The sequence below is a fragment of the Xiphophorus maculatus genome, chromosome 12, assembly GCF_002775205.1.
Source record: "Xiphophorus maculatus strain JP 163 A chromosome 12, X_maculatus-5.0-male, whole genome shotgun sequence".
NCBI classification, from domain to species: Eukaryota; Metazoa; Chordata; class Actinopteri; order Cyprinodontiformes; family Poeciliidae; genus Xiphophorus; species Xiphophorus maculatus.
In genome coordinates, this window is record NC_036454.1 from 3,726,184 (window position 1) to 3,798,272 (window position 72,089).

General features: G+C 37.4%; 1 protein-coding gene across 1 annotated transcript; it reads left to right on the plus strand.

The window, feature by feature from the left end:
- The first annotated feature begins 4,766 nt into the window (after positions 1-4,766).
- LOC102218640 (probable global transcription activator SNF2L2) lies at positions 4,767-45,354 on the plus strand. The gene is made up of 34 exons (XM_023343566.1): positions 4,767-4,888; positions 6,756-7,016; positions 7,738-7,870; positions 8,547-8,993; positions 9,975-10,076; positions 10,292-10,538; positions 11,330-11,456; positions 12,720-12,893; positions 12,992-13,165; positions 13,979-14,149; positions 14,708-14,758; positions 15,313-15,443; positions 16,252-16,309; positions 16,506-16,603; positions 16,747-16,894; positions 20,517-20,680; positions 22,314-22,380; positions 22,463-22,573; positions 24,230-24,472; positions 24,693-24,806; positions 25,906-26,010; positions 26,286-26,372; positions 26,718-26,764; positions 28,114-28,280; positions 28,729-28,892; positions 29,453-29,680; positions 30,056-30,133; positions 30,775-30,993; positions 33,805-34,028; positions 42,198-42,303; positions 42,604-42,705; positions 43,663-43,789; positions 44,232-44,365; positions 44,918-45,354. Exons 2-34 carry the CDS (start codon positions 6,783-6,785, stop codon positions 44,951-44,953), a joined length of 4,818 nt encoding a protein of 1,605 aa, XP_023199334.1. The 5' UTR covers positions 4,767-4,888; positions 6,756-6,782; the 3' UTR covers positions 44,954-45,354.
- The last annotated feature ends 26,735 nt before the right edge of the window (positions 45,355-72,089 follow it).

Sequence of the window (72,089 nt, forward strand, 5' to 3'; positions counted from 1 at the left end):
CTAATATATTTTCACTAAACCACAAATCCTGGTAAGATTTTGTGTTTTTGCCGTGTTGACATTTCAAAAGCTGACTCGAAATTCGCTTGACAACTGAATATTAACAAAGCTACTGTTAACTGAGGAAACAGAATATGAAAATATTTAGATACCAAAGTCATCAATTTAGCACTTAGTTTTGGTTTTGGATTTTAGTTCAATTTGATATATTTTATGATATTTAAAATATCATAATATTTATATTGAAAAGTTACCATTTAATTATGAAATCTTTTGATTAGGATACCAACACCGTAACCTTCTGGTTGCTGTTTGTTTGATCTTTTTCCCAGTATGACAGTTTGGCAACATGATTTCACTATTTTTATTATATTTGTGCAATTCTGGAGAATATTAGTCTAATGAATGCTGAAACAGGCCTGTCGCAACGCAAACTTCTTTTTTGAAACCTAAAATTGGAAGGGTGTATTTCTGTCACAGTAAGTATTAAATCAATTCATTTAAAGCATGATCAATTTAAACAAACTAAAAAATGTTTTTCTTTTCTCTCTTTCTGTCAAAAACCTGATGACAAAAGTCTTCAGTCTGGTGTTTTGGACTCAAGTAGTCGTTTTTTTGAAGGACAATTTTGTTTACAAAACATAATTTTGTTGTTTCTGTTGTTTTGTTTATTTATTTTGAATATTTAAAATGTCTTCCAGTTCCAGTGTTAAATGTTCATCATAATTTAAAGTTTATTGAGCTTTGACAATGTGTTCTTGCATTATTATTATGTCATTACATTTATATTACTTGAAAATGGTCTCAAAAGAACAATATTGTCATTTATCACAATAACTTCTGGGACAATTGATCACCCAGTAAAATTTGTTATTGTGACAGGCCTTTCTGAGAATACACTAAATGGAAGTTATTTAGCGAAACAAAAGACAGATATTCAGCAGCGCTGTGGAAAATATCACTTTTCAAATCCACCATTGATAAAATGTGTTTTGTTTTAACCAACATCCTTTTGGCTGCAGGATCTAAAACTAAAGATTCAAACATTCCTCAAGGCAAAATGACAAAAAAAAAACTGGAGCTAAAGTCAGCTTATAATAATTCTTGTTAATATCAGTCATAAATTATACTCTAAATGTATTTAGTTTTGTGAAACAGACTCAAACAGTGTGAACTGCCGTGTTTTGAACAAGCACATTTGCTCCTCATGACCAGCATGCTGCCTGTCTCTGCTGCTTGAACAGTCACTTCATCATCAAACTCAGGGAAAAATAATAAGTACGCCGCAATGTGAGCATTGGTTATTCAAATGGGACGCTCAGGTGACACAGGAGAAAAGCAAACAGCATGCTGCCAAATGTGGCACATGTAAAACTAATTATAGCACACCTTTAGTTTGCACACACCTGCAGATTACTGCGCGGAGCGGCATCAATCTGCGTCTGTGTTTCTGTAGCTGTCTGTCAGAGGAACAACATGTTTGAAAGGGAATAATCAAAAAAGATTAAATTATTTCATAACTTCATTAACGCCTAATCTAAAATTATTCAATTTTGTTGTTCTTTCTAATAATTTAAATCAGGAATAACAGGTTTGTTTGAAATTACCAAACAAATATGTAATTCTTTCTTTTACAAACAAATGTTTTAGTTTTGTCTGATGAGACAAACAGGTTTTTATTAGTGATTATACCATATATAGCTACCATGAATGTAGTTTACATTCATTCTTCTAGAAAAGAAGTTGCTTTTATTATTCTTTCCTGTACATAACTAGTAAAGAAAGTTTTCTAAATACAATATATGTATATTTAAGGTGATTTAAGTACACCCCTAAAATATTTCAGAATGTATAAATATGTAAATGTACTGAAGGTCAAAAATAATAAGATTGTTATGAACAAGGATCATTGTAATTTAAAAACCTTTATTCTAAAATCCGTCAGTTATTGTTGTGCAAAATCAGACATTTGTCCCTTAACTCAAATCTTCTCCTTCACAAAGTAGACAAAGTAACATATTGAAATATTTATGAAACACTGCTGAATACATTTGAATATACTTGACATATATGTAAAAATGTATTTTGATTTGACACAAATCACCAAACCACACCCAATGTGCTGCAATAAAAATAAAAAAAGTTTTGCATGCATTTTGCCAAAAATATAATTTGCACTGAATATTTTTAGTGGTGAAAAAGTGTAAACCTAAAAATGCAGTCACTTAATAAAAACCACAATTTTTAGTTGCTTTGTTCAGGTTTCACACAAATAAAACAGGAGTTTGGAAGAAGAATACATCGTCTTTGTACCGGAATATTCCATTGTTCAACCCATCCATTAAAAAAGGCCGGTTCCCTTTGAATAAAATGTCATGCCATTGACTTCCCGGAGACTTTTTACGGCACGTTTCAAGGTGAATGGAAGCCACAACCACTAGTCCTTTCACTGACAAATGACTGCGGCCAAGCCCTTTCCTGGCTCTGTGACTCTAAAGACGCCGGCGGCTGCAACCGCGAAGTTGATTTGATTTGTTTACTTTGGGAAAAATTTACATTTGGGAACCCTCTGTGCATCCTTTCAGTAGATACATAAGAACGGAGAGAATTGTTGAGGAGGGGAAGTTAAGATCAAAGTTCAAATGAGCTTTGGTCATTGACCTGTGAGTTTAATCAAATGAGGTTGGTGAAGCCTTTGCGCGTCTTCCCAGGTCATCCCAGAGTCACTGCTCATCCACAACGCACACATACCAAACTATTATTTTGAATAATACATGACGCATTGCAAATCCTTCTGACTGAATTTAAGAAAACCATTTAAACATTTACTATTGCTGCAAATGCACCTTTTTTCCCTTTAAATAAAGGTAACCTATGACAGCGCATGTTTATACAAAAGGTATTTCTCAGAGTGAATGATGAGACATATTTTGAATACACATTTATTTAAGCTAACCAACATTATTTGATTTATTTGAATGAGGTACACTCGATGTCAATACAAACAAATATTGAGCTGCAGGGAAAAAAACTGGATAATGATGATAATAACAATAATTATATGACTGTTGAGGTTTAACAAACAAATATCCAGTGAAAACAGCTTTATCTTTTCGTCATGAAATCAAAACACAGTTTCTGATGTCAAAATGATGCAAATAAAGTTTTGCTAAACTTGTGTTTCATTTGCATGCCGAGCCTCTGGAACTCCACAATGCTATAATCAGACGTACTGATATTTAAATACCAGCTACATAGTTTCAGACTCAACTTGTTTGTTTTGAGCTCAGGTGGGTGTTATTCATAAAGACTTGGTATTAAACTCCAGAGTTGTACAAAACCCATTTTTTACAGCAGCAACTGTGGATCAGTGCTGCCATCTAGTGTTCATTTAACGAACTGCATGCAGAAATTAAAACGTACCACAACATTTAACCTAAAATACATTCACTAACAAAACTTCACCTTTGACGACAATCAATATCTCACAATTGTGGCAATGAAAACACAAATTTCATCTAATTACATTACTATTGTGTCTTGTCTCTATGCTGTAACTGCGAAGTAATTTCCCTGCTGGGATGAATAAAGTACTTCTATTCTGTTCTATTCTATTCTATTTCTTAAGACCAATAAAATTTGAAATTTTTAATCCAGAAATACCTACAAAATATATGCTAGTGTTTGGAAGTCTGAACTGGTGTCAAGTTATGCTGGGAAATTAAATTAGCATCTCCATGAAGTTTGTTAGTAGAAGAAAGCATGAAGAGAGCAGCACTACAGCTCTTTTTATATGAAACCAATATCCGACTATTTCACAGCAGTATGAATGAACCAGTTCTGATCTTTTCACACCCAAAAACATCCAACCTGTGCCATCCATATGGAACTAATTCGGAAGCGGTCGGATTTAATTAGTAATGTGGACAACTATGGAAAAAAAATGGATTTCAGTAAAAGAATTTTTTTAACAAACTGCTAGAACTGAGCATCAAGACATGTTGTGAACACCTTAGGATGGTTTAATGTAATCCATATCTTCATAAACCTCTTTAGAAGTTTTGACAATGTTAATGTAACATTTTGTTGTTACATGTAACATGTAATGTTTTCTGTGTTGTTTCTGCATTTTTTCCTTCCACTCAACTTCCAACTGATGTGGATACGGCGTTTTGTGAACAGCCGGCTGGTTAAACAATGATTTTTTTGTGGCTTACACTTTCTGTGGAGACAGTGAATAACTGTTGACTGAACAACTGTAGTCAGTAGTTTTGTACGAGATTGAAAGGGCCTTAGCATAATTCTCATCAATCAATGAAACTTTAGTTGGGTCAATTTTGGATTATTTCTTACTTTAATAAATACAGCTAATTATCAAAACTAGCAATAAAATAAACATTTGAATTGCCCTATGATGTGCAGGGTTTATACCACCGCTCACATAAAGGATGTGAAAGACAACAGAAGAACTTGAATACACAATACATAGTTATTGTGTAATGAGTCTGCATAAGAGTTTCACGTGTTGAATATAAATACTGAAAAAAAATCTTAGTACCTTTCTGAGAGCAAAACGAGTGTAAACGGAAAAAGTAGATCCAGATCTCAGAAAAGACCCCTAACTCCCGATAATAAGTGGCGATAGATTAGGCACACGCCCCGTATAAACAAAAAAAGACTGACCGATATTCATCCAATCATCAGTCTCTGGAGGCGGAACTTCCGGTGACATTGACAAATCAATGTCGGCGAGGCGAGACGAAAGCAAACTGAATATGACAGCAAAACAACACCGAGGGGGGAGTGAACTTCTAGACACCCGTCATATTTCTGAAGAAACGTTACAGTAATCCCTTCTAACGGCGTGCGGTTTCACAACAACTGAAAGGTAAAATAATTCACGTCGCTCTTTTTTCCTAATCTTTACGCTTTCCTAATAACTGCGCGGTGTTCAACTGTCCAAACTTTGTGACACGGAACACATCACAGGGTAGCAGTCCGAAACGACAGCTAGCATGCTAAGCTAGCTAGCTGTTAGCTAAGTTCTCGCTCGAGCCAAACAAACACCTTTGAAATCGGCTCAATTATTTGCTCTGCGAGGCTCCGTCTTTCTGAGCGTCGCATTTAACTTGCATTAAGTCTCTAAAGGTGCTGGCATGACGCTGACAAAGGCCCGACTTTCCTCTTAAGTTTGATTTTTGTCTGCACACGATGGCCACCAGTTTTTTAGGGAAGCCATGATGATCCAATCAGAGTCGCTTCTTCTTCATGGTGATAGTTCACCAGCTAACGGTCATGTAATTGTACAGGAATGTCTCAGAGAATCCGTTGTTTGTTTAATTCTAACCTTTATATTTTGGTATTTAAACACAGTGGTTTATCAGCGGCAGTTTGCATGTCAGTGTTTAAACACTGAACTAAGCGTCTGTTATGTATGTTGCTGCTGTTAATCTGGATGATCTCCCTTCACTGAGGATGTCATTTTTACACCGTACCGAAATATTTGTTTTCAGTATTGACAGCATATTTAAAACAATAACTTTTTATCAGAAAAAGACAACAATAAACATTACACCTGAGTTCATATCGGCTTTTAATTAAATGTTTCCCACATTGAATTTTTCTTGGTAGCTTTATAGCATGGGTGGTTCTAGACGGGGCGAAAAGGGGCCAATGCCCCATAGAACTGTACTGAAAAGATGAGACTAAATTTGTTATGACTAATAATTCTCTTGGATCAAATTAAATGTTCCACCTTCACAGTTTTAGTTTAACCATGAATCACAGATTAAGGTGTTGTACTTTCAGTTCTAGCTGTACTGAAATAGGATGACAGTTTTCATCAGCTATATCTGGGATCTGCAATTTGCAGGTCTGAAGTGCCGTGTTTTTTAAATTATTTTTGCTGTTGTAATTTTTGTTTCGTTATTTTGTTCTGTGCTCCCACAAAAAAAAAACAAAGCAAAACAAAAACACTAAAAATATCAAATTCCTTTCATTTCAGCTACACAAAAACACATAACTGGCTCCACATTATGATTTGTTATAACTGAACACAAATAAAGTCAAAATGAAAACCTTTTCTGCTTTCACAGAATTTTAGAAGGAGAAATTAGAGCAGTCAGGTTCCTATGATCAAATAACTTGAATTGCTGATCATCTGTTGTCACAATAGCCAGAGTTTTGTCAGGTTTATTGTTCCCCCCAGAAAATGTACACAGTCTGGTGAAAACGACTGCCCACCATGTTTTTGAGTTAAAAGGTGTTTACAGTTGACAGGAAATTTGAAAATATCACCAGTTAATTTTGTGTAATTGGAAGACATTATATGGTCAATCTTTAAAGTCTTAAAAGAGGCAAACAAAAAAATACAAATAAAATAAAAATAATTTTTTGCACTTCTAAGAACATCAGTAATGTTGTTGTTGTCCACTATGGACGGTGATTTTCAAACTATTTTAAAGTATTTGGAAGCTTAGTAATACCTCTATTAGAAGACTATTTCCCAGTTCTATCACAATATTTGAAATTTGAATATCTAAAAAGATGTTTTTAAAGTGTTTTCTGATTTGATTGAAAACAGGGTTGGAATGAAGTTAAATTGGAATTAAGTTAAATTTTATGATTTTATTGTTGTTTTATTGTTATCTGGTTGACAAAAATTAAATAGTACATGTAAAATGTTTTCCTCTTTTTGTTTCCGTTTGTTGTTTACCTGATTTAAAATCCAATACTTGTTGTTTATTCCCCCTCAGCTGACTGGTGTCCTCTCAGTCCAGTAGATGTCCACGCCGTCAGACACGTCAGGTGGCATGTCCCATCCTGGCCCGTCACCAGGGGCAGGCCTGTCCCCGGGGCCCATCTTGGGCCCCAGCCCCGGACCCGACCCCTCACCAGGTTCTGTTCACAGCATGATGGGCCCCAGTCCTGGACCAGGGACACCCAACGCACCGCACGGCATGCAGGCCCAGGGACAAAGCGATTACTCTCAGGACAGCATGTATCCTATGCATAAGGTTGGCTGTCACTTCCACTGCCTCACAGAGAGTTTAAAAGTTCTGTGTTGTTGCACTAACAAAACATCTGAAGCAAATTCAAGCCATCTGGATGCAATTTATTTTTTTCTAAGTGGAATAAAGTAAAATTTTCTGCTAAATTAGATTTTTATCAAGTGATTGTCCTCACAAAAATACTTTATTTATCCCAAGGCAAAGTCAAATGTTGTAATTCATAACAGCCAAGTATCTTTAAAAGAGTCGTTGTAGATGGTGATGCTGTAGGCAGGAAGGTTCTCCGGTAGCAGTCAGTCTTGCAACAAATCTGGAAATGCTTCTGACTGAAGACAGTTTCTGCTTCTCTCTCTCTGCTCTGCATTCATGAAGCCTCCTTTTAAACTCCTGTGGGATTTGGCACTGCAGTTCAGATATTATGTGAACCTTTGAGAAACTAATTAGCTGCTGAAGGTAGTAAAAGTAATACTTTGCTGCTTTGGTTACAAATCATAATAAATGTTAAAAGCAATAAAAAAGTACGAGCAAAAGACCTACAAGCTGCAAAAGCACAGAGATTAATTGTAAAAAAAAAAAAAAAAAATCAACACCAATCAAAAAAGATAAAACAAAAGCTATAAAAATCTTGTTAATACATTTACTAAGAGTCAGATTTATCCAGCTGACCAGCGTTTTGAAACAGGAACAGCAGCATGACCAAGTCTCCTGTTTCTCTGTCTTGTTTCAGCCCATGGAGGCGGCCATGAATGATAAGACGATGGCCGAGGCGATGCATTTCGGTCACATGAAAGGTGTCGGCATGCGATCCCTGCACAGCGGCATGGGGCCTCCTCAGAGCCCAATGGACCAGCACAGCCAAGGTGAAACTCAGGGTGTAAAATTCAAATAAATATTCAAAGTTGAGCTTTCTTTTTGACGCCATCATCCAATTATCAGTGATAAAATCTGTTAATTATCTAGAAGAAATAACAACTAATATCCCAAAACTGAGAAAGCAAAGATTATTATTATTATTAAAAAATAAATATAAGTCTTTACACCTCTTGAAATAAAACAACCAGAGTCTGCAATGTATTTTAATGGTGTTTTATGGGAGAAACCAACAGGAGTTGTATGTTAATGGAAGCTACATGATAAATGCTTTTAAAAGAGCGGCTAGCATTTGTGTGTATCATCTTTTACTAGTGGTCATGTTAATAGTGAAATAATCTGACATTGGAACTAGGACTTTTTAAAATGAATACTGTGAAATTAGTGACTTAAAACAAGCTTCTGTTTCTTCCTGAAAAGTTAGTAGTAAGTTAGTTTTGTCTTATTCTAAGTGTAATGAGATATTTTTACTAGAAATTGGACAAAAATACTTGGTAAGATTTTGTGTTTTTGCAGTGAACAGAAATAAATAATACTTTTATATATCTAACAAAATATTTGAACATCTTGCAAATCTCTGTTGATCTGTCACACAAAAAAGAAGTAAAATACAAATTTCATACTGATTGTGAATTTGCTGAAACATGAAACTTTTTGTGGGGTTAGGATACATGTCTCCTCATCCATCCCCACTGGGAATCCATGAGCATGCCTCCAGCCCCATGTCCGGAGGTGGAGGAGGGCCGACCCCGCCCCACATGCCTCCAGCCCAGCCCAGCCCCATGATGTCCATGGACCCTCAGGGAGGCATGGCCAGCATGTCAGGGATGGGCCAGCCGGGGCGCGGCCCCTCCTCCTTCAGCCCCATCCAGCTGCAGCAGCTCAGGGCGCAGATCCTGGCCTATAAGATCCTGGCCCGCGGGCAGCCACTGCCCGAGAACCTCCAGCTGGCTGTTCAGGGCAAAAGGAGCCTACCCACGATGCAACAGCAGCAGCCGCAGGCAGCGCTGCCGCCGCAGCAGCAGCCACAACAACCACAGCAGCAGCAGCCACAGCAGCAGCAGCAACAGCAGCAGCAGCAAGCATCTGGTGCTAGCCCATACAGGCCTTCAGGTAGGAAGAGCAACCAAACGGATATAATGACGAGTTTCCCTTTTTCAATCAATCAATCAATCATGATTATTTGTAGCACATTTCATCAACAAGGCAGTTCAAATTCCTTTCCATCATAAAAACACAAAAATACAAAGTCAACCAGTAAACATTACATTTTAAGTGTAGCGATGCACCGATTTCAGTTTTGTGGCCCATCACCGATTACCAAACCTAATCTGCTGATTCTGATTTTGGCTGATACCATTTTTTCGTCTGAAAAGTTGCAAAGTCTAACAAGAAAGTTGCTGAGTTGGCAACAGTGGAGTAACTGTCGTTAAACTTCAAACATGCAGACATGACCTGGTGGGCCGGTGACTCAGTGTTTTTTGCTGTTCTGCAGGTCTTGAATGTATTTTTACTTGTTACTTTGCAAAAAGCTTTTGCAATATTTAGCACTGCAAATACAAACTGTTTTTTATTTTATTTTATTTATGCAGAAATAAACAAAAACAACAGAAACAACAAATTAAATGAATTATGAAGTCTCTTAGTTGAAACTAAAACACCAAACTGAAAACTTTTATCAGCCAATTTTTGGTAGAAAGAGAGAAACAATAAATCATGCAAATAGAAATTATTGAGTTGTTTTAATTTATCACGAGATTAGTTGAGTTATTGCAACAGGTACAGACCTTTTTATTACCTGAAGTTATAAAAACATGATTTAATTTCAACAATAATTGATTTTTCTTATAATGCAGCTCTTTTATCTGTTTCCCACTTTATAAATGACACAAATAAATGCAATAATAAAAAAATAAAGTAAGTATTTACACATATGGCTACAACTGATAGCTTTTGGGGTATTTTTACATCTCCAGCATTTCTTTTAAAAGTCAGAAAGCATCTCCTGGATGTTGCCGTTTTCTTCAGCCCACCTTGACATTTTCAGAAAACTTGCACAGTTGTATGTTGGATCTAACTGGTTATGTCTGAAAGGTATGTCGATGGCTCCCATGAGCGGCCCCCAATCAAGCCCCTGCCCAACACCAGCACTGCAAGGACACAATCAAAGCACCGGACCCAAGCCTTGGACTGACGGTGAGTCCTCAGGCTGGAACAGAAACCGACTCGTGTGCCAGTTTCTGTTCCGGCCTCAGCAGCTTGTAACTTTTATAAGCAACATGTTTTTCAAATATTTGTTATAGCTGTCACTTTGTCATCTCGGTATAATATGAAACAGAAAAGCTCCTTCATGTACACACTAAAGATTACCGAATGGTAAGATCATTAAAAGTCTTATTTTATTTTTCCAGGTCAAGCTAGTGACAATCAAGCACAGAAGCACCTCACCCCGGTCCCCAGTGGACGCCCGTCTCCCGCTCCCCCCCAGGCGCCTGTAGGGGCCCCGGGCCCCGTCCCGGGGAGCTCAGGGGCCGTTCACCCTCCAGGGCAGCAGGTGTCCCCCATGCTCCAAATGCAGCAGAAACAGAACCGGATCACACCGGTCCAGAAGCCCCAGGGGTTGGACCCGGTGGGAATCCTGCAGGAGAGAGAGTTCAGGTAGAGTTTGGACCAGAGGTTCACTTTCTTACTTTTCTTGGAAACAAAAATATGAAGTATCAAGGTTTGTTTTTGTAGTCTAAAATGTGAAAACTGAAAATGAAGATAGAAATCTGGAACAAGGCTTCTGCCTTTCCACACTGTTGGTTTTAAACTCAGAGAATGAGCAGCAAGAAAATGCATTAAAATTCATTAAAACATATTAAAGTGCATTTCTATGAGATGTAGCTGTTTATCAGAGCAATGAAATTCTCTGGAGCTTGAACTGAAATTATTGAAAATAAATCACAAAAAAATCTACCAAACTGTGTTCCCTTCAATCTGATAGAAAGTGGAGTATCTGGTGGAGGCCCTGTAAATTTGGATAAATTCCTTACAAATTTAGTTCATTTGCTATTCATTTATGATGAATTTAATGAACATGGGACAAATTAATCTAATTTTGGCATCTAAAGGTCAACAGATTAGGATTTGAACTAATCTGTAACATTGGCCTACAGCTACCTGGTTGCAGGTCAGTTTGTGACGATGGTACATAAGTTGGAGTTGTTGCAGTTTTTGTCGACTGCAGACTGAATTTAGTTTTTTAAATTCTCTTTAGTTTTGGTTACTCCCTAACAGTCTGTGATTAATGTCTCCATTCTGCCGTTGTTCCTTCTTATCATTGGACAGCGAATGCAATAATCGTAAATTGAAAATGTGTTTCTTGCAATAATTCCTAGTGATTTCTGTTTTCTAAAACCTATTAACATGTATTCTGTGGCTTTTAACGGCGTGATGGTCTCTGTTAGACTGCAGGCCCGGATCGCTCATCGGATCCAGGAACTGGAGAGTCTGCCTGGCTCTTTGCCTCCAGACCTCCGAACTAAAGCGACGGTGGAGCTCAAGGCGCTGCGGCTGCTCAACTTCCAGCGGCAGGTAGGAGAGCTGAACCTAAATGAAACGGTTTTGGCCTCCAGTTCAGAATAGGAACTGTAATCCAACAAGTCTTGGTTTTCTGGAAACAACAAAAATAATTAACAGCAACTTTTGCAAGAAAATTAATCAGATTTTCTTCAGGACTGCCTCTAAAGACTACTTGTTTTCTTTCTTTCTGGCTCTATCCAACAATTTTTTCATTCAAAAATGACACATTTCTCTTACAGGCAAGTTTTTTGTAACAGTTTTTACTGCAAACCAGGACATAAAATGAAACAGAAAAACATTTGCTACAGTGCTATCTCTAGCATGAAGATTCTTCAGCCATGAGTGCAACCGTTTCCCCACTTTACTTAAACATCTCCTCTGTTGTCACACTTTTTCTTCTTGTCATGTAAACTAGCGATTGAAAAAACGTAAAGTCATGTCATTTTGTGGCTCTTCTCCAAAAGAAGAAGATATTAAGTGACTCGTGCGCGTACTGTTGAAACCAGATCTTCACTTTCACTGAATAAAAAGTAAATTTTTTTCTCAGTCTGAAGTTAAATCAGACTAAGCTTCTCCATTGTTGGTTAGTTGGAATTTCCAAAATTATTTCTATTTGACAGATGGCAGAAAACATAGCAAAACAATTTTTTCTATATTTTTTGTAACTTTCTTCACTATGAAATACTTCTTTTCATAATTTTTTTTTACTGATAAAAAACTTAATTTTATGCTATAGCTATGTTTTCATTCAATTGTCATACAAATTTTGAGCAAACTTTTCAAATGTCGTAATAAAGAGAGACAAGAAAATGACCATTAGGCATGTTTCCATTATTTAGGCTATGCAAAGCTCAAACATTCATAGAAATGTGGTTAGTATTATAACAATTTTAAATGATGAGTGGTTGTTAAATGTTAGCACAACCTTTAGCATGCTCAGCATTATTACACATGCCTGTAATAAACAGGAAGTACAGGTTGCTAACTAGCATAAACCACAAATCTCAGAAAAATGAAGAGTCCTCCCCTCCATGATGGACGTTTGGACTTTAAGCTTTTTTCAGTTTTCTGCTTCTGGTAAGGCACAGACCCACCAGTGGATGGAAACGTTCGCTACGTCAGAACTTACTAAGAACTCAGAGCCTCAAAATTTAGCAAAGTGAAATCACTTATTTCAAATTTCAAGCCCTTTTGAATGTGATGCTTAATAATGTGCATAAAAAAAGCATTGATGGAAACGTTTTTTTTTCTTATGTAATCGGACGCAACGTCCAGCTGAGGCAGGATGTGGTGGCGTGTATGAGGCGCGACACGACCCTGGAGACGGCCCTCAACTCGAAGGCGTACAGACGCAGCAAGCGGCAGACGCTCAGGGAGGCGCGCATGACGGAGAAACTGGAGAAGCAGCAGAAGCTGGAGCAGGAGAAGAAGCGCCGACAGAAACATCAGGTGAGCCCTCTGAGCGGGGGTCAATGTGTAGCTTTTGGTGTAAAACGATAAAAATCCTGAAGATTTTTAAACCTAAAACATTGTTGCCTGGTTTGCAGGAATATCTCAACAGTATTCTCCAACATGCCAAGGACTTTAAGGAATACCATCGCTCGGTGTCCGGGAAAATCCAGAAACTCACCCGAGCCGTCGCCAACTGGCACACAAACACCGAGCGGGAGCAGAAAAAGGAGACGGAGCGGCTGGAGAAGGAGAGGATGAAGAAGCTGCTGGTAAGTCTGTGGCTACATCAGCCACAAAAGGACAAAAGCAAATTATTTGCCTCAAGGTTTCGTTAAATTATGTCTTGCTATTCAGTGCGCTGTGTTTCAGCCGGACCATTATTTCTGTTGCACAACACTCTGACTTCCACCAGTGAGCTGCTGACAAATGCTAAGTGCTGTTAGCAGCTATGGAGGAAGACGCACCGCCGAAAAGAGAGCGCTCACTCTGGAAAATATTATTTTAAACTTTTATCACTTAAAATTACTTCCAAACCTGACTTTGCTCTCTCTAGGCTTTGGAATATAATTTAGCTTTTGCTTAATATCTTCTAGCTCCATTTTGTTGCTTGGTGGGCAAGAAGAGTAATAATGTGTAAAAAAAAAAAAAAAAAAAAAAAAGAACAGATTATCTAAAAAAACTATATTTTTAGTAGATAAAAAGAGTTGTATGAAAGGCAGTGCCTCATTTTAGTCTTGCTTTTTAACTTTTAAAATTTAATGTTAAATGTTTTATTTCTCACTGAGCATGTTTTTTGTATTTTAAGCAATGAAATGGTTTCTTTAAAAAAAAGGAGCTGAATTATTTATTTGTTACTACAAAAGGGTGAAATTACCATTAGTAATAAAAGGGTTTAGAACAGCCATAAAATTGAATCCATTGACAAGGTTTAGGATTTGTCTCCTAGGTGTTGTTTTAATAGTTCTACATGTTTGCAGTCAGAGATGAGGAAATTATATCCGTTTTGAATTTGCTACCTTTTGAGATGGCGGCAGTAGGAGTCTGAAGGTGAACTAATTACCCTCCTGTCACCGTCTTTCCAGGAAGAGGATGAGGAAGGCTATCGAAAACTCATTGACCAGAAGAAGGACAAGCGTCTGGCCTACCTGCTGCAGCAGACGGATGAATACGTGGCCAACCTCACGACTCTGGTGTACGAACACAAAGCCGCTCAGGCTGCCAAGGAGAAGAAGAGAAGGAAGACGAAAAAGAAGGTGGGAAGAAGTTTTAGGTTTGTTCTTTTCTCCTGATAAAAGCGCTCAATTCCAAAACCAAAAATATATATTCTTTTTTTAGAAAATATTTCTATAATATTTCTGAAACACTATTAGCCTGTATTTGCAGACAGGAAATGGGCAAAGAAAGAAGAAGGTGGAAACATGCAGCAAAAGGCACCAAAACTATTTATTCTTGATTAATTTGTTTGTCTTAATCGTAATGTTGTCTATGTAAAACATACATTAAACGTGTATCATTAATCTTGTTTGTTTTGAGCAGTGGTGGTCACACTTCCACTAACAGCAGAGCTCCTTTATCAGTTAGCACTTTTTGCTAACTTTTAAAATATTTAGCACAGTTAGCTTCCCCTAAATGTATTCTGGATAAATTTGAAAGCGCAATTTTTTGTTTTTGGTTTATGAAGTTAGTTTGACATCTATGTTGAAGTTTTTTCTATCAACTGTTAAAACTTCTTCAAGCAGCTAAGCATTCATGCTCTAATTTTGAAGTGGGTGAAGATCATTTACATAGCAGTTTTTCTTTTTCATTTCCAGAAGGTGGAAGGAGACGGTGAAGGTACCAGCGCCATTGGACCGGATGGCGAGGTTAGTCACTGTATTTGAATGTTGGTGTTTTTCCACCTTTTATTATCGGGATTAAAGTTGTCTTTTTTCTGAAATGTTGTTCATGTACTTCTTCTCTAGAAGGGAATATGCGTCTCTGCTCTGCACTTCAGAGCAGAGAAAAACGTTTTAGTGACTGTTGACTCTTTATTTTCCTCTCATCAGTAATAAAACTTTAAAAGGTTCTTTAGTTTTTTCAATATGAGTGAACCTGGTGAGTTTAGTTGTGAACCTAAATTAAATGTACAATTTAGCTAAACAAGTCCAGTTTAGTTGTGAAATTAAACTCACCAGGTGAGTAATGAGTTTAGAGCTGAGACCAAAACAAACTCAGAAAAATTGCATTGATTGGATTAAGAGACTTTCATCCAACTCCAAGTACAGATGCAACAGTACAGATTAATTGCTTGGTCTTAATCTGTTTGCCTTTTTATCATATGCGTCTTTAGAAACAAAAACCTGTCAGTTTTTGTGAAACTGCGTAGCGTTTGTTTGCTTGTTCTGCTAAAAGCTCAAAGCGTCTCGTTGTGTTGCAGCCCATGGATGAGAGCAGCCAGATGAGCGAGCTGCCAGTCAAAGTGATCCAGACCGAGACCGGGAAGGTTCTGCAGGGGACCGATGCCCCCAAGTCCAGCCAGCTGGAGGCTTGGCTGGAGATGAACCCTGGGTGAGAAGCCGTACTGTTACGCTGAACCGGTATCAGCTGCAGAAACCTTTATCTGCTCTGAGCACATTAACAGGCAGATTTATGTGGAAATAAATGGGAATAGCAAACCAGGACGGGATTACTGTTTATCACAATGAATTATGCACAAGTCTTATCAAAACCTGCTGAAAGCAGTTTCAAAGTAACCAAATTACTGCTGCTGGGCTTCTGGTTAGTTAAAGAGTCTGTAATTGACTTGGAGAGCTGTTCATGGACAGACACAGGCGGTATCAGAACGGTTCTGCAGCCAGATGTACCGGCAGATCCCTGATGTTCTGCTGATGGCTCCCCATGCTAAAGTGAAGAAACGAGGAGACAGAGTGTTCTGTTCAGTGGCCTCCAGGATTTAGATTTCTCTTTCTTTTGATTTAAAATTGGTCGACGTTAAAAGCCAGTCCAAAAAATACATTTTAAATCTGCTTTTTATTTACTTGTGTTTTTATTAGGGGTGCACCAATGAATCACCTCTTGATTACTTTCATTTTGGCTGATACGTCAATATGAAACCGATCTTATCTCCGATTTTCTGTAGAATAATTGGCATAAAATCTACTGGAAACATTAAAAAAGTATGTTTGTAGGAAGCTGATGGTCTATCCTACTCTCAGCCTATTACTCTGACCTCGATGCAGATTGTTCTGGTTTTAAATGAAATAAACCAAACGGTTCCTCGTTTGCAGCCGTTCCTCCAGATGTTTCTGTTTCTGCCTGTTTACTGAAATCTTCCCTGATGGTGGAAACTTCCTGTGTCTGTTTTTGTTCTGACCAGGTATGAAGTCGCTCCCCGTTCAGACAGCGAGGAAAGCGGCTCAGAGTTCGAGGAAGAGGTCAGTGGAATCATCAGAATCATGTTCCATCCTCAGTTCTGCCCTGCTTGGAATCAGCTGCCTGCTGTTTGTATGTGAACCGGTTGCTCCAGCAGGGGGCGGCAGCTGCAAGCTTTATGTCCTCAGTTTTAATTCTTAGCCTTTGATATGTTTGGACTCTTTTTTTAATGATCTGCTTTCAATTTGCCCTTATCAGGATGAAGAGGAAATGGGCAAGGCGGAAACGGAGGAGAAGAAGAAAGTTGATCCCAACGGAGACAAAGTGGCTGAGAACGACACCAAGAACATCATCGAGTACTTCATTTGTTTTTCATTGTCACACATATTACATTTTAGCTCTGAGAAAACACGAGTCCAGCGCAGGCATAATGAAGTTAAAGCAGTGTCAGACGGGAGCAAAAGCACTTCAGCTGTTCTCTTCCTCTGCACACGTTCAGGTCGGCCAAACAAGACGTGGATGATGAGTACAGCGTCCCCACTGGGCAGACCAGCTCCCAGTCGTACTACGGTGTGGCGCACGCCGTCATCGAGAGGGTAGAGAAGCAGTCGTCTCTGCTGATCAACGGCATGCTCAAACAGTACCAGGTAAACACGCTCGCATCAAACCGCCTCCTACGTTTGAAATGCTGCGAACCAATCCACTTTTTTCACTTCCAAGGCCAATATCTGAGATTTACTGGGTTTCTATTCACCACAAATCTGCAATAAACTTCCAGAAAACTGCTAAACAGCCGAAACACTGCGTTCCTTTAAATCCAGACTAAAAACCCGCCTGCTTAGAGTTTAGAGCTTTTGAACCGTATTAAATTAAACATTGAAAACATTTGATGTGTATGATTCTGGTGAAGGCAAAATGTAATGCTGACTTTGTAATTTTGAGTTTTTATGAAAAGCGCCTTGAACCGCTGTGCTGCACAAATAAACTTGATTAATTGAAACATCTGAACTGGCTTAAAATGTTTCTGAAGACATAAATGTACTAAATTACAAATTGATTTGGTAACTCTGCTGCAGTACAGCTCATTTAAACACTTAAATACCAGTAAAAAAAACACCAACAAACCTTTCAGATGGTTCAGAAAGTGGAATTAGGAATTCTAAATGAAATCTAAAACAAATAATAAAGCATGACGTCACTCAGGGCACAAGCGTAGAATTAGACTGAACAGATCTGCACTCATGGATTGGGCGCATTGTTACCGATCTAGAATTTTTTCAAGTCCGTGTGTAAATTAAATAAACCATTTACTAGGCTCAACTGAATTCGTTCGCTTTTTTGCTCGAGTTTTGATTCCTCTTGAGCTTTTTCATGTTTTCTCAGAAACTCAAACCTCAAAGAGGCTTGTCGGGTTTTTTTGTGTCGCAGAACAACACAAAGCAGTGGCTAAGAGGAAAGATGAAGGAAATATTCCCTTTTTATAAATGAAACTTTCTAAATGGAGGTTTGGTGCGAATTGGAACTCGGCCTCCTGTTCTGCGAAGGCCTCAGAGGAGAACAGGAGTCATAAAGAGCAGCAGACAGCTGAGACATCAAATCTGAAAACAAATCTAAAATAATTTGTCTTCAATTTTAAAATCCCCCCAAGGTTATGCTGTTTTATTCTCTTTTTGGTTAAAAAATATGAATAGATATTTCTAGATTTCTATTAAAACAAAACATATTTGTACCTCAACCTAATCTGGTAGCTGAAGTTTTAATTTTGGTTTTAAAATTACTTTTCTCTTCAGACTCCTTTCAACTTCATCTGCAGTCATTTTTCCTCTTATCGACTGTTCAGTGTTGCATATTTTTTTGTTAAGACGCTACGCCGGCGTAGAAACGCAGTTTGAGGTCTTTTTACGGAGTCGTACGTTTTCCTGGCTCTAATCAGTCAAAAAGACAGTTTAACAGAAAACACACACTGGTGACAGTAATGGAGCAGTCATTTTCTGCTCATTAAGATGGATTTTAAAAGCCTATTGGAGTTAACAAATAATTGTCTTGTTTCCATGAGTGAAAGAGCTGGCTGTAATTTAAAATTCCTTCAACGCACACAGTGCAGCATGCGTTTATGTTAGAGCATCTGCTTTTAGTTTAATTTCAGCCATTTGGTCAAATAGAGATTTTATACTGAAAACAAAAACAACTTTTATAACCAACAGGTTGTAGTTTTTCAGCTCTGGACTACAAAAGTTAAAAGTTGCGGATTTCCCAACCAATACCTCAAATTCCCCCAAAAATGACTGCGTTTAGAAATGATTTATTTAATGTTGATTTTTTTCACTCCCTGAACAAACTGAAGGAAAATAGGGAAACATCATGATCTTAACAGAAATCTGAGCTGCATAGTTTCTTTAATAGTTAACTTTAATATCCAAGCATTTAGGGTGCAAATGTCCATTAGATGAAAATTGACGGTGAGGATTCAAACTAAACTGACAATCCAAAGTCAATACCTGCAGACACTATTAGCCTTTTATTGGGAGAACAGATACTATCAGATAATAACACTTCCTCTCTGCCCTCTGGCGCTTTTCGCACTGCTGCAAACACAATTCAGTCCCCACATATTAATTAACCCCTTATGGGCCGAGAGAAGCAGCTTTATCGTCCATCACTGATGTTAGCTGATGCAGGTTGTGCGTCAAATTTATGGGTGTACCAGAAACTCTTTATTCACAAGGTTCTGTCCTGAAAATAAAAATGAAATGATTTATTGTATATTATTACAGTTTATGTAATTAATTAATCAAAATTAACGTATTAAAGCCCTGGCTATAGTACTTTGTGATGCCCGAATCTTTTTGTTGAATCTTGATGAGATGACCAGAGATAAGCAGGGCAGATACTTTCAAAATATGATCTAGTTTTTCTTCTCCATCTTAGATTCAGTTTTTAACTTAAAAATAAAAGTTAGGTGAAGTTTTAATGCTTATCGTCGCATTATCTTCTCATTCTATGTCTGAGTCAGAGGTACGAACCTGCAGCACATTTCTGTCTTTTACGGTTCATGTGTTTTCTTGCTAATGAGCTTTTCTGTGTTATAGTCTGTAGAAATTAAAATAAAGATTTTAAGAGCTCAAACAACACCTGGAAATCTGTGTTGTTCAGCAAAATGCTGCTCAGTGCAGCTCTTAACAGGAACACAAAGGAAGTAATCTGCTGGAGATTTGTACTTTTAATAGAAGTTAAGCAGCAGCCAGATCATTTGTTTAGGAATAATTCCATCTTAATAATCCTCATATTCTTAATTAACATATAAATTATGCAAAGCTAGCTGACTGTAGCCTAGGTTTGTCGTTGTTTGCATCCATTAGCATAATGTAGTGCAGTTCAGTCAGGCACCTGGATCCTTCTGGAGCCGTTTAAGCCGATGCCCATCTTGTCTGCGTGTCTGTAAATGAGTTTTTACCTGTTGGAGGCAGTCAGGTGTGACCAAGCAGATCTGCTGTGATCGAGGTTTCACTGTGCCGCAGATTGCTGAGATGGAGGACGAACGACTAAATTGGGAGCGGCTCACATTATTTTTCCTTCAGCATCCAGTTGTCTCTCTGCACATCCCCCTAATTTACTGTTTGGCTGGTTTTATTTGAGCTGTGCTGCTGCTCCTTAGGGATTCTCCAATAATTGGATCACTTGTTTCCACTTCTAGCATCGATCTGCATAACAAACCTGGGGAATTTATAGAAGCAGTAATATTTCTATTGTTCATTTGTGTTAATATAAGAGCTGCTTTCTGTTTCTGGAGACATCGCTGACGGACGCACTGATCAGAGACACGAGGTTTATAATTGGACCTTTTCTCTGCAGCCGCTGGCCTCCTTTTTGTTCCGCTTCATCATCCTGTCTTTTGTTCATTGTTATTTTGTAGCTTGTCTTTATTTTTCCACCTGCTTTATTTGCTGCAGCTCTGAAACGCAGCAAGATGGAAAAACAAATGCAGCGAGCTCACCAGAAAAATCTTTTTTGTGTGGTAGAAAAACTGACAATTTATTTAAATTCTGTTATTTTCCCTTCAAACTGTCACCATAAAAGTTCACTCTTATTACGCATTCACACCTCCACAAGCGAACCAGACTTTCTAGTCAAACAAACTAGAGTTGAATTACAGAGGACTAAACAGAACTGATATGTTGTTTCATCTGCAGTGTGTCATTTTCTGCGACAGAAACTTTGCAGCTCTGCGTGTCGGCGTCTGAAATATTTTCTTGCTTGTATCTTTTTAAGGTCCAGGGTCTGGAGTGGATGGTGTCCCTCTACAACAACGACCTGAACGGCATCCTGGCTGATGAAATGGGCCTGGGGAAGACCATCCAGACCATCGCCCTCATCACCTACCTGATGGAGCACAAGAGGCTCAACGGCCCCTATCTCATCATAGTTCCTCTCTCGTAAGCACTCCTCAGCTTTAGCACAGTGTGCTGCTACTGCAAATACACAGCAGTACAGAATGCAGAATATTTTACTGGAGTGAAGTGGTGGATAATTGTTTCACAATTTTATACAAATAAAAATCTAAACCGGAAAGGGGGAAGTGATGCTTTCAGCAGAGAAAACTTTGATTCCTTTTTATACTCTTTAGTCCAAGCGGAGGGAGGGAGCAGAGGTCGACTTTTTTGTTATCCATCATCCTGACCAACAGCATTAAAAACAATCGGTACTAAATGTACTATTTTTACCTGTCAAACTATAATAATAGGTTATTTAGCCGCATTTTTATGCGGTTTAGTTAATATTCACTGTGAATAGAGATACCATCACACATAATGCAGATGAACACACCTACATTTTTCTCCGTAGTGACACAGACCACTGACTGTGGCCCCAATACCGTATAATACATTCAATTAAACGACTCCACTTAAATTACCAGCACTTCACCTGCTGGGCTCTGAACGCACAGCCTCACAAATTCCTCCTGGACGCATCTGCAGAGAAATCTGCGCTAGTTCCTTAATCAGTTGGCTCTGTCTGATCCAAACTGATCAATTGAACTATTTTTTACCCTGTGCAGTCCGGGCCTGGGCTTTTACGAGGATTTTTTTGCGTGGTTTCGCTTTCCCAAAACGGACAGATGTTATGTCTGCCGCGCTTCTGAGCGCCGATCTCCTTCTGGGCGCGGGAGGTTAATGTCTTCCAGCTCCATTTGTTAAAACCGCTGGATGAGTTAAGTTTAATTCTTCACAGCGGCGGAGCTGCGTTCTCATTGGTTGTGCAGCGCACTGCGCATATTAGGGTCTAATTAGCTTCTGCACCGTCATTTATGTTCTCAAGATAAACTTCCGGCTCCTCTGTTTAGACTATAAATGGATTAACACAACATTGCATTCTCTTTAGTTTTCTCTGGTCTGTACCGGAGAATTAAAGGCGCCATTTCAACCAAAGGTTTGGAAAGCTCTTCCTAACCAGACGCTCCAAAGTGTCCGGTCCATAACTCTTCAACATGCTGCCAGCTCCCCGTCAGAAAGACTCATTTAGTTCAGATTCTATGAGATGATTTTCAGAAAGGATTTTTTTTATTGATTGATTTTAGATGCCTCTACGATTAACTTTTTGCATACAGTCTATAATGTCTGCGCATGTGCAACAGTCAAGGGTGTGAATTATAACCTGTCAAAATGACCGACGGTCTTCAAATTTTTCCGTCTTTTAAAAAACCAAAACTGTCAAATACGGAAAATATTCTGTTAACGTGACCTCTGGGAGGGAGAGCTTAATTTTTTAATAAAACCTTTTGTTCAAAATGTCTTAATGTCAGCTGAAATCCTCCGACCATCTCGGAGGATTTCTTCTGTCTGATGCCTACACTTTTCTCTGAACCTTGATAAAACCGCCGATCCTCTCTGCAGTAATCTTCGAGTATCTCTCCCCTCTCCTTCCTGTATCTTTGCACATGATGGATTCGAAGTGGCTCTTAAAGTAATTTAAGCTGCTGCCTTTGAAGACAGACGCTCTGAGTGCTCCAGGTTCACACCATCCAGTAGTGAAACTTAAAGCTGACACATTTCATTTGCTCTTTTTCAGGACTTTGTCCAACTGGGTTTATGAACTTGACAAATGGGCTCCTTCTGTGGTCAAAATTGCTTACAAGGTAAAATCAAATCTATTGTTTTATTTCACCTGAGCTGTTTTTGTTTTGCTAACTTTATTTTTTTCTGTCTTTTCCATTTAAGGGAACTCCTGGTCTGCGTCGGGGTCTCGTCCCTCAGCTCCGCAGCGGCAAGTTTAACGTCCTCATAACGACGTATGAATACATCATCAAGGACAAACACATCCTGGCGAAGGTAAAAGAGATCAAAGATGCATCCCGTTGGCTGAAACTGCTCTGAACTTACAAGCTTTCACCACATCTCTGTCTCAAAAAAACACACTTTTTGGTTCTGTTTAAAAAGAAATCTTTCATATTCAGTTGTTTTTCTTTGATTTTTATTTCTGTAAAATGCTGCAAAATAAGTCCTGAATGAAATAATGAGCTTTGCAGCATTAAAAAAATTTAAAAGCATCAGTCTCTTTTTGCAATATTTAACTTTTGGCTTCAATCAGAGCTCTGATGTCCCTCAGAATGAGAGCAGGGGTTTTGATGGATGGAAATGTGGAAAACATTTACATCTTAAAAAAGGTGCATCTAAAAAAGATGGGAAAATTATAAAAAAAATTATATATTCTACAAATGTATTAACTTCCAAAAGTATAAATTTCAAGCATTTATTTCTGATGATTTTTGCTTACAGCGAATGCAAACCCCATAAAAAAGTAAAAAAGTAAAAATAACTTGATACAAAAACAGTATTTTATGGTTCCATTGGTTAATGGAGGAGAATCCTGACTTCAGTTGTCCAGCAGACATTCTGTTAAAAAAGAGGTCAATACTAAAGAAACTGGTTGTATTAAAATTATTTCATCCTAGCTAAAATGTTTAGTGGAAGGAAAAAGTGTGGTGAAAAACTTGAGAGGGATTATAGCAGCCTTGAGGATTCTACAGGGCTCTTTCTCAGCCTCCATGGTTAATTGTTAGCAATTTAATTTAGCCACAGATAATAAGTGAAGAAAGGCTTGGTTGACTCAAAAGAGAGTCAACCAAGGAGGAACAATGGAAGAGATTTATTAAATGGAGAATCTGACATTCTTGAATGAAAATGGATTCCTTTGAACGGAGATGGTGGAAATGGACACTATAGAAACCAGAATGTGATGGACGGAAGTGTGTGAGAACATCTCCACTGTTTGTTTTGTCTTCCCTTTATTTTCCACCCATGTTCATTTTCTGTTGGGGAAAAAAGACAAAACAAACAAACAGCATATTAAGAAGAAAAAAGTTAGCCACATACAAAGTTGGTAGCTCAAACCTGATTATGTTGTTGAAGAAGTTTTCTTTGTTTAAACTGAAATCACATGTAATGTATTTTCTAGACGATAAGTCCCTTTAGTCAAAAAATGAGTCAGGACGGTGATGTATATCAGATGATATTGATTATTATTATTATTTTAAATATCTGAAACACTAAGTTACCAACCAACTTTGCTGTGAGAGGTTTAGCAGACAAAGTCTTTTTTCTGTCTACATTTCCCAGAAAGCCGTGTGGTTCTGGATCCCATTTAAGTGAATATTCTATTTATATAATATTAAATATTCTATCAGATATATTATCTATTGATATGGATCACATGTCTATTGTGATATGTATTGTTGTTTATTTTTTGTCCAGCTCTAACCTGAAAACTATGAAAAAATTTCAGCGTATTGTCTGGAAAATATGGTATTTTATTAGTTAAGGCAAAGAACATATAGCAGGGATAAATTTGATGCCATGGAATAATTTTGTTTTTTTCCATAAAGTACTTATATTTCCTCTGTTCAGTTCGCTTCACCGCTGCTGTTTCGGAGTTTTTTTAACAATGCTGCAGTTCTAATTCCACCGCCGGTGTTTTCTTCCACCCAGATCCGCTGGAAGTACATGATCGTGGACGAGGGCCACCGCATGAAGAACCACCACTGTAAGCTGACCCAGGTGCTGAACACCCACTACGTGGCTCCGCGCCGCCTGCTGCTCACCGGGACGCCGCTGCAGAACAAGCTGCCCGAGCTCTGGGCCCTGCTCAACTTCCTGCTGCCCACCATCTTTAAAAGCTGCAGCACCTTTGAGCAGTGGTTCAACGCGCCGTTCGCCATGACTGGAGAGAGGGTAACTGGTTAAACTGCTGCTCTTCTAACTGTTGCAGTTTTCTTAACGGCTTAGAAAAACCTTAAAATGGGTTTAAATTAACAGCTTTCCTTTTAAAATGTCTTGCACAATTTTCTTTATTTAAACTGTGGCTACAGACTCATTATTCTTCTATTAAGGAAGTATAACTGCCGGGAGCTGCCAGGCCGGTCTCTGAGGTTCTGCCTCTCGTCTGTTTCAGGTTGACCTAAACGAGGAAGAGACCATCCTGATCATCCGCCGTCTGCATAAGGTGCTGCGCCCGTTTCTGCTCCGCAGGCTGAAGAAGGAGGTGGAGTCTCAGCTGCCCGAGAAAGTGAGATGTTTACTTTGACTTTTGCTGTTATGACTCTGTTTACGACATGAAAAATGTCAGATAATATATCTACTGCTTGACTTTTAACCCCTTAACTGTCATGACTGCTGTCCTCATGGACCCATTGCCTTGCATGTTAGCGTTTATAGGGTAACAGTTAAGGGTATTAAATCTCTGACTTGTAGAGATGATGGTCCATTGACCAGAGCTCAGAATCCCCAAACTTTAATTTTATTATTTTTTATTGGTAAATATAAAATTATTGAAAAGAATGTTCAATAATTTCACTGAACTTAAATCCGGAACTGCACGGCATTCTGGGTCATGTAGGCAGAGAAAAGGCTTTAGCCACTCAATCTCTAGTTAATCTCTGCTCTTTTTTCACTATGACAGATATTTAAAACGAAAAAACTAATCAATAATTATCTATTTGTATTGATCTGGAACGCTTAAATGGTTACACGTTTTCCAGCCCTATTTGAAGTCGTTTCTCAAACCCAGCTTCAGACATCATTGACTTTACAATGGATGCGTTCCTCCTCTTTGAAGCTGGCTGACATCAGTGGTGGAAAAAAAACCTTCTGAAATCTGGAGAAAATATTTTCAACAGAGAAACTTCATCATTGTTTTCCTCCTCTTCTTTATGGTGATGAAATGTTTTGGTGTGCTGGTGCAAGTGATCCTAAAGCAGCACCTGCTTCCCTCAGAGAGTTGTTGATTTTTATTTTTTCTAAATCATATTTGAATCTCTTGAATGAACTTTCTCTTTAAATAAAATTGTCTTTACTGACCTTTTAGTGCCACCTTTCCACTTCAAGGGAAAACTAAAGCTGTCAGCCTCTAACTGCTGATATGTGCAACTTGTCAGCTGCAGCTGTTAATTATTAACAGTGATGGGGTCACCATATAAGGAATGTGCAGTTTGGGGAAAATAACACAAATCTTGGGCTTCAGAGTGAACTAACTGCCTCATGAAGTTGTCAAAATAACGGTTTTGGTTCCTTCCATTCATTCACTTTGTGTTTACTGTTTTCTCTCTGTGCCGTTGAGCCAGAAAGTCTCTGCTGTGCTGACTATCCCTCCTGTTTGTACTCGTCAGGTGGAATACGTCATAAAATGCGACATGTCTGCGATCCAGAGGGTTCTCTACCGCCACATGCAGAAAGGCATCCTGCTGACCGACGGCTCGGAGAAGGACAAGAAGGTGAGTTTTATCCTCATAATGACGCTTTCCTGCTGTTTTTACATCAAAGGAACCTCTTCTGAACACTTTTCAGCCTAATGTGTAGACGTGCATCTTGACAAAATACTAAATAAATATAAAAAGTTCATTCAAAGTTCAGGTAGTTCAGTAACTCAAATCCAAAAGTGAAACTCGTTCTATATGGAACCTGCAGAAATCCAGTTACTGCTGGTTATTGTCATTGTTAGTTTAGCTAAATTCACAACAAAGGGTAACAATATTTTTATTTTCTTCAGGGCAAAGGCGGAGCTAAGACTCTGATGAACACCATCATGCAGCTGAAGAAGATCTGCAACCATCCGTACATGTTCCAGCACATAGAGGTGAGCTCTGCTGACAGGAATACATGTTTTCTGATGTTTCACGAGTTCAACTCCTTCATAGCCATTTTAGTTTTTCTCCAAGCAGGGTCTGCTCTCTCTGGGTTACTGTAGATTATTGAGGTCTTAGAAGTTGGAGTTGTTTGTGTAGTTTTGTCGTCAGATTCTCGTTAAAACATCATTATCTTCCATTTTGAACATTTTGGTTTGTTATCTTTGTTCATTGTTTAGATCAAGGTAATCCAAAATGCTCTGGCATGTATTTTCAAAGCTCTTCTCAGATATTTTTTTTCTTTTGAGGACCTCACACCTTTTTCTAATGAAAGTCTGACATTTTCTTTTATTCAGGAGTCTTTTGCTGAGCACTTGGGCTACCCGAATGGCATCATCAATGGGTAAGTTACACATAAAAGAGCCCTTCTTTTCTACTGCGTCACATCTCATTTCATCATCTAACTTAAAAAGCACCGACTGTGAAAGAAGACGGCTCAATCAAGCACAAGAGTGAACATGTAGCCGTACTTTTAGAACTTTTCAGAGTTTTAACAAGGTTTGGCAGGATTGACCAGACATATTCTACAGTATGGCTCAGGGTTTTGTTTTAATTAGTGGTAGTATTATGTTTTTATATGATTATTATCTTTAATGAACCTTTATTTAACCAGTTTGCTAAAAACCGAAACACAGACAGTCTGTTTGTTTCATTTGTAAATGTAAGTATTTTTATTAGCACTTGGTTGCTGATTTCAAAGTGTTTTTGTCGTCCAGAATTAGTTTGCATTAGTATTTCTTTATTTTCTTGGACACCATAAACATATCAGGTGATTCTGTATATGTCTACATATCAATATATTCTTTAATCTGGTGACTGTAAAACAGCAACTCTGTTTTTAAATGACATTATTTTTTTGATCAAATAAAAAAGCATAAAATGTGTAATTATATTCACATCTAAATATTTTTCTGAACCCTTATTTGTGAGGGAGTTAAGTAGTTTGCAGAAAAAAACAAACAGTTTTGGATTTTGGAAAAGAAAATAAACCCAACTACCTAATCAGATTAGTCTGGAAAAATGATTTCTGTATTAAATGTTTATGGCTTTTGTGTTGTGATTAAAAACTTATTATTCTTTGCTTGACCTATGATTGTTAAAGTATAATTTCTTATTGTTAATGTTTTTGTCACATTCATACAAATCAACCCTGTATGGCCATCCAAGCTTTTTGTAAATGTAAATTTATTAATATTTATATGTTTTTATTTAAATGTGAATGTTTTACAAGCAAGTGCAAAAGGATTAAGGATGTTTTATGGCCCAATTCTCTCAACCTTTAAAGAGACAAAATAAATATATATGTAATATTTTCTAACACATTAGCTCCTTTCACAAAATCAGATGGAATTAATGTGCCTTTGTTATGTAACTACTACTCTTAAATCATCAAAAGTATTTATAGTCATATCAAATAATATGTAAAATTGTGTAATGTTGTTACTATTTGTTTAAGTTAACAGAGAATATATTAATTACTAGCTAGTTGAAAAGTCCCAGCCAATACATATTTATGCATAGTAGCTATAATATCATCACGTTTCTCCAAAATGTGGCAACATATGGACCAAAGGACTAATGATGCGCCTGCTCACCACATTTCTTCTTAGCAAAACTTTTTTATTTGTTTTATATTACAAAGAAACAGCAGCTGAGCAGGTAAATCTTTTTTAACGCCATCGTCTCCATCAGGCATGAACTGTACAGAGCTTCTGGAAAGTTTGAGCTCCTTGATCGGATCCTACCAAAGCTCCAGGCCACTGGACACAGAGTCCTGCTGTTCTGCCAGATGACGTCTCTGATGACGATCATGGAGGATTACTTCGGCTATCGCAACTTCCAGTATCTACGCCTCGATGGTAAGATCACACCTGTGAAATATACTGAGTTTACTGAGCCGGTATTTTACTGGTCGAGCATTAAAGGTGGTGCAAAGGACTCATTACTAGTTCACTGATTAACCAGAGTTAATTAACAAGAGTTAATTAGTGAACTAATTAATTGACCAATTAGTTAAATTGGATCACTGCCATGACAGTTAGTTACGGATATCTACCAAGATGGCTTTCATCTACAAGAAACTGTCTCAAACATCAATAAACATATTACATATTCATATTTTTGTTTTCAATTATTCCATTGTAATATTTTATACACTCAAACATTCCTGCAATGAGGGAAAGCAATAAGAATTGGCTTGTTAAATTATTGGCAAGTAATTTCTTTTTTCCTGAAATGTTCTGTAATTCTCTGCTTCAGTTTAAATAAAGTAAATCTTTAAAGCAATAACTAGATCCTTGTTTTCAGGAACCACTAAATCCGAGGACCGAGCCGCACTCCTAAAGAAATTTAACGAGGAAGGGTCCCAGTACTTCATCTTCCTCCTCAGTACCAGAGCCGGTGGCCTGGGGCTCAACCTGCAGGCCGCCGATACGGTCGTCATCTTTGACAGTGACTGGAACCCGCACCAGGTCCGTCCATCAGAACATAATCGTGTTAATAAGCAGTTTATCGTTTGTTTCTGAAGGTGTGTCTGACTTTACAGTCTTCGCAAAGTCATGTTTTTGCTTTTGACAATGTTTCCTATCATTGACTTTATAAAAAGAAACTTTTACTCTCTCAATGTTTTTGTGTCAGTAGTAAGCTAATTTAGTAAATGAATTAATATGGTTGTTAGAAATTGATTCATAAGTTCATAACCAAACATAGTTTTCTTTCATTCTTTGTAACTTTTAGCCTTATTGCATCCCTAATCATCCATTTTTAGGATTAAAACACCTGTCTTTTATTTGAAGGAAGTACATTCTCATGGTGTCTGAAGGTTTTACACTTATTGTTTTTCGAGGTGCATTCACACCAGTCCTACTTAGTCTGCATTATTTAAACTCTGGTCCTTTTGCTTTAAACTTTGGTTCATTTTTCACTTTTCCTTCTCAGCCACCTCTTGGGTTCACAGCGCAGCGCAGCAGAGACGCATGCAGTGTAAATGCCTTCAACTTCCTATTAATGACATTTTCTCCTGTAACTGTAGGACCTGCAGGCCCAGGATCGGGCTCACCGCATCGGGCAGCAAAACGAGGTCCGCGTTCTGCGCCTCTGCACCGTCAACAGCGTGGAAGAGAAGATCCTGGCTGCTGCCAAATACAAACTGAACGTGGATCAGAAAGTCATCCAGGCCGGCATGTTCGACCAGAAATCCTCCAGCCACGAGCGGCGCGCCTTCCTGCAGGCCATTTTAGAGCATGAGGAGCAGAACGAGGTAGGAAAGCTGCGTTTTGATGCTCTTCATCATTCAGACCCCACACACCATCCTCCGGCCCGAGTACGTTATTTAAGTGCTGGAATTGTAAGAAAAATAAATGGCTGATTGTTCCTCTTGAGGTAAATTATGTCTTATGCGTCAGGAAAATTTTAATTAAATCCTTGTTGGCTCAATGAGGGCGTCTCTTTGATGTGCAAATAATTTGCCCTTCAGTCATTTTTATGGCCTCCTAATCCAACCGTAGCTGTTTATTTTCTACTTGAAATCTGAACAGCACACTTGAGTTTTTCCCTGTCTGGCAGTAAATATACTTTAAATCCTAAATGGGTGTCCATGATCGTCCTGATGACGACGTCTTCTGCTTTGTTTCAGGATGAAGACGAGGTCCCTGATGATGAAACGCTTAACCAGATGATAGCTCGCAATGAAGACGAATTTGATCTGTTCATGGTAAGAAATTCATTTACATTTACTGAAATGTCATTCTGTGAAACACTGATGATCTGTCAGCTCTAGGAACATTTCATCATTTCTTTACACACTGCACAGAGACGTCAGTTTGCATTAAAACAACCTGATTGCTGCAAACTTCAGTGGAATTCACATTTGGCATTTTGGTTTCTTTCTATATCGACCAGGCCCACCAGGTCGTGTCTGCATGTTTTCAGTTAACAATAGTTACTCTGCTGTTACCAACTCAGCTGTATTTGGTGACATTTCAGAACAAAACAAACCTAACAACTGTCTAAAAAATTGCAATCTGTGTGTGTACTCCTATTTTAATATTAAAAAATGGTTTAAAGTGTAATGAAATTGTTTATTTAATGTTGGAAGTTCTTTAGACTCAAGCTTGAGCTCTTATAGCCTACTCTGTTTCCTAACTATTCCTAATTAAGTGATTTATTAACATGACTTAACCTTTTTCCCTAATAAATAAAATTAAATGTAAAACAAAGTGAAAAAACAACAACCTGCAATATCTTTTCACACCCTGGTTCTTCACCTTGATTTTTTTTTTTTGTTTCGTTTTCCAAAACATTCTCATATTCTTCTTATGAGCGCCTCTTGCTCCTTTGTCTGTGGTGCTGTAGCGCATGGACATGGACCGTCGGCGCGAGGACGCCCGGAACCCGAAGCGTAAGCCTCGTCTGATGGAAGAAGACGAGCTGCCGTCGTGGATCATCAAGGACGACGCCGAGGTGGAGAGGCTCACCTACGAGGAGGAGGAGGAGAAGATGTTTGGCCGAGGGTCGCGCTGCCGGCGGGACGTGGACTACAGCGACACGCTGACCGAGAAACAGTGGCTGCGAGTAAGAACTTTCTATCATTTACGATTTATACAACAAAACCTGCAAACATTGGGATTAATTAAACCAAATGTTAATAAAAAAAATCACAGTTAAAAACTCAAAATGCCTGACAAACTGGAACATAAATATAAGGTTAAACTCGAACAAAGTTGCTTAGATTTTCCTATTTGAAAAAGCAACATATGTTTACAATATAGAATGTAAATAATAATAATAATCATTTAAATCAGCAGCTGTTTTTCTTTTACGATTTTACTGAAGGCTTCTATATAATTACAGCCGATGATTTAACAATTTCATACATGGTGTTTATAGTAAATTGGAGCTTTTTTCCCTCTAACTTGAACCCAGCTAATATAAATTTAGGATTAGTGTTGCAAAAAACATTTCTCTGTTTTGATGCCTTTATTTGGCTGTTACTGTATTTCTTTGAATATTTTTTAATGATTCACATAGGGACAGCTCTGCAACAGAATCCTGTTTTTAAGGAACACTAAATATTTTATTTTGCTATAAATATTTTATTTTTAAGGCAGTTTAATTTTAAAGTTATTCATTGAAGAGCTGGAACAATCTTTTGTTTCCTATTAATTATGTGAATCAATTACAGTAGTCATTGTGTGGGGTGGTGGGCGCCTTCTTTAGCTTAACAACAGAAAGCGTCTTCCTCCGCTTTGATTCACTCACTTATAAATACAAACACATTATTTCTTATTTATGATCAGTAGTTATTCCCACTATTACTTTTTTCACAGTTGTTACTGTCTCTCTGTTTGCTCCCCAACATTTTTTAAATTTCATTTTAATGTTCAATATATTTTAATATAAGAGTAAAAAAGTATTAGGTAAATGGTCTTCTTGGGTACTGAGAAACTGATCAAATTATCAATCATTTAATATTTAAAAATTACCCTAACCCCCTTTCCACCATTTAGTGGAAATGTTGGTATTTTAAGGATGGAAATGACAATAATTCATAAAAAATAAAATCAGGCAGAACAAATTATTTTCTTTCAGTAGAAAACTTCTGAACTTTAACAAAAATTGCAGGTGTGTGTCTGGTAGATTTATGATGTTTGTTTTTCATTCAGTGGGTAGAGAATCCAGAAATTTTACTGTAGTACAAGTAGAAATACTTCGTAATAAAATGACTCATGTCTTATATATTATGTGCTGTAAATATATCGAAAAGTTCTGAAATTCAGGCCCTGTCCTTTTATTTAGCGACTTTTCAGACAAAACAAAGACTGATGGGCCAGAAAACTCCAGTCGGTGCTCACCCACCCTTAATATTTTGCTAAAGATAAAAACAATCGATTTGGTTTCTACCACTCTGATCTTTTTATTTGGAGCAACAGAAATGTGACACGTCTGATTTCTGTGCTGCCGGTTTTAAATGTTCTCTGATTTGCAGAAAAACAAGAGAAAGTCAAGTTGTTTCTTTTTGTCCTGCTTCAGTTTTGCTTCTGCTGAGCTTCTGACGCTTAGTTGGCAGAAACTACTTTTTAAAAACACTGCATCCCTTTAAATTCTCCACTTGTAAATGATTGCTGATGCTATTTATTGCTTTCATATTATATAATTATAACTTTTGAACATAATTAGAAGTTTAGCTTTGTGAGACGCTGGTGACAAACAACAAATAAACACTTTTCCTCCGGAGAAACACCAAAAGCTCAGCAAATCAATTTTATTGAGTTGCAGAGACGCTTCAGGGATAAACGGAATTAGAACAAAGACACTTTGAGGCCAAGGTGACAGGATGTTGAGACCAGTGTAAGCTGTGGTTCAAACAAACGCTCATTAGAGGAAGAAAAATGTGGGCCGACATGCTGGCTGTGTGCTGCAGAAGAACAAAAACCATCACGACAAGGTGACACACAAACAGGAAGATCTGGGTTTACGGAGCAAATTCAACTCCACGTCTAATGGTTTAAAAACAGGGTAAAAACGCTCCTTTCTGAAAAACTAAAGTGAATAGAACCCTGAGAGATAACGAAAAAATTTATAGTTTCATGGAGCGAAAGTAGTGCTGGATGAAACGACTGAAAAAAGCATCATGATTTAATTGTTCCATTTTAGTTAATCGATTAATTTTTTTATTTTAAATATCTGAAATACTGATAAACTGGTTGTGTGACCGAGGTTTGTCATGATAAAAAAGTTTTGCTGGCCGATAAATTGTCCCAGAAGTTATCTTGATAAACTATAATATTGTTGTTTTGAGACTATTTTTAAGTAATAAAATGGTAAAAATGGCAAAATGATGCAAGAACAGATTCTCAAAGATTAATAAACTTTAAATTCTAATGAATATTTAACACTGGAACTGGAAAACATTTTCAATATCCACATAAATAAACAAATAAATTATTATGACATCTCTGCATGATTTATTCTTTTTCTCTTTCTACCAAAAGCTTGATGACAAAACTCTTCAGTCTGGTGTTTTGGTCTCAACTAACTCCTTTTTTTTGAATGACAGTTTTGTCTAATGAGACTTTATAATGAATTTTATTTGTTGTTTCTGTTGTTTTGTTTATTTATTTTGTATTTTTAAAATGTCTTCCAGCTCCAGTGTTAAATGTTTATTAGAATTTATAGTTGATTGATTTTGAGAATGTGTTCTTGATTTGGTATTATGCCAATCTTACCATTATGTTACTTGAAGATGGTCTCAAAACAGCAACATCATCATTTATCACAGTAACTTCTGGGACTATTTATTATCCAGCAACATTTGCTATCATTATCGTACTTGCTGAGGCTAAGTAACATTAAACCCGGTCTCTGCTCTGCTCTGACTTTCAGGCCATTGAGGACGGGAACTTGGAGGAGATAGAGGAGGAAATCCGCTTGAAGAAGCGTAAACGCAAACGACGTCAGGACAAAGACTCGTCCAGCAGAGACGACGGCGGCATGAAGGCCAAGAAGAGGCGAGGGCGACCGCCGGCCGAGAAGCTCTCGCCCAACCCGCCCAAACTCACCAAGCAGATGAACACCATCATCGACACGGTCATCAACTACAGAGATGGGTACGGCTTTCTGTAGAGCTGCTTCACTTTAAAAAACAAAACACAACCCAGGGACATGAAAACGTTTAGACCACACTCTTCACCACCAACAAATTTAATCCAAACAAATGCTAACATACACATAATGCTAGACCGGTTATTGGACCATAAATTGTTTCAGTAATTAAACAATTACAACAAATACAGCTGAGAAAACCCGCTCACGATTCGGCCTGTCATGACAACAAATGTCGCTGGACAATCAATTATATGAGGGGCCGTTTAGGACAAAATTTACGTTTTGTCTCTCACACACTACCAAAAACTCTTGCATACTCCAAAAAAGTAGCCACGCACACTCCAAAAAATTACGTTTTGTCTCTCACACACTACCAAAAACTCTCGCATACTCCAAAAAAGTAGCCACGCACACTCCAAAAAATTACGTTTTGTCTCTCACACACTACCAAAAACTCACGCATACTCAAAAAAATAGCCACGCACACTCAAAAATTACTCACGCACATTCAAAAAATACTCAAATTGCGTATACACACACTACTAAAATGTCACACACACACACACAAACGTTAACTTTCTCGCTCACATACACTACTACCAGCTCGCGCACATACACACAAACGTTAACTTTCTCGCTCACATACACTACTATCAGCTCGCTCACATACACTGTACTAACAGCTCGCACATTCACAAACGTTAACTTTCTCGCTCACATACACTACTACCAGCTCGCGCACATACACACAAACGTTAACTTTCTCGCTCACATACACTACTACCAGCTCGCGCACATACACACAAACGTTAACTTTCTCGCACACATACACTGCTAACAGCTCGCACACACACAGACGTTTATCTCTCACATACACAAGACTAAAGTTGAACACACACACAGTACTAAGACTCGTTTTATGTATGTGTGAGAGCGAGACTTTTTATGAATGTGTGAGAGCGAAACTCTTTTTGAATGTGTGAGAGCGAAACTCTTTTTGAATGTGTGAGAGTTGTCACGGAAGAGGCGCGGCATAATTTTTGGATCAAACTGCGCATGCGTAGATCCTAAACTATAAGTTTCGATTGTTGACTCACTGTATGTTCTATTACTTAGTATATTTGTGCTTTTAAATATATATAGAACGTTTAACTTTCTTGTAGATTAAATGTGCTATAGAAATAAATGAATCTGATTGATTGATTAAAAATAGCAAAATTGCTGTAGTACAATCTGTCCACTGGGTGCCAGTATTACAGGAATTATTAACCGGCGCCAACTAGTGCCGAAGAAGAAAGAGTTTGCTATACCGAACATGGCTAACTCTAATTCGAAACGAGAGAGAATTGGTCAGGCAGCTGCCATTTTAAACACCATTCTATCTTCTCCGGAGGCAACCAGCACTTTGACAGGCGCATTAAACGATTCAACGACTGCCCGCAGTGCTACAATCTGGCACCCAGTGGACAGATTGTACTACAGCAATTTTGCTATTTTTAATCAATCAATCAGATTCATTTATTTCTATAGCACATTTAATCTACAAGAAAGTTAAACGTTCTATATATATTTAAAAGCACAAATATACTAAGTAATAGAACATACAGTGAGTCAACAATCGAAACTTATAGTTTAGGATCTACGCATGCGCAGTTTGATCCAAAAATTATGCCCCGCCTCTTCCGTGACAACTCTCACACATTCAAAAAGAGTGTCGCTCTCACACATTCAAAAAGAGTCTGGCTCTCACACATTCATAAAGAGTGTCGCTCTCACACATTCATAAAAAGTCTCGCTCTCACACATACATAAAACGAGTCTTAGTACTGTGTGTGTGTTCAACTTTAGTCTTGTGTATGTGAGAGATAAACGTCTGTGTGTGTGCGAGCTGTTAGCAGTGTATGTGAGCGAGAAAGTTAACGTTTGTGAATGTGCGAGCTGTTAGTACAGTATATGTGAGCGAGCTGATAGTAGTGTATGTGAGCGAGAAAGTTAACGTTTGTGTGTGTGTGTGTGACATTTTAGTAGTGTGTGTATACGCAATTTGAGTATTTTTTGAATGTGCGTGAGTAATTTTTGAGTGTGCGTGGCTATTTTTTTGAGTATGCGTGAGTTTTTGGTAGTGTGTGAGAGACAAAATGTAATTTTTTTGAGTATGCGAGAGTTTTTGGTAGTGTGTGAGAGACAAAACGTAATTTTTTTGAGTGTGCGTGGCTACTTTTTTGGCGTATGCGAGAGTTTTTGGTAGTGTGTGAGAGACAAAACGTAATTTTTTGGAGTGTGCGTGGCTACTTTTTTGGAGTATGCAAGAGTTTTTGGTAGTGTGTGAGAGACAAAACGTAATTTTTGTCCTAAACGGCCCCTCATACAATTATCCATCCATCCACTTTCTAACACCCTTGTCCCTCGTGGGGCCGGGAGAGGTTCTGGTGCCGATCTCCAGCGAACCTTTCAGGTGACAGGCGCGGTCACCCTGGACAAGTCGCCAGTCTATCGCAGGGCAACACATGCTTTCAGGACAAACAACCATGCACACACACACACACACCTAAGGAGAATTTAGAGAAACCAATTAACCTGAACGTCATGTTTTTGGACTGATGTTTGGTTCTGGTTCTGGATGCAGACCAGAACCAGAAGAAAGATCTGGAAGGTTGATACAACAACAGCAGATCTTTAAGTCGTTCAGTGATTTATAAACTAACATCTGAAAGTCTATTCTCTCAGTGGAAGGACTTTGGTACTGGGTTTATGTGGTTTTACTCAGAACTCCAGCAGCAGCGTTGTGGATCAGCTGATTGATTTTTTTTTTTTTTTAGGCAGACCTATGAAGACGCTGTTGCAGTAATCAATGCAACTGGAGATAAATGCTTATGTATTTCTCTAGATCTGGCTGAGACTTCAGTCCTCTAATCCTGGAAATGATCTGCAGGTGATAGAAGGCCGACTTTGTAGCTGTCACTATGTGGCTCTGAAGGTTCAGGTCAGAGTCCATCACTATAGCCAGATTTCAGCCTGGTTGCTAGTTTCTTGCTGTAATAACTGAAAAAAGAGAAAGCATCAGTTGTGTGAATGAAAAGACCTTCTTGTTGTCAGGTTAGAACAGGAAACCTGGTCCGAGATGATAGGAAGGTACAGAATCTGAAGCCAAAATGGTTCTGAAAGGACTCGTATAAAGGACATGTCCAACAGACATTTTTAATCATTGTCCACCATGTTGGCGCTACGCCGGGCCGCCTCTGGTTCTGCTGTGCTGGCTCCATGTCAGAAGATGTGGTCCAACCCATTTGGTTTGAGTTTGTCGCCACATCAATGAACAGATTGAAAAAAGGCGAGCCAGTTGTTCACACAAGCAGGTAAATGAGTGTGTGTGTGTGTGTGTGTGTGCGTGTGTGTGTGTGTGTGTGTGTGTGTGTACAGCGTTGTCAGTCACTGCCCATATAGAAAACACTGATTGTGCATTGAGCTTTGTGAATGGTCAAAATGACTCTGATGGAAGACGAGGAAACTCCATGAAGCTCTGAAATATGAGGCCTGTAAAAAAAATATTTCTATAAAGTAGCCAAAGTTTTTCTCACAGAACTAATATTTCAAACTCTGTTGCAGCAGATTTTGGCACTGCAGAAAAACCCTTTCATCAGAAAATAAAACTATAAATTTTAATATGACAACATTTTTATTTTAATAGAATGACCAACAAATGTTTGAAAAGTCAACAGGTGTGATGTTTGTCTGCAGCGTTGCTACATGTAGCTGGAAAGATGAAAACTGATCAGTTTGTTGATTTTAAAGGGGCAGTATTCTGTAGAATCTTTCTTTTTTCACCATGTTTTAATGTTATTCATCAAAAACTAACCTGGAGTGTTGCTTTGATTCTTTCATGCATATTTGAGAAATCCTTCAATCTCCATGGCAACCAGTCAGCTGTGCAAAACGTCTGGGTGGACGTAGCCCCGCCTTCTAGGACGAAGCTCCTCCTCAGAGCTGCAGTTTCCAACCTTCTGTCTCACAGAACAACCCTCCTCTGCTATTCCCCCTCTCCGCTCCTTCAGACTAGCCAGCAGCAATTAGCAAACACTGCTGATGTCATTATAGGAGCTACTTCTCAGAGCAACGCTGGTTGAAAACGTTAAAGGCTTAACAAGGAGCCATATTGTGACGACTTCCTGAAGGAGTAGTTTCAGAAAGAGCAGGAGTTCTTAAAGATTTAACGGCATCCATTTATGAAGTCAAATTTCTTTTAGGCCATATTTGATATATGTAACATTTTTATTACAACTGATGGTAACATAGTTACTTGATTATGCTATAAAATGCTACTATCTGCTTTGAAAATACATAGTAGTGCCCCATGTAAAAAAAGGACAGTATATATTTTTTACTTTCAAACCAAGAAAAGACAAAATTATTTTTGTACATCTGAAAGATTTTATTTTTAATAATTTAATCTCAGCTTCCTGATGTGCCAAGTGAACCACCATACATTTTGTTCTGGATTAAGTCTTCATTATTAATCCTTTCATTTTTAACCTATTTTCAGACACATGCTGGGAGAACCTGATAGGATTCAGTCGTAATAAGAAGCTCGGCCCACACTGGGATTCTTTCAAATTCATTCAATAAAGGATGAATCTTTTTCCTTGAATCAGTCTCAGTTCGACCCTTCGCTGCTTTATTGGCGGCCGAATTTTCATTCAGGCTGCAGGAGAAAAACCAGATTAACAGCATCTCTCTCCTTCGGTCCTCCTATAATCCTGATTGTAGACTTTAATTAGTGCCTCTCCATAAACAATCTCTACTTATAGGAAACAAGACAATCAGTTTTCATGCAGGCTGATCCTGTAGTAATGTTCAGGTTTTTACTTTTAGCTGAAAAGCCACTCAAATACAACTAAACTGGATATTTTTTATGAACCCAGAAGTCAAATTCCTTCCTCTGTCTGTCGTTGATCGTAATTCTCAAAGCATATGTTGGCCTGTCTCAATAACAAAGAATGGAGTGGGACAGTTGAGACCAAAGCACCAAACTGAAGACTATTGTCTTTTCTCATCCAAATAAATAAAACAACCTCCAAACTGTGTGAAACGGTAAAAAATAAAACTCTTATGACTGTAGCCTAGTAACAAAGCTTCATTTCCTCACATGAAGGTTTGTCAGCGTGGAAATCTCAGCAGATAAAGAGCCGCCACACCTACAGAGAACTGTTCTGGGATCTGTTGTTTTCCTGATCTCACATCAAGAGCCGTAAATAAACAAACCAAGCAGCTCTGAGGTTTCTAGGAATTGCAATCATTCATGGTATCGTCACACTGCGAGGCAGACATCTGAAGATATTTTTCCTGACTCCGCATCCGGGGAACTTTACAGATTATATCAGACTACGGGGTTAGGTGATATTTGAGACTCCTGAGGCGTTCATATTATATATTTTTAACCTTGTTTGTTAAGGTTAGAGATGCAATAAACATTTTGGTTTCCATCTAATTAGAAAACAAAGAGATTAAAGCAGAATATGAATAAATACTTGAACAAAAGAATTATATTTATGACTGCAGGACTTTATATCTAAAAGTTTTTATTAAAAATATGTGTTTTCCAGGCATATTGTGCCATTTCTTTGCACAGTCATACAACTGTTACCTTTAGTTGTTATAAAAATGTTACATATATCAAATATGACTAAAAAGAAGCTCGACTTCCTGAATTAACGCCCTTAAATTGGGTCCCTGTTTCTTTAAGAAGCTCCTGCTCTTTCTGAAACTCCGCCTTCAGGAAGTCTTCACAACATGGCTCCTCTTTTAACCCTTTAACAACGTTTTTACCAGCGTTGCTCTGAGATGTAGCTCCTATAATGAGCTCAGCAATTCCACCAGGTGTTTGCCAATTGCTCCTGGCTAGTCTGAAGGAGCTGCGCCTCGAAGGCGAAGCTAAGTCTACCCAGTCGTTCTCCCCAGCTGAATGCCAAAAGACTTTTTAAAGAAGCATGAAACAGTCAAAGCAGCACTCCAGGTATATTTTGAGGAGGGAATAACATTAGAGCATGATGCAACGCTCAAAGAAGTTGACTTTACATAACGGCTTGGGAGCATTCCAGGCACATTACTTGATTTATAGCAGAATCAAGTGACTATTTTACCTTCAGATGTTAAAAATGCTTTACATATATACTGTATATATATATATATATATATATATATATATATATATATATATATATATATATATATATATATACACACGATGACAGTGAAGGAAAAATCTGCATCCTATCTGTCATTTTGGCAGATTGCAATTCACACATCTTGCCACTTTATGCAGACATTTTCAACTTTACACACATAGTACATCGCAGAGGTAACTAAATCAGAACACATTTTTAAATCCCATCACTGATTTGAATGTTGTGGCATCTGCAAACTATTCTGCAACAAAGAGTTGGCCAAAACTCCTCCATAGAGATGTAGCAGACTCCTGTCACCAGTGATGGAAGTTCTTGCTTTCTCTGACTTTAAAAATAAAATCTTCAGGGGAAAAAACTTTTTTGGCTGCATTGTGATACTTTCTGATGGGAGACTTGGACTGTGGGTGTCGCTTTAATCGCAAAACACTCCAGAACTCCTGCAGGAGTTTCAGCAAACATCCAAACGCAGCAGCAGAGAGTTCACTCGACTAACAGATTGTCATTAAGAAGATTAATAGCAAACCCTCCTACGCCATCGTTTTATGACTCTTCATTAGCCGCATTATCCAACCAGGACAGACATGAGAAGACATCTGCCTGAGTGGATGAAAGAGTTGCTGGTTTGTTTTCTTTCTTTTATTTTGATTCCATCTGGGCTGTTGAAGTTGTGATTAAAGTCAGAAACTCCGGTCCATTTTTTAAAATCGTATCAAATTTTGGAAAAGTAATAATTCAGCTGGTTGTAAACATGACAACAGGAAGTCTCCTGGCACAAACCGCCAGAGAAGCGGTCATGTCAACGCTTCGAGGCAGATGGTTCAGATTTGGAACTGCTTGTGTTGTTGGCATTGAAAACTTGTGGGAGAAAACATTTCTGACAGAAGCAATCAAGTGTGTCTGTTTACAAGATGAATGTGGAAGAGGAAACTCTGACGCCTACTTCTAAAATCTGTTCCCCCTTCTTCCTTTTCCTGGGGAAATTAGCTTTGGGGAAACTTCAGGTAGTAAACAACCTTTGTAATCTTTGCTTGTACATGAGCTGGCAAATAAATATTCATGGGTTGCCAACATGTTGGACTTGGTTTTACAGTCTTTTAACTTCAACTTTAATAAATGTAGATGTCTGCAAGATGAACAGGACTGAGCTTATTAAATATTAAAGGTATAAAATGCAAATATGTTCTTCCCTTTTTCTTTAAACTTCATAAAACAGGGACTTTTATTATTAGTTGCTAATTATAAAACTGTATATGAACTGAATCGCTTCAGTTAAATGGTCTGTCAACCTGAAAATCTGATAATTCATACATACTTATATATTTCTGCCCTCCATAAATTGGTTGTTGCTCTAGTTGGTTTTTCTTTTTTACATTTGTGTGTCATAATTATCTTTCTGGTCTTTATGACGGCTCTGCTGTTTATGTGCTGATCCACTTTTCTTCATTTCAGCAATACAAAGCTGAATTTTTCCGAGTTAGTCAAACAATCAATCAAGTTCATTTATGTAACATATTTCAGCAACAAGGCAGTTCAAAGTGCTCTACATCAGAAAAGCACAAAAATAAAAAGTCATAAAACCATCAGACAGTCAACAATTGAGAAACCAGTAACAAACGTTACATTTTGATGAGCTCCATCATCGAAATCATCAGCACACATCAAAATGTTGGTCAATGCTTCACTTATTGTGTTTCAAAAGGAACTGTAAACACGTAGGCTTTTAGTCTAGATGTGAAGGAACTCAGTATTTCGGCTGTTTTGCAGTTTTCTGGACGTTTGTTTGTAAGCTGAATGCTGTTTCTCCATGTTTGGTTCTGGTTCTGGATGCAGAGCAGAACCAGAAGACCTGAGAGGTCTGGAAGGTTGACAGAACAACAACAGATCTTTAATGTATTGTGGTGCTAAACCGTTTATAAACTAACAACAGTATTTTAAAGTCTGTTCTCTGACCTGTGAATCCCAGTTTTAAGGTTTATTTTCTGTTTCCAGGTCAGGCAGGCAGCTGAGTGAGGTGTTTGTGCAGCTGCCGTCCAGGAAGGAACTGCCAGAATATTACGAGCTGATCAGAAAACCTGTCGACTTCAAGAAGATCAAGGTTTGCTGAGTGACATCAGCCCAAACTTAAAAATAAGATCCTGATGAAGGTTTAAAAAAGGCTTTTGTTTAATCTCCACCTGCCTTGTGAAATGTTGGGTCCACATAAATATCTCTATGGTTTTTGGGGGATTGGTTGTTTCTGAATAATTCTCCTGTGATTAGGAAGTTTTATAGCAGCTTTGATCATAATTATTTGTAGGTTTAAGATTCATTAATATGAGAAAATTTAGACCTCCAGTGTGATTGTAGATAACTCAGAGTCTTAAAAAAACACAACACTTTTCCTTGCCAATAACAGGAACGTGTGAGAAACCATAAATACCGAAGTTTGGGCGACCTTGAGAAGGACGTGATGCTTCTCTGTCAGAACGCACAGACCTTCAACCTGGAGGGATCCCAGGTACAAAACGCCTTTTCTCTGTTTAATCCTTCACCTCCCCACGTTTTCAGATGAACTCTGCAGTTTTCCATCTCAGAGTTTTGCAGAAAACTTTTCTTTGAACGAGTCTCACTCTGGGGACATTCATAGTGTTTTCTTTTGTCTTTCTGTTGGTCGGTCTGTCTGTGGCAGAATCTTTATCCTTTTTTGACACGTTAGTACTTTCTGGTGTGCTTTGTGTTGAAATTGACGACCATATTGTCTTCTGGACCAAACAATGCCTCATATTAACCCATTTTGTCTTATTTTTTACTTTTGGACAGTTGGACATGGCAACAAAGTATTTTTACATTTATTTGTTTTGTTTGTTGTACTGAGAGGAGCTGATTAGCATTTCAAATTCATGTAAACTAATTTTTTGAATAAGAAAATAAACATTTTATTGTCTAAAATGAGACAAAGTAGCATTTTTTTTACAGAATTTGGTGAACCTAAAACTGCCTGCTGATTTCTTCTTTGTAAAAATTATTTACAAATATTTTTTTATATCTTAAATGAAATGTATGTATTTTTGAACAGTTGTGGCTTAATTGCTGCTCTGAATATGTTGTTCTTTCAGTAAATGGCCTATTTATGAGTTTGTATACTCCAGTTTATATTGGTTGACAATAATCGATTAATCTGATTAACTGCCTTAATATTTCATCACTTTGCACTGACTTAATTTGGACCGTCTTTAAATCCTTTGTTGGGGATTTTTATATTTTCACACATGCAGTTTGTTATTTAATGAGATGGAGGGAAAAAATGTTTTTCTTCCCAAAATGCATTTTAACAACTTAAAATTCACCATTTATAGTTGAGCCTTCTGCTCCCAAAGGGATCCGTCTGTTTGCCTCTGCAGAGAAACGGCCGCTGCCGCCACTTTAAATAATTTTCCTAACCTTCAGTTCAAAGACATTTTTATTTTTTTAACAGATATACGAGGACTCCATTGTTCTCCAGTCTGTTTTCAAGAGTGCCAGACAGAAGATCGCCAAGGACGAAGACAGCGAGGATGACAGCGATGAGGATGATGATGACGACTATGACTCAGAGGCCGAAGGTAACACACAGACTTTAAAACACACACACACACACACTTGTGTCATCTCATTAGAAATCACCGCTGGAGGTCGACTCGGTGCCTTCCCACTGAAAACACCAAACCGCTGCAGCTGTCAAACTACCAGGGAAAAAACACATAAAATATAAAATAAAAATACACTTTGAACTGAAAAAGAAACCTGTTATAACAACTCTACATGTTAATGTATTAAAAACCTTTTTAAGCCTTAATTTGTTCACAGATGTAAGGACATATTCAGAGCTGTCTCGTTGAAAAATTACTTGTAAGTTAGTTTTATCTTATTTCGAGTGCACTAAGATATTTGCCCTAGACACTAGCTGTAAATACTTTGTAGGATTTTGTGTTTTTGCAGTGCACAAAGTCGTTGCAGTTTGGAAGCGATACTTAACCCTGGTTCTGTTCTCCAACTTTTGTCCAGCCAAGTCTGTGCGGGTGAAGATCAAGCTGGGTCGGGACGGACGCAGCCACGACAAAGGCAAGAAGAGGCAAAGCCGCGGAAAGGCCAAGCCGGTGGTGAGCGACGACGACAGCGACGACGACCAGGACGATAACGTAGGTTTATGTTCACATCCAACAGGGATTACAGCAGAACTGTCCACTTTCGGAACGCTTTTGTCTCTAGCTCTGGTACATTTCTTATTATTGGAGGTTTAAATCTCTTTGCCACCTGAGATCATCCGCTGCTCTCACAGCGGGTCGCACAAAAATCTACACTTCAGGTAAAAAGAAAGTCAAAGGTATCATTCAGTGTCATTTGTGTCAAAAAACAAACCAGGAAATGGAAAAAGGATGTTTGAGGCCAACACCGTGTGAACCAGTTTTAATGTTAAACCAAATGTTTCCGTTGCTACGCCTCGCTGTTTTCATCCAGGAACAGCAGGACGGAGGCGCTTTAATCCAAGGAAAACTTAGCTTAAAACGGTAGCGGTTAGCTTCTGGAAGCTAGCCACTAGCATGGGAGACAGCACTGATACCGAATGAAAACCTGGAAGGATTTCTAGTCTGACGTCTTTCCAGAGTTCCTCCTCTGATGTTCAGCTGAAAGTTGAAAACACAAACGCCTCTCTCCTCTGCTTTCTGACTGCCGACTCTCTCTTCCTGCAGGATCTGTCGGATAAAAGCAAAAGCGACGACGACTGAGGAGGCCCAGCAGCAGCTGCAGCAGCGTGAGGATGCTGCGCTTAAAAAAAGAACAATACCTTCATTTTCTATCGAGCTTCATGCATTTTTCTTTGATTTTGTTTGTAGTGTGTTTTATCTTCACTGCCATCAACATTAAAATATATTACTAATCAATCAGTAACTTACAGCAATACCAATCAGCTTCTTAACTTGTTTTTTAGAGTTTTCTAGTATATTTTTATGTCTGGCACAGAAGAAATTCTATATGAAAAACAAAGACGCACATTTGGTCATTTTATGAATTCATCTTAAAGTATATGAATATTCCCCACATTTAATATAGGACAAATAAAATTTGATATATTAGTGAAAGTTTGTTTTTTTACGTTCATGGGGAGAAAACAAACAGTTTCAGGTTTTCTTGTTTTTTTTTCTCCATATTTTGGTCCTTGAAATGGTAAAAATGTAAAATGAAAAAAATCCTGTTTTTCCCACTTAAACCGAGCTTTTTTTTTTTTTTTTTTTTTTTTTCCAGGTAAATATCAAATATCTGCTAATTGTTTAGGATTACGCAGTTCTCTTAGTTTAATGTTTTAATTGTCTTGGAAAGTCAATAATATTATTGAAACATCCACCTTCAATGCTGATGTTAACTTTTATTTAGCTGAAAGTGGATAAAATAAAAGATAAAAAAAAAACCTTTTCTCTTTTGACGTTAACCAACAGCCACAACCATAAAACCATTTTTAAAGTTGATCAAATATCTCAAGTTGAAACATGAAATTCAGACGGTTAGAAATGCAGTCTGCTTTTTTTTTTTACTTTCTGAATGGAAACATTATTACATGTTGTTTCATAAGCTCCTCCCTTTATTATATTCTGATAGTTTTAAAAATGTTAAACACTTTTTCCAATTCCTTGTTTATTATGAGAAATGTTTGTTTTTTGAATCACTGCATTGTAACGGACAGCAGCTTTGTGGGGAGACGGTTTGTTTATTACTATTAATTTTTTTGCTCCAGCATCTTTAAGGAAATGTTTCTCCTCAACACATGTTGCATGAAAACTAAACGGCGTCTCTCTGGTTTCTGAAAGGAATAAAAGCCCCTTTTGTTACATTTAAAGCAGAATTTAAATGAACAGAATATTTTTAAGTGTATTGATTTATTCATCTAGTGTGTGTGCCTCGTTCTCCCGCCTCCGTTCTGTGTGTTTGTAGCATGAACTCCTGATGCAGATTTCTCACTGCGGTCCGTGAAGCGCTCCGTCAGCGCGGCTTGGTGTTTGCTTTCTTTGCACAGTGTCCTTGTGGTTGTAATCTCATAACCCGAGCAAATAAATATTCATGACTTTCTGCACAAAAAGGTGTGATTTTTATTATTTTATTTGTGTGTGGAGGGTGAATACATTACTGTTGTTGAAAAGTGATTCAATTCAAAAGGTGAAGCTCTAAGAATTTTGTTGTTTTACGCTGCAAATAGTCAAAATTTTACCAAGTATTTTCTAACTATAAAATTGGTTTATCTTGCAAAACTGCAATGGAAACACAGTTTTCGCGTCATGCGAGTCACATGATCAACAACCAGATGTTGCTACTGGTGGAAACCACAAAGAAGAAGACAGGAAGTGGTAGGAGGATCATGTTGTGGCATGTTTTTAGTGACTTATTTTAATTGCGTTTTCTATTTAATGGAACACCATAATTGTGAAATTGTTGGTTTTTTCGACATTAGCAGAACATTGACAAACGCCTGCAGCCATTCATAATGGAAACGCAGAAACTTTTCCCACTGCTCCCGGCTGAAACTGAAACATCGCAGGGCAGCAGAAGAAGAAGAGCCTCGCTCTCCACGGCACATCAAAAACCAGCCTCCTTTTTTTATCCCTGCCATTTTAAACAGAGCTTCTCTAAGCCAGTGACCATCCATGGCCTCCTTTTCATCCGGTGCTTTGAAGCGCCGAGGTGTTGGTTCAGGCCTGAGCCGGGAAACGACGGGCAAAGTGGATGCTAATCCTCGTCTGAGTAGCCGGGACGTCAGGTGCCAGGGCCCATTCCTGCTCTCCCTCTGTAGCCTTTGTCTTCGCCTCCACCGCCGGGGATCTGTCCAACTCCAAATAAAATCAGGAATCTTTTTTTTCGCCTCCTGATGACTCATGGATTGTGATCTGAAAGGGCCAGGTGTCCCGTGTTGTTAAAGAGTCCGGTTTGTTTGGTGCATTCAAAGGTGGGAAGCGGGCGCTATATCGGTGCTAACGCTTGCACAGCTTAAAAGGAAAGCTGGGAGAGGGCTTTGTGTCCCTCCGGATTCCAGGGTTCACTATCAGTTTAACGCATGATCGGGGAAAATCCTCATGGTTTTGCTTTTTCTTTCAGATCGGAGGGCAGCTGAGGACGCATCGTACCTGATTTATCAGAGTTCACACCTGAACTGGATCGAAAGCAGTTGGCATCAGATTTTAATGTGTAATAAAAGAAGCTATTTACATCTGGAGGACTTTCCAAATCCATTTTAGTCTTAAAAAAACCCCAAATTGAATTCAGAATTTGTTTTAATTAATTGATCTCAAGCTCAATTTAAAGAAATTTTCTCACCTGATAGTCCAGTAGATTCGGTTTAATTTGGAACCAAAGTTGCAACATTTGTTACCTGTTCTCCTCCTCGCCTGTGGGGGCGCTGCACCAGGAACCACTGAAGGAAACGACATAAAAACTTCTGAAAAAAAGACAATGAGTGCGACTTCCTTCTTCATGAAATGTAAACAAAAATGGAGCGGCGTCAGATTTGACCATCTGTAGGATTACTCTTTTTCCACTAGGCTAGCATGTTTGTTTTGCTTGTATTTACCCAGAATGCCTTGTGCTGTTGTCCACTTCCTGCTTTTGGAGCGGTCTGCGGTCCACTTGGTGTTCGCATATGCATTCAAAGCACACTAACGTTCACTTCACACGAACCCAGACTGAGGTTTTCAGGCGGACCAGAGTTCGATTACGAGTTCACACCTCAACAAACAAACTGGATCTTTTAGACAAATGGACTGGAATTTGATTAAAGCTGCAGAACCTTTACAAAAATGTTTTTTTTTAAATGTATTTATTAAAACTGTCTCTGTCAGAGCCAGAAGGCAACCTTAGCACTGTCAATCAAGCTCATGTATGCGCTGTTAAATGGGTAAGTGGCGTAGAAGCAGGTTATTATTACAGGAAAATTGCTGCCATTGGTGGCTATGCTAACTAGCTTTAGCATTCATGATGAACCAGTGAACTAGTGTAGCAAAGAGCCACTGGCGCATAAGGGTGATTGACAGCGCTAAGACCCTCCTCCTGGCTCTGATTGGTTATTTCTGACTGAGTGATTTATTTCTGTTATCTGCTACTGGTAAGATGCTGACCGCTCAGAAGCACTTAACAGAACCACACTATGTAAAACAAGCCAGACTTCCTCCAGTTTTTTATTTATTTGGTTTTGAAGCAGTTCCATGAATCTTTCTGAATTTTCAGTAAAAGAAACTTTATCATTTATGGCAGCGTTTCACTCTTGCATGAAGCTGTCAGAATATTTCCAGCAGCGTTTCCGTTTCTTCTTCAACGACGTTTTTAATTGATTCGCCCTTCAACCGTGTGAAAGCGAATACGAACAAGAAAAATAACTTTCAGATTCATAATGCAGCATGCTAATTAAACCAGACAGACTCAAGTCGTGTTGTTTGCTGTTCTCATTTACAGAAAATCTGCTAATTAAAAAGAGAAAAAAACAAAATAAAAATCAGTCGTTCAGCGTCTCGGCATTTTTTAAAATTCAGATCAATTTAATCCGCTTGAAGTGTGTCCAAATTGCGGTTCGAGGGCCATTTGTAGCCCTTGGACTGATTTTTTGTGGCCCCCAATTGCAGTTGAAGAATAGTTAGTTTTTGTTTTTTAATGTTGAGTACAAAACAAATTGCTAATGTTTTCAAACCAAACTTTTATCAGAAGTAGAACCATGTTTACCCAAAAAGCTTTGAAAGACGGTGATCCAAAGTGTGAAGAGTTAAAATGAGTCTAAAAGAATTAGAAAACTAGACGCCTTTCTGTTCACACAGCAAATTATTTTAAACATTTGTATTTACAATGAAAAACAAATAAAAATCATACTTTTTTAGGTTGATATTTGTTGTTTTTGAATTCTTTTGACTTGATGTTGGCCCAAGTGACAAAAAAATAAAACACCCAAATGCCAATTGAGAAGTTTTTTTGTAAAATATATTTAGAGAAAAGTTTTTTTTTAAGTGCTAAATTTGTATATTTTTGTAAGATTTTTGCTCTGACAATGTTTTTCAGTAAATGACCTTTTTGAGTGACCTTTCCAGCTAACAATGAATCATTAATAAATTAGTTGAAGATTATTTCAATAATCAATAATTGTGATGAATCAGATTAACAGTTCCAGCAAATGAAAGTAAAGTTTGCATTTTATTTTTACGCCGGTCGATCACATACAATCCCAATGACACACCTTCACCTTTGTACTTGTAATCTAAATTTTTTTTAAACTAAACCAAATATGAATATTTCTGGAGGCAAAAAGGATCAAGAACCAAATCAATTTTCTCCTAATTAACTCCTAATCCATCCATACAGCAATAAATAACTGAAAAATCTGGGAAAATAATGATGTCTGCTTCACATCACACACACACGGACTAAAATGTTAAAGAAGTTTTTCAGATACGTTGGGCTGCAGCTGCCACTATGCATATATATCATGTTCTTTTCAGTGATGTAATTCTTTGTTTGTCTTTTCAGTTCATTTTTTCTCTCTTTCTGCAGGTGCAGAAGCGACTGATGCTTTTCCTCTCCTCTATTCTTGTCTCTTTCTTTCCCTTTTAATCTTTTCCACCAACTTTCTGCCTTTCTTTCAGTCTCAATTAAACCTGAATAAATTTCTAATCAACTTTTATACATATATGAAGTGGAGCATCACAGCGAAAGCTGTAACTCTCCACTTGTGAAGGTAAACCTGTTGCCACCTCACTGACAGACATTATACGTTAAAAGAATAAATAAATGTACTTTAAAATATCTAAAAAGTATTAAAATAACCTGAAGAAAACTCTTAACTTTCTAGATGTTAGTTTTCAAAGAGTATAAAGTTTTAAAATAACTGAGTTGGGTTTAAACTTAGACTGGTGTGAGTTTCTCCTGATGGTTTGTTTATTAATAGTGAGGAAAAATTCACACTATGACCATAAAATGACCATTAAAACGGCCAATTTTCTTCCCACCTTCCCTGTTTTTAACAAGCCCAAAGCTGCGACGTGAATCAACATCCAGCAGGCGGCTGGATGTTGATCCGCCAACAGTAGAAGAGAAAACCCATTCAGGTTGGCTAAATGGCCCAATTATGTCTGATAGGTGTGACACCCGGCCAGTGAATGAAATTAAACTGCAGCAGGGGAAATTAGTGTTTGTGTCAACTCAAGAAGGCTTAATATCTGGGTATGAAAATATGAATCTGTCTGCTTTCCTTTCACTGTTGGTGTCAGGATTATTTTTGCAGACTCTCGCTGCACTCGTTCTCAAATTAGTTTTGAACTTCAAGCTGAACTCTCAGAATCGGGAGAAAACAAAACGATGCCAGAGGAAAGGAAATTAGCAGCTTTGTTTTGACGGATCCACAAGTTCAGTTCATGGTGTCGACCAGGCTGACGCAAAAACAGACAGGCGGTTTACAGAGGAGACGGAAAACCAAACGTTTAAGAGAGTTGTTGCATTAAGTTTAGGCTGATGTGAATTTCAGTCGACCAACATCTGGATCTCTGAACTAAGACAATCATTTTCTGAAGTTATGTTAGTTTAACTTCGACGTAACGAGATGCAGAGTCCAGTTAATCCACAAAAGATTTTTCCAGAAGTCTTGGGAATCGTGAAGAAGCGGTCAGTTTCTGGTGGTGATCCTTTTTTTTTCTTAATTTGTGTTTTTCCTGGAATGCAAAAGCTTTAGAAATGATTTCGGAGCAGAAAATAATTACATGTGAAGGAGACGTGCCAATAAAAATCATTTGAAAAATAATTGTTTGGACATGTAGGCCTGCCGCAATAAATCAATTAATCGCATAATAAATTAAAATGGTTTGCTGTTTATGTCTCAATCGTTTTTTGAAGGTCAATTTTGTTTTTCAAAATTCATTTTGTTTGTTTTGCTTTTTTAGTTTTAATATTTAAAATATCTTCCACTTCCAGTGTTAAATGTTTATTAGAATTTAAAGTTTGACAATGTGTTTTGCATTATTATGCCATTATTATTGTTATATTACTTGGAAATGATCTCAAGACAACAATATTATCATTTATTGCGATAACGTCTGGGACAATTTATCATCCAGCAAAACAGGATTTAACAGTTTCCTTTTCAGGATTTTCCCCTCTTAGTAAATGAAATCATTCTTGAATTTGTATTTTCTCTGATTTTTCTTATGTGCTACTAAATTTTATTTGACAATCACGTGTCAAACTCAAGGTCCGGGGGCCAAATCTGGCCCGCCGTAGCTTCTTATGTGGCCCTTTAGTCTCCAAACTACATCAATAATTCCCAACAAATAATTATCATTTTCACTAAATTTTCTCCAAAATTCACATGAAATCAACAGATCCTCAAAATTGATCAGAACCATTGGATTTAGATCAGTGCTGCCTCAGCTATAGTTGAGGTGAAGTAATATCTCACCTTACCGCCAATATGGTAAATATTCCTCATAAACATTTCTAAATCGGCTCCACAAAATCTGTAATTTTGAAAGCAAAAAAAACACTAAAACAATCAGTGAATCCGGAGAGACTGATCAGAAAGATGTTCCATATTATTTCAGAAACACTTATTGAATGCTGAAGCAAACAGTTGTTTGTTCAGATTTGAACAGTTCGATGGTTTCTTCAACACATTCTGGCACAACTGGCCCTTTAAGAACGTTCAGGTTTTTCACATGGCTCAAAATGAGGTTGACACGCCCCATCTAGAAATCTGTAAGCAAATATGTAAAACTTAAACTTTACAAGACAATTGGGACCAAATTAAACTTTAACTAGACCAATTTATCATAATTCAATCAAGGTGTTTTGATCTAATTACACCGAATATTCAACCCAAACACTATGAAAGAAATGGATGCTTGGTTTCCAGTTTTGCTCGTCTTGACTGAGTCTTCATCTGATTTCCTGTCTTCTGCTCACAAAGGCAGGAAATGGAGCGAAGGCTCAACACAGTCGCCGTTCAGCCAGGGTCGCGTAATTACCCGACTCAAAGCAGTCTGGGAAATTATCTGGGTGGAAAAAACCCGTTTCTTGATTTTATTTTTCAAACACAAATGGATGTAATGCTTAGAGATTGCTGCAATCATGGAGGTACAATCACAAATCCTCAATAGCACCTCCAGCTTCAACTTGTTCTGCTTCAGCCTCCACAGAAATGGATTTTAACAGGCTTTTTGTGCTGCTTATATGTTATTATTTCCAAAAATCCAAAGAGAATCCTTTAAAATAGCCATTTTTATACGTATAATAGAACAACATGAAACTGAGACGGTGGCAACACAATGGAAAATTATAGCTACAGCTGATCGTCTTTGCAAAGAAAGCTTCACAAAGTTCCTCAGCTGACTGTCAGGATTTCTTTTGTCAGCTGCTGTTTTCAATGAACCTTTTATCTTTAATTGCAGAAAATTGGATTTGTAGTTTTCTTACCTGAATCTCAAGTTTTCTGTTGTGATACGATGATTATCTTAAAACATCTCCACTTTCAGGCTGTTTAAAGGCTGAATCATGGTGCTTAAATGTTTGTTTTTTTACGTCTGAATGCAAATGGAGAAGTTGGAGCGGCAGCATTATTCAGATGTAGATGCAGTTGGAAACTGGAGCGCTGAGTCCGGATGGAGGAGGCGTGCGGATCCTCGCCTTCATCTGAGGGAGAGTAAAATGACTTTGAGGAATTTAATGTCTGAAAGAGAAGCAGGATTAGAAATGGCCGAGGAAGCAGATGAAAAAAACAAAGCAATGTTGTCTCAGCGTTCTGATAACACAGCTGCAGCATCAGGTCTTTATTGCACTGCAGGCATTTTTTCCCAATTCACTGCAGCGTGCTGGAAACAATAATCAGATCGGATCGTCCTCACTGGACTCAATCCTCCAGTGTTTGGAACTAAAATCTGATGACAAGTATTTTGTAATTGAAAAACGGAGGAAGTTTTTCACAAACATTTATGAGAATACTTCTGTGTAAAAATTATGCAGGAACAAAATCCATTAATTTGATTAATTAATACAGAATGTCCAGACTCTGCTTCGTGCTTTCTGCTGTAATAGAAGTTTTTTTTGTAAGGTTTATCCATATATGTTAGTATCTTGTTTGTGAAATCTGAAGTTTTATATCTTTTATGTTTGAAATGTGAAAGCAAAACAAGCCAAACATGGGATTTCCATCTCTTTCCATCCCTTCTAAGATATGAACAGAAACTTTCCGTAAGCAGGAAAGAAAGAAAAAATACATTTGGACTATTTGAGTTATTATCGCGGAGTAATAAAGTCATCTGGCAGTTTTGATTGTGTCTCTGTTGTGTTGTTAGTCTGAATGGTTTAAAGGGCCGTTTTCAGTGCAGTTCCAGCTCAACCTCACACAAACAGACATAAACATGCAGGGAATAAATATATTTTTAATCATATATTTATGATTAAAAAAATCATAAATATGTGATTTATTTATGAATCATATATAAATAAATGATTCATTTATCATTATTGAAACATGAAAGTATTCTGCAAAGAGCTCCAGTTTCTCAAGCTGTTCATAGTGAGATTCGGGTATTAAATATTTTTTCTAATATATTAGATTGTTGTGTTAGAAAGTTTTTTTTTGTTGTTGTCATTTTAAACATCCATTAATTATCTTCCTATTTGATTTGATTTCTGTTTTGCTCCTGCTAATTGTGCTAGCTCTAATATATCAAACAGGACATTATTGATTATTGATTGTTTCACCAGATATTTTGAAACAAAACTTTGAGGCGTTTTTTTCTCAGTCCAGATGTTTGTGTTCTGTCCTCATCAGCCTCCATAACCTTCACTTCTGGTTTTTGTTTGTAGATTTGCGTCATCTATAACCAATCAGCGTCATTGGCCCGGCAGGTACAGAGCAGGTGAAAGAAGGGCGATTCTGCAGGTAGGTGGAAAACATAAATAACATTCAATTTTATAATTATGAGTTTTAGGTATCACAAACAGCAACTTTTAGGAATATTGCAGCATATTTAGGCCAACATGTTCAACTAATCATGGATTTTAAGGATATTTTATTGACTTTCCCTTGAGACTTTCTTTATATGAAATTATTGCTGAGTTTGTTTTGGTTGTATTTACCCAGAATGCCTTGCGCTGTCGACCATTTCCTGCTTTTTAGCGGTCTCCGTTCCGTTTAATAGACGCATTCAAACCGAGACTGAAGTTCGCTTTTTTCCCCACATCAGAGTTTGATTACATATTCTCACCTCCAAACAAACCAGAGTTTCGAAGCAAATTAACACGCTAGGCAAATTTAAAGAGACCTTATTAACAAATAGATGTAAAAAGACTCAAACAGGCATGATGTTGAAATAAAAAACGAATAAATATTAAATCTTTGAGCATTCAGATGAATCCCCTGATCATCGTTGTGTTAAGGCTCCCTGAAAATAAAAAACAAAAGGTTCATTTTCTAACTGAGCGACACAAACTTAACAGAACAACTCCCTGTTTTTCACCAGAGTTAACTATAAAGCTTCATAATGTGGTTGTGTGCTTCTGTGTTTAATTTCTTATCATCATCCTTTCATGTCCAAGTCAGGAAATGTATTTTGCCTCCAACAATGCAACACTCAGCTCACATCCACTATCAAACATCATGCAAAACCCTCACTAAAGTCACTAAAAATGGAATAATTTACAGAATGAATTACATTAAGGCATTTTCACCCTCATGTTTGCCTCTTTGGGCTGAGGGAAGCATCGGGTCTGGATATTAGCACAACCTGCTGCTCATAAGCAGCTTCTCTTATTGCATTGGCCACTTTCACCACTCAGACGGATTTTGTAGAATCTTAATTAGCCGTTCCCCGCAGACGGATTAGATGGTTGAAATGCTGCCGACGTTGTGATGCGATTACTCTGAATTGTTTCACAGATGCCCAGTTCATTGGCCGTACGTGCTCAGACTCTGAGAACGCATCGGTTGCTTTCCTTTAATCCACCTGAGATGTTCATGCTCGTTTTTTCTCTTTCCACATCCGTACAGTTTTTACTTCAGTCCAAAACAATGCCAACCATAAGCATGTTAGGATGTTTTGTTTCGCTCCCTCCATCAGTTTGCAGAATAAAACCACTGCCTGACCTCCTGCTGTGACGTAGACCTGCCCCAGAATTAGAGCATGAAGAGGTGAGGGGCTAATTGGCCTCAGTGTGAAATGTTTCGAGTTGCGACAGGCTTCACATGTCAAGTTGCTGCATGACGTATCAAAAAAAAAAAAAAAAACAGCCATAGGAAGCACTCCCCCTTCAGGTAAAAATGTTTTAAAGGGGATGTATTATGCAAAATTAATATTTTGTAACTTTTTGTTTTTTTCCGGCTTCTAAAAACATCCCAAACATTAAGAAAAAAAACATCCAGCCGGTTTTTGCAATAAGTTGAAGTTTTTTGGTGTCTGAAAAACGAGCCGTTAAAAAACGTCTAGAATGCAACAAATCACCAGGCACTCCCTGTTACCTAGCAACCCCAGCAGAGCTCTGCCCGTTACCTAGCAACGAAATGTAGCTCCAGCAGGTCAGCTGGTTTTATTGCTATACAATGGCTGCTGGAAAAGACGCGTGTTTTGTTGTTGACTTAACTTGCTGCATCCTTCTTGGTTGTGCAGTAGGCTCCACTCATGCTTTTCAAATATGTATTTTTGTGTGATTGCCCATCTGTTTGCAGCCATTTTCTCATGTGAGTGTAAACGTTGAGATGGGGGGGGCGTGGCCATCAGCAGCTTATTTGGTTTTAAAGTGACAGAACCCTAAAACAGCTCAAAATGGACAGAACTGAGCAGATTCAAATCTCATTATCTAAGAATTATTTTGTGCAAAAAAATGTAATGAATGTTTTTTTTTTTATAGAACATACTGTAGCTCTATTCTAACCTTAGGAAGCACAATAAATCATAACACCATGATTTACAGTGGGAATATAAATAAGTGTCTCTCTTTCGGGAAATATATCTTTTAATTCCTCATACATTTTTCAAATGGAGCTGACAGGAAATGATTTTATTGCTGCTTCCTGAAACACATTAGGCTCAGATTTTCTTCCTCCATCACTGAGTTTTTAAGTGATCCCTCAGAGTGACAAATGGCCAGGAGAGGAGGGAAGCCAGCTTTGACTCTGGAAATCAGATTAAAAACGTCAGCGTGGCGCAGAAGAGCCGACTTTAAATGAGTCTGAACTCAGCGGAGAATCAACAAGCTGCTGAGGTTTATTCTGCCAGGAAATTAACTGTTGGCTGTTTGGAAACACGAGACGCAACTTAAACCCAGAACTGTTCACAAGTCATTTACCCAAGTCCAAGTTTTGAAGGGAAAGTCCATTTTAAATTAGTTTAATGCCGTTAGGGGCCAGTATCTGAAGTCCAGATAAACTCTGGACGGAGTCGATAAAAACTCAAGTCTCTGAAATCGTTTAGTGAAAAACAGGACTCAAGTCTTTGACAGTCAAATCTCAACTCTCCACAGCCTTTTAGAGGAAAACCAGAGTAAGGTTTCTGGAATGCAGATCATTGTTTAGTTTAAATATTGGCTATGGGAGTCAGTAGTCTCTAGTACAACACAAGTTAAGTTTCAAGTCTTTGACAAGCAAACCAAGTCGAGTCACAAGCCTTTGGCTGTGTTCACTCAGCAGGGCTTATTTTTGTCACCGTCATTATTTTGTATTTTGTAGAAGGAAAAAAAAAGTTTAGAATAAAAATATTTTGATTGGAAACTGGGGTGAAGTCTAAAACCAGATGGAAGGAAACGCATGAAACGATGAGAAAAAGCAAAAGTTTTCAGTTACAAAATGAAAAACAACTGAAGTTTGAAATGAAGTAAACTTTGGAAATGACACAAATCCCTTAAAAACCTTCTGGGGTCTGTTAGCCAAGCAAAGATAAATTTACTGAGATGAGCCTCAGAGATCAGCTTTGTTTCTGCTTTGAGTTTTTAAGTTCCAAAAATCACAACAATAAACACTTAATTTGAAAATCAATTCTTTTGATTTTTCAGTTTTCTACTAATGTCACGTCTTCTTACCTTAACTTCAGTGATTTTAATTAAACTCTGGATTCTTTGGTTGTTTAAACATTTATTACATCCACCATGTTTTTGGCCCTTTGTTTCATTTTTGATTCATAACAGAACGTTGGTAATTACCAACACACTCAGTCTTATCTTTCAAACAAGCTTACGGTTTTACATTAACTCACCATGCAGCGGGAGAAAATGCTAAAACCGAACTGGTGATATGATCTCTCCTCATTACTGACTGCAGGTCTCTAAAGTTGCTGCAGTTAAAATATTCTGTCTAGTGATGGGAGTTTTAGTGTTATAGATAAACTGTGTGACCTTCTGCAATCTAAGAGTTTCCAACAGGACTTGGTGAGAACTGGGCAGGTTATCAAAAATATCTGATACAGCTCACAAAAATGATTAATAATTTTAGTAGAAGTCAAATAATAATCCATAAAAATAAAGGCCTGTAAACTCTATAGTTCTTAGTTCCTGTTATATCGCTGGGTTCTGCAGTTTTTCCATTTATCTCGGTTCTCTATGATCATCACTTATTTCCTCTGCTCCTACAGAAAGTGAGTTTTGCTCCTTTTATATCCAAACACTCGCTCCATGTGATCGTTTTGACTGCTTTGCCACATGATGATTCAGGGTTTATCCTGCGGATGATGGGACTGAGTGATGTGACAAAACGTAGCGGTGTGATACTTGAGAGCAGCCAAGTAATTGTCGGACAGCTGTGCAGTCATCAGGTCACACCTGGAGCAGAGGCACAGACCACTTCTGATTCCAGGCACACAGGATGAAAGCCAGTCCTGCGCCTCAGAGGTGAAACAGAAAATGTCTCAGAGTAATGAGGTCTGAGCTGCTAGTTTCCATTTTACAAAATACCTCAGAGACGCTGGAGGTTCTTCCATTTTTCTGTCATTTTAAAACCCAACATCAAACATTATCAGACTGACAATTAAAAATGAAGAAACATTGAAAATGACCTTAGGAAATGTCCCTGTGGCAGCTGAACTGCCTCTTAAGCATGAAACAGAAGTTAATTCTGCTGCTGCCCGCACACACCCTGCTGACCAAACATTCGGTGGCGTGAAGGTGAGCCATCTGCATTCCTGCAGCCCTGCAGGGTCTGCAGACGGAGCCGGAGCTTTCTCACTGCCGTATCACTCACACTCACCGCCCAGTGGGCTCGTTTTCAAACGCTCTGGCTATAAAAACGTACATCAAGACTCAAACAGCAGAAGGTTAAACAAAATTAGGGTTTTTTTTTCTTGTTGTGCTTTTGAGAGAAAGCTGAAGTGGAGGATGATGGATGGTTTGGGATATGTTGGGTGAAAGCAGAGAATGTCGGCCTTTTCCACCCGTCACTCAGTGACTTTATTCTCAGAGCTTTTAAAACCAAAAGCATTGTGGGAGTGAAGGGCTCAGCTAGCTTAAAAACGCTTCCAGACAGGATTCCTCTCTGAAAGCTCAAATTATTTCTGACACAGTCAAACTAAAGAATCCTGACAGTGAACAGTGGCAGCACATTTAGGATTTATTTATTTTTTACCAAAGGTTTGGACCTCAGTTTCTGTTGCCAATAATTATAGATTTGAATTCAGTTTTTTCTTTTCTTTGTTGGTGACATAAAAAAAAAAGATTTTTGTGGCCGTTGTGGGAAATGGACTTGAATCAAACCTCATTGGCTGCGTTTCCATTGACCGTAGAAATGCCAAAATTGGAATTACAAAATTTTATTTGCTTATGGAAACGCCAAATTTTGTAATTTTTTTTTTTTTAGCAAAAATAAATAAAAATTTTTTTTTTTTTTTTTTTTTTTTTAATAAAACGTTTTTGCAATAGGATGAGTTGGTTTTTCGGTTGTATTGAAATTAAAATATTTCTCAAAACTGCAATGGAAAAATTTTTCATTATTACATTATTTGAGTCAAATGATCACCAAACGGACGGAAACGACCACGAAAACGACAGGAAACAGCTGGAGGATGTTGGCGTGGCAAGTTTTTTTTTAACGACTTATCGAGCGAACAAACTTCACGTGTTATTCAATTGTATTTGGAAAAACTGCAATTATGAAATTGTGTTTTATTGTATATTAGCAGAACATGAACAAAGTTTTGTGCACATTTGTAAATTAAACGCAGACTATGCTGCGTCCTTTTATTTTCTTAAAATATGGATATTGACGGAAAAATAGATTTGGAGGTCTGCGTGGATCAATAGATGCAAATCGATTGGTATTTTTAACACATTCCAGGTGTTTGGCTGTTTAATGGAAAACAAACTGGATCAGGAAGTACATTTTTTAAATATTTTCTTTTATAGATTTAGCTAAAGACGTTTGTGTATGTAAAATTTTCATGATATTTTTCAAAAATACACTTTGTATTAATTAGCATTTTTTCTATTCCAGCAAACTGTCATCTAACTTTACTGTGTTTTGGACTGAAAGACATTTTATTGAAGCTACTTCATTAACAACACTTAAAACCGCTTTTATTAAACTTTCCATTTTTAATTCTTCGATTTAGAGACACTTGGCAAGAAACACTCAGATGAAGTTAATAAATATGGTAATTGGACAAAGTTTGACCTTTAACTTCTTTATTTATCTCCATACAGGAACATCTTAGCTGAGGTTCTGTTCCATCAGTTTGCTTGAAAACAATTAAATTACTAACTTTTGTCTTCCTAAAGTCCATCTTATCTTACAACTTCATCCTCCACATATTTATTACAACCAACTGTAACTTCCTGGGATAAAATGCACCATATTTATGCATAATGTTGTGTACAGAGAGAATATTTGTTTCTCTTAGAGACGGTCATCTAAGGAAGTACGTAATCCTGTGGAGTCAAATATAAGGTCTGATTAGTTATTTCAGTCAGTATTGACAGTACGCACCGTTTCCACTTTGGGCAAGAACATTATAATTTCCACAGTAACAGTTTATAGAGCAGGTCTTCTGAATTATACAAAGATAACTCTGCTACAGTAAAAGGAAAGTTAGATTGTCTTAGTTGGAGTTAAACTCAGGAAAGCACCAGAGATAATAAAATGGACTCCATTATCAAACACAGACCGACTCAAGTTGATCTAAAAGTCCTGATGTTTCATTGAGAATTATTATATTTGCAGTTTGTTGTTGAAATGTACAATTTTACTGAGTTTTTCATGAGTTTTAAATGTGATGTTTTAGAAACTTTTAGTGTGTTTTTAGTGGTTTCATGTTGTTTCGCCTTCCTGCTGACAAACCACCAGGGGGTGTAACACACTCAGAATATTTCATCCCTTCTTAACTTCCTCTTCATTCCTGGTGATTTAATGCAGTGAAACTTTGAGGCCAAATCAAAGGAATATTCAAGATTTCTGTTTAAGAAGATGTTTTTCAAAACATGAGCAAATTTAAATGATGTTGTGAATTGGGACTGGTTAAGTTATTCACATAATTTGTTGATTGATTCAAAAACATTTGTTAAAATATGAGCCTTTAAAGATTCTTGGTATAGTTTATTTTTAATATGAACTGTTGTACAGCTCAGCCGGTAAATAAATCATGAATTTCCACAGCAGGATTTTACAAAAATACAAAATATGAAAGTTTTTCTTTAATGTGCAGATTGTGTGTGTACTGTACAGATCGATTATATCACGTTAGAAATGGAGGATTGCAGAAAGAAGAGGATTCTGGGTAATTAGTTGGGCTTTCAGAAAGATTGCTGAGGAATAATGGGTGAAGATTGTAAAGTTACGCTGTTTAATATGTAAAAAAAAATTGGTTATTTATAATAAAAAAATGGGAGCTCAATTTTCAGAGTCATATATTCAGTGTTCTTCATTTGTCTAAGAATATTTAGATAGAAACTGAACATTTAGCTACAATGCTAAATATTTCATTTGATGCTAATATTTAGTTAATAAGTCAAATATTTAGTTTGAAGCTAAATATTTAGCTTACTGCTACATATTTAGGTAATGTGCAAATTCACACAAACTACCAAAATAACCTGTTTCTTGGCAAGTTGATTTGCATATTAGCTAAATATCTAGCTCTGAGCTAGCTCAATAGTAAGCTATATGAGTTAGCCAAATTTTTAAATATTTAGCTAGCACTAAATATTTAGCTTCCAACTAAATGTTTTGGCTTCCATACTAACTAAGTACTTAGTTTGTAGCTAAATTTTTAAAGTTGACCTAAATATTTTGTTTTAAGCTTAATATTTAGCTGAACACTAAATGTTTATCTTGCAAACTAAATATGTAGTTTGCAGCTAACTATTTAAAGTGGAACTAAATACTTAGTTTGAAACTATATATTTGTCTTGCTAAATAAATATTTAGTTTGAAACTCTGACATTTAAATGAATGAATAACATGCTAACTGAAAAATGAATCCCGATTTTAAAAACTACTTTTCTCTTATGACAGGCTACATGACCCACATTATTGCTGTTAACGTTTGACTCTAGATTTGTGGAATCAGCAGACAGATTAAAATTTTCTCTATTTCTGGCTGCAGAATAATATTTATTTTTACTTTATTTTTTCTCTGGTGTTAACTGGGCTGATGGTGACAACATGGACAGCTCTCCCATTGCAGACATGATGGAGGTAAATGGTGGGACTCGGCCCATTAAACACCTTCAACCATCATTGTTGTCACCCTTAGCAAAGACGTATCCATGAAATAAACAATCTTTTCCTTCAGATTGACAAATCCAACCATTAATTTTAATGCAATTATTGAATGGGGGTAAAATTCACCTCCAATGTGGTTGAATTAAAATAATTTTGTAAAATGTACGAGTAAAAACTCTCCAACCAAGCCTGAAGAATCTAAATTAGCTTTGATAAACTTTAAATTATAATCTAAATTAATTTCATTTAAACTACAAATAATAACATCATATTCAAGAGTATGACACAAAGTACAATTTACTAGTTTTTTGAACAAACGTGAACCCAAAGCCTTTTTTTTTTTCGTTCGTCTTGTTCTATTTAATAGGTCGGAGTACCTAATTAAGTGGAATAAAAAAATAAAATTAAGTTTTTTATTTTTATGTGTAGCAAAACCTTCATAAATAGTTAGAGAAAATTGTTTGGTTGAGGTGAATACTAAAAGCTGTTTCTCAACCTGTTGAAGCTTTTCTTTCAAACACTTTAAAAAATGTCACAGTTCTGCCACTTTTCATACATTATGATAAAATATGCTTTCAGATTTTCAGCGGCTGTTATCAGTAGAGCGTGAATTACTGTACATCCCCCCCACTGCTGCTGGCGTGCTCACATACATCCTTTCATCTCAGCGTCCACATCGCCGTACGTTCTGCAGCCAATTACAAAGTGGGGAAAAGTTCCATGTTAGAAAACAAGCAGGAAATGGATTCTGGTTTATAAGGAAAGGATGTAGTTTCCACTTCCATCATTAAAATCCTGCACTGACTCAATAAGAAGTAAACATTACATCAATCTGTTGCGTCTTCTTTACTCTGTGTAGTTAAACATGTGAGTGAGACGATAAGGGGCAGATAAATCAGCATAACAATGTGGAAGCGTATAGAAATATCTGCTGTGGGGGAAATGCTCACGCCATCACTGCAGATAATGATGCCAGTTTCTAAAAGGAGAATTCAGAGATGTAAAATATGCTTGTTGATATTATATTTGGACTGTTATGTTTTCTAGTAGGCTGTGTATGTTAGCAACGCAGTTCAGGCTATTGTGTGATTGAGTTGCGAACACAAATTCAGTCTGTGCTAAAACCAGCCTGTAAGCCGCTGGATACTTTTAGTTTCCAAAAGTATCCAACTTTTAGTTTTAATACTTTTGCTTTACTGCCTGTTGCTGTAAAGCAATCAATCAATTAATCACATTATGAATTAAAACAAGCTCAATAATTTTCATTTGCATGATTTATTGTTTTTCTCTTTCTACCAAAAACTGGATGATAAAAGTCTTCAGTCTGGTGTTTTGGTCTCTACCAGCTCCTTTCATTGTTTACACAGACTTCATAATTCATTATATTTATTGTTTTCTTTATTCTTGATATTTAAAATGTCGTCCAGTTCCAGTGTTAAATGTTCATTAGAATTTAAAGTTTATTAATCTTTCAAAATGTATTCATGCATTATTAAGCCATTACCATAATAACACTTGAAGATGGACTCGAAACAACAATATTATCGTTTATCGCAATGACTTCTGGGACAATTTATCGTGTGACACTTTATAGCTGGTGACCAAACCGTCGCTAGAATTGATTTACGTTCCTGAAGCAGGAGGAGCATGAAAATGGTCGCAGCGTCTTTATTTCTCATCTAATTTCTATCAAATGTAGCTTAAATTAAAGCTGAGAAAATTGTGATACTTTGATGCGTATAAAATGTTTATCCTTCCTGTCAGTTCCTGTCAAGATTCAAGTGAGGACTAAGTGAATTTCTGTTTTCATATTGGATAATTAATACAATTTTACATACCAGCATTTGCTGCTGTTGGAGCCACAGTTTGTTAAATATCTTATGATGTAATTTATCTTTTTTGACGACATGTTCATCCCGATGTTCTACAAATGAATGAGGCGGTTTGTCCAGTTTTTGTTGTTTGTTGAAATTTTGAGAATTTACAGCAGCTGCAGTGCAAAGGGATAATAAGGCAGAAAAACTGCTGAATAACTCAAAACCACTTGTATTTGTCTGTTTTTCTATCAGCTACGCTTCACGCAGACTCGTTGCCATGGCAACTGACAACGCCAGTATATGTACTGTATCAGCATTCAACATAAAAAAATCAAACACTTCCCACAGAAAGAACAGAATATCCAGTCTCCTGCAGTTTTATGTTTTCAGGCTTGATATTTATTTTGTGATTATTAATAAGTAATTGCTAATAGGTAAGCTAACACAGCTGTGGTAGGTTAGCTACCGCTGCTATTAGCTAAGCTAACACAGCTGTGGTAGGTTAGCTACCGCTGCTATTAGCTAAGCTAACACTGCTGTGGTAGACTAGATAATTTAAACACCTGCTCTGCTGATGATCTGTCAAAGAGTCTGTATTTACATGGCCTTTTTTATTTTATACCTGAACCCAAAAGTCACAGAATTCCACAGCACATCTCCATCTTAAGATTGTCAAAGTCAAACTAGCATAACTGATCTACTTCCCTCTGCCTCGCTATTTTTTTCTTAATAAATTTTTTTTTCTGACCTTATCATCTAGTTCATCTAATGTTGACAATTAGTAGCAAAACACCGCGTCCCTTTTTCTTTTATACTGTGTATCACATTATTACATTTAAGACTTAGTGTTGTGTTGACAACTTAACAGCTGAATCCATTGTTAGCTAGCATGTTATTGGGGGAAGATATGTAGTAAAATATTGTGTTCCTGTTCAGATTCTGTAAGTGATTATTTTATCTTACTGACCAAATACATCCATGACCGAATGTAAAACAATACCGCTATGCGACATGCCGTCCAGTCCACTGGTGGGCCTGTGGATGAGCACATAACACCAGTTTTAAAGTCCCTACACTGGCTCCCTGTAGCTCAAAGAATAGACTTTAAAATACTGTTGTTAGTTTACAAATCACTGAACGGCTTAGCACCACAATACATTAAAGATCTGTTGTTGTTGTATCAACCTTCCAGACCTCTCAGGTCTTCCGGTTCTGGTTCTGCTCTGCATCCCCAGAACCAGAACCAAACGAGGAGAAGCAGCTTTCAGCATCTATGCACCACGAATTTGGAACAAACTTCCAGAAAACTGTAAAACAGCTGAAACACTGACTTCTTTTAAATCTCAACTGAAAACCCACCTGTTTAGAATTGTATTTGAAATGTAATCAATTACAAATTTATTGATGTAACTTGACTTAATGATTGATTCTATATTGCATTGTGATTCTGTGTTTGTAATGATGTAAAGCACTTTGAAATGCCTTGCTGCTGAAATGTGCTATACAAATAAAATTTGATTGATTGATTGATTGGTGAGCGCCACCCACAGGCCCACCAGCAGAAACACAAACCGGCGCTCCTGCCTGTGATAATCTACTCACTGTTTCTATTGGAAGAACCTGCATATATTTACATCTATTGGTTTGGGTTGACTGTCATTTTTCATTTAGTCTATTTGTTTTGTAAGGAATGAGATATGACAAGACACAGCTGTTGTCAGTGGGAGTGGTGCAAATAAAATGTAATTTATAGCCGACCCGCCAATGACCAAAGGAGTTCTGAAACAGTGACTGAGGTTTCATCAAGGACGGAGCAGCTGTCGGTTGTTTTTCATTTTAGTGACATGTTGTGATGAGAAAAACATTATCTGCATAACGACGTCTCCGCAGAGTCTGACAGCAGCCAGCAGGACGGCACAAAGAGCTGATGGGACTCATCATTCACCAATCAAACGCTGCGATTTAAAGTTCCCTGAACTTTCATTACACTCAAAAAAAATCCATCATATTCAAACATTGTTGAATATTTCTGCAGCTGATGAGTTGTGTAGATTCACCAAAAATATTAGTGTTAATCTTTTTATTGCACCGGTCACTGCAGGATAAACACTGGAACATTTTCTACCTGCTTTTTCAAAATAATTTAAACATTTAAAGCGATTTTCTAAATTATATCCATCAGCAGGAGTTTGGTTTGAATGATTCTGGTTAAATTAGAGTTTCATCGAACTTTTTATACTAAATGGTTTGAGTAGGTTTAATAAAAAGCAGGAAGGAACAAAGTAAAAGGTGAACACAAAATGGGGTTTCAGATTGGCGAACTGGAACACATCCACAGGATATTAAAGCGTAAATCATAATTACAGTGTCCACTTAAACAAAATGGTTTTGTCAGGAACATTCAGGACATCATCAACCGTCCAACAAGCTCCGACTTTTAGAAACATTGAGATTTGGGACTCGGAATTAGCAAGGCTGAATAACAAGCTAGGCAGAAAAAACAGGAGAAAATTCAGCCTCTATTGTTTGACTATAAAAAATGATGGAAAATGAACAAATGTGACAATTATTTACTTAGCATTCACTCAAATGCTTGGAAATATTTAGATTGAAGCTAAACATTTATTTAACAAGCCAAATGTTTAGCCTCCAAATATTTTGCTTGTACTAAATATTTAGTAACTAAGCTGAATATTTAGCTTAATTGGGAATTTAGGTTTTGCAAGAGCCATCTTTTGTTTTGACAGCTAATTTGCACAGTGAATTTGCATCTTACCTAAACATTTAGTTTAGAGCTAAATATTTAGTGCTAACTAAACATTTAGTTTATAAGCTAAATATTTAGTGCTAACTAAACATTTAGTTTATAAGCTAAATATTTAGTGCTAACTAAATGTTTAGTTTATAAGCTAAATATTTAGGTTGCTAGTTTGAAACCCTGACATTAATAAATGAATAAATGACATGATGAAAATGTTACTTTTGAAAATGAACCTCCATTTATTTAGCAGCCTCGTCTCAATGCAAGTTTTATTTCAATATTATCCCAAATAAAAACCTAATTATGCTCCTAAACTTTTAATTTGAATATCAGATAATCTGCAGCAGACCCAGAAAAAGTTTGACCTCTTTAAAAACTGAATTGATTTCTCATTCTGCTCCTTGAGCACGCTGAAAACAAGGTGGAGCAATGTCACAAAAAAGATGAAGGGAGAGCTTTTCAGACAGATTTGAGTTCTGACTATCTCCAGGGAAGCTGTTAAATTTCTGCATGACCCTCTTCACAATCAGCCCGGATGGAGCGCTCTCTGTTAATATGAATAATGCGATGCTGTTAGAGCAGCTGGAGGTTCAACGTGAGTGACGGACACCGAGGTTTTCCATAAATTAACAGCTTCTCTTCTTTGTGCAGAAATGGGTGACCCACTGTGTCTTTCAAAAGTATTCTCTCTCTTTCAAATGTCTAATATTTTCTCCATTTTAGGATCCCAAACTTCATTGTATTTCACTGGAATCACACAGAGCAGTGAAGTTTGTTGGAAAAAATTGGAAAGTTTTCAAAACTTTTACCAAATGTAATCAGAAACTGAGGATTTGTATTCCTCTGCTCCGAGTCGAGGAGATAAAAGTTTTGCTTATTCAACTTTGGAGAATAGTTCAGGCTCAGTCAGATTGAATGGAGAGTTTCTGCGATCACCAATTTTCAAATCTTGACATTGATTAACTTGAGACCAGCTGCCTGTTTTAATGGTTCAAACACCAAATATACTTTAACATGCATCCATACCCACAGTGGAAACTATATTAGCAAAACTGTAAAAGCCAGAATTTCCAGTCTTCCACATCGTCGTTGTTGGGGTCAGAACCAGAGGCGCTCCTGTCCTGGTTTGACTCTTTAGCAAACGCCAAGCCAACAGCGTGTCAATCTTATAAAGCACCCTTCATACTAAAAGCAGGGCTGTACAGATCAATAAAAACAAACCCACAGAAACAAACGGTTACCCACCCCACATGGAAAAACACCGAGCTCTATGGAAAATGCCCAACCTCAAGGAAATGATCCAATTAAGGAAATAGAGTTAAAAAGATGGGTCTTGAGCTTGCTCTTAGGGACAACAGCATCTGAATAGTATGTCAATTAGCATTGCATCTACGTATTTCCACTTCCAAAGCTGCATTTTCTTGCAAATATTTCAGATATGCAAAAAAATCCAAGAATATGCTAATTTTATGCAAATAACTTGGAGTTACGTTCGAATAAAACATCCGCAAAAATGTGTATCAAAGAATACTGAACGATAAGAAAGTAAGAGCTAATATACCTGCTTGTTTACACTAAACAATGATACAAACCAACCTTCATAAAGATGCTACAAGTCTTTGTTCTATTTTTCTGCATTATTTGTAAAGACTTAAAGCAGCAGTGGAGCAACAACACATCCCTGTGGAACACCTGTAATCCAGGCATAATAATCAGATTAAAAACAGTTAAAGATTCATTGTGTTTTTTAAACCCATTTAATCAGAATACTGAGGTCACTGTTTACATTCAGATCACACAACTAAACTTTGTGTTAAACTGTAAATGAATGAAAAGTCTGTGAACGTTATGCACACATATAACTTTGAGTAAAGCATCTTCTACCCAGTAAAACCAGCACAGGAACTTTAAGTTCAACTATTTGTGTTTCAAAGACCTGAACCCACTGATTTACATGCTTTACTCTTAAATTTAGGAATATTTGGTCCCGGCAGTGTAAAAATCAAGAAAGTTTCACTCTACAGTTGTTCGCTAACTGTGTAAATAAACCACTTTTCAGATTATGTAAATTATGAAAATGATTATGAAAATGATCTTCAGTCATTTTCATTTCTCTGCAGCCAAACGACGAGTTAAGATACGGATGGATTTGGGTGACATTTGGTCCCTTTACTGTTCAGTTAATGTAAACCTTTGGAGTGATGTACTACTGTAATGTAGTGTATGTACTGTAATGTAATCCTAATCATATTTTACACCAGGAACTCATCAGTATGTTTCATTCTGAATGTTTACTATAAACATAAATTCTCTAGATTGGTTTTGATCCACATGGATGTAATTAAAAAGCATTAAATGAGATCAGCTGTGACACAACTCAACCACAGATGGTATTTCTGTTAAAGCTGGAGTCTCTGAAGAAAGAAACCTCAGAAATGTTTCACATCAACATGCGAGCCGTCCAGTTATCAAATGAAGGAGGTTGTAACCTTTTCACATGGGGTCAGGCTGCTTTGGGTAGCTTTTTCCCTCAAGAAGTGAAGTCATCGTTTGAAAACCAGGTTTTCTTTGTCTAATATAAAAATGTGGCGCCTGGAAGTCTAACAAAAATGCAAAAAAGAAAAATCGGCCAACATTTAATCTTAAATGACTCAGGCCTGGTCCACATGTAGGTGGACTTCTGGGAAAACTAATACATCTTTATGCGCTTTGGCCGTTCAGCCACATGAAAACTTCATTAAATGTAACAAAAATATCATTTATAACAGATCTGACCAAAGTGGAGGTTTGAGAAAACGCTGTATTTGTTTGCATGTGTACATAAAGAAACAGGTTTATGGGGCTGTGTGTTGCAGTCTGCAGCAAAGAAATTTGACAAAATATCCACATACTTGCTTGATTTACTTGATTCCCAATCGACATTGTGTTTTAATAACTTTATATTTTAATGTATTATTTAAAAGTATGTCAAGCTGTAGACTCATTGCAATGTGACGTCACACAAGTGCAACCCGACCCCCAGCTTCCTGCTGAGGGCAAAAAGCTGCTAGTCAACCAAGACTAGCAGCTGTTTTAGCTGTCAGGTTGTCAGCTTAACGCGGTAAATCTTACATTTACGCGTTACGTGTGAAAGAAAAAGAGACGCAATGCTTTGCTGCTAATTGTCAACACTACAACTAGATGACAAGGTCAGAAAAAAGTTTGAATGAAAAAAACACAAAGCTCAGGAGTGGATTTGTGTGGGTTGATGTGGATGAAAACTTTCCCGAAACAGATCCCGTGTATATAATATAATTTTATTAGACAATGTAGCAGAGATATTCATGTGTACAATGTCTCTTACTTATACTTATCTAGCAACCCAGAAGTCCAGAGGATACTTATACTTTCTTACACTAATTTAACAACTCAGAACAGGGATTAGAACAAACTTAGAATCCAGAAAAACTACCTTAGCATTTACTTTTTAGATTCTTATTCTTCCAACAAAGAAATGAAATTAGACCAGAGGATAATTACTTACACTAATCTAGAAACCCTGAATAAGAGTATTTAGTTTATATACTTTGGATCAACATTATTAGACTACTTTTTAGACTCTTGTTCTTCCAACCCAGAAACTGAATCAGACCAGAGGATTCTTAGCAACCCTGAACAGGAACTCCTAGATCAACATTCGTTTCTGTTTCTTCTTTTGCTCTTTCCTCTGGTTTGTTATTTTGTTTCTATTTCATTTTATTTCCTGTAAAGCACTTTGTATTACCTTGTTGCTGAAAATGTGCTATATAAATAAAATTACCTTACCTCAGATTCTTTCAGAAACAGATAAATTTAAACATCTCAGCTGACTGGGTAGTAAAATCGTTGATATCTATGGTTCACTCTCATGTTGATGTTCCTTTTAATCCAATATGTAAAAATCTGGGTTCAACAGTGTGAAACATTCATCTCTTTTATCTAAAAAGCTGTTCAAAAGATGATGTCTGTCTTATCTAAACAATAGAGATTAAACAGCACTTAGAAAACCAACTGGGACCTACTAATATCCAGCAGAGATGCGTTAGATGAAGTGGAGAAGAACTTCACCCACGTTATGTTTGAGACCCTTTGTGTAATTTAGAGCAAAGCCCTGCTGTGCTAAAATGCAACAAAGACTTTTAAAAGCTGCAGGAGTTTTTACTGGCTACGCTGTTTTTCAGACTTGACACAGTTTCAAACAATCTAACAGCGTGATGCCGTAAAAAGCCCCTGGCGGCCCCTGGTGGCCCCTGGCGGCCCCTGGCGGCCCCTGGCGGCCCCTGGCGGCCCCTGGTGGCCCCGAGTCATGGCAGCATTGAAACAAGATAAAACCTAGTGACATATTTCATACTTTCACTTTAGCATAGCACTCACATTATGCCATGTCAGTTCCACATGGCATTATGTGCTCAAGTAAAGGTACTGTTACTTTGATCCAATTTTACTGAAATACAAGTAAAGTCACCGATCTAAAATCTTACTCAATCAGAAGTTCACTTTATTAAAATGTTACTAAGTTACCTTTTTATTAACAGGAGAAGATGAAAGAGAAGTCCATAAATAAAACATGTTGGCATATGACATCATAAATATTTGTGAGGTTTTATGTGTATTTTAATGAGACACAATGTTTTTATTATTTGTAACAGATACAGTTTGATTTTGAATGTCCAATACTAAACTAAAATATTGTTAACTTAAAAAGGTACAAACAAATTGTACTTAATTACAACAAAGTGAGTAAATGTAACCAGTTCATTTCCACCCTTGGAACTAAAGCAGATGTTTGCTAATTTTCCCGGCTGGTCATTCGGTCAGTTGGTTTGTTGGTCAGTCGGTCGGTTTGTTGACCGGTCAGTTGGTTTGTTGGTCATTCGGTCAGTCGGTTTGTTGGTCAGTCGGTCGGTTTGTTGACCGGTCAGTTGGTTTGTTGGTCAGTCGGTCGGTTTGTTGACCGGTCGGTCGGTTTGTTGGTCAGTCAGTCGGTCGGTTTGTTGACCGGTCAGTTGGTTTGTTGGTCAGTCGGTCGGTTTGTTGACCGGTCAGTCGGTTTGTTGGTCAGTCAGTCGGTCGGTTTGTTGACCGGTCAGTCGGTTTGTTGGTCAGTCAGTCGGTCGGTTTGTTGACCGGTCAGTTGGTTTGTTGGTCAGTCGGTCGGTTTGTTGACCGGTCAGTCGGTTTGTTGGTCAGTCAGTCGGTCGGTTTGTTGGCCGGTCGGTTGGAATATCCGCTCTCTTCTTTCTGTGTGAGTTAAATGTATTTCTAAGATACAAAACAAATATGCCACTTTGAAACATTAATTTCTTTCATGTCTTTAACATTTATTTTAACATCATTTTCTTAAAACCAATTATTTATGTTTATACATCGTCTTCCTTCCAGTGATTTTCCATAATTCAATTCAAAAGTATTTTATTGATCCCAAAGGAAAACTAAATGCTTTTGTAACTTATTTAATTACAATTGTCCACTTGAATGAATGTTGCTGTGTGATTAAAGTTCCCTTTTCTTGCCATAAAGAAACTGAATATCATTAGTGGTTATTGTTTATATCCACAGGACATATAAATAATAATAAAACTACTAAAGTTACTGATAATTAAGCTGGTTTAGAT

What these genes read in the sequence shown, in the direction of transcription:
- LOC102218640 (XM_023343566.1), top strand. Translation starts at nt 6,783, where the DNA reads ATGTCCACGCCGTCAGACACGTCAGGTGGCATGTCCCATCCTGGCCCG. An exon ending in GCTCAGAGTTCGAGGAAGAG is followed by an intron (nt 16,310 to 16,505) that starts GTCAGTGGAATC and finishes TGCCCTTATCAG; the next exon opens with GATGAAGAGGAAATGGGCAA. An exon ending in ACAAACACATCCTGGCGAAG is followed by an intron (nt 22,574 to 24,229) that starts GTAAAAGAGATC and finishes TCTTCCACCCAG; the next exon opens with ATCCGCTGGAAGTACATGAT.